This window comes from Cynocephalus volans, chromosome 3, assembly GCF_027409185.1.
Source record: "Cynocephalus volans isolate mCynVol1 chromosome 3, mCynVol1.pri, whole genome shotgun sequence".
NCBI classification, from domain to species: domain Eukaryota; kingdom Metazoa; phylum Chordata; class Mammalia; order Dermoptera; family Cynocephalidae; genus Cynocephalus; species Cynocephalus volans.
In genome coordinates this window covers 38,844,210-38,916,298 of record NC_084462.1, presented here as the reverse complement: position 1 = coordinate 38,916,298, position 72,089 = coordinate 38,844,210, and positions in this window count along the sequence as shown.

Here is a 72,089-nt window from a genome sequence, read left to right as displayed (position 1 = left end):
TATTTCTCTGAGCCATCTCCTGACCAATTTCTCAGCCTCCAGGGAGACATGAAAACTCAAACGACTCGTTACAATGGATCCCAGTGGCCACATGCTGGCACTCAATTTCGACACTCACTGAAATGGCAAAAGCTGTAGAGATTCCTTGTTCAGGCCTTTTCCTCTCTCTGAACACGTTCTTCTCTCTGTAAAAACTATCCTATGTCTCAAATTCTCCTAGCTCATGCTTGACCTCTCCTTCCAGACTTGGATCAATCTTCTGATCCGTCAGCCCTCCACATTTCTCTCTCTTCCCCACACCTGGCCTCCAGACGCTTGTCCTCAGCCAAACTCCTCCCCTTCTCCCCCTTCATCAGGTAACAACCCTGCCTCAGCTCTGGCTTTTTATAGCCCTTCCATGAAGTGGCTGGGACAGAAGGAATTGTCTGAGTCCATGTACAGGGAGCAGGTCTGGATGGCAGCCCAGGTACATGCTCAAAACAATAAGGGGCCTGTGGGAGCCATTGCTGTTCCTTTCACAGACCAAAATTGGAACTACCAGGCTGGCCACGGGGATCGAGATCTCCAGGATAACATGATCACACACCTATTTCACAGCCTCCAAAAGGCCACTCACAAGTCAGTCAATTATGACAAGCTTAGAGAAATCACACAGAGATCCACTGAAAATCCCAATGAGTCCCTAACCCTCCTTAATGAGGCTTTACATGAATACACACGTATAGACCCAAACTCCCCTGCAGGCATGGCCCTCTTACACTCTCATTTCATTACCCAATCAGCCCCTGATATTCGAAAAAAACTATAAAAGAGATCAGGCCAACTACCAGCTCCTGGCTAATGCCATCCGTGGCTCACATACTCCAAAGCCGGCTGCCTCTAGGGGCAAGCCACCTGGGAACTGCTTCAAATGCAGTCACCCGGGCCACTCAGCATGGGCCTGTTGTAACCTGTCCTCATTGCAAATGGCCAGGTCACTGGGGGATTGACTGTGCCACTTGCCAGAGAGGGAGTGGCCCAGTCCCCAACCTACTGCCATTGGCTTCGCAGCCATCTCTACTGGAGCTTCTTGGCTTTGCACAGGAGGAGGACTGACAATGCCCAGGGCCTGAGGCCCACACAGAGATCACAACATGTGAGCCCAGGGTAATGCCTTGTAGCAGGTAAGCCGATCTCTTTTGTCATTGATACAGGGGCCGCTTCCTAAGTATGCAGGACCAACAACCCCATCCTCTACCCCAATAGTAGGGGTCACAGGGCCAGAATACCACCCATGGATCACTCAACACCTTTCTTACACCCTGCAACACACCCAATTCACACACAAATTTTTAATAATGCCTCAATGCCCAACCCCCTCACTGGGATGGGACATTCTTTTCAAATTCAAAGCACTCTTACCCGAAACACTTTAACTCCAGCTACAATACTCCTGTTACAGGCTGCCCCAGACCTAGCGCTTGAGGCTTCCACCTTTCTCTCCCCCTTATACGAGGTTAATCCCCAGTATGGGACGCTTCTTCTCCCTTCATTGCTATGCACCATTCCCCTATTCTTGTTAAATTGCAGAACCCCTCTTTGTTCCCTGATGTCCCACAATACCCCATCGCTAAAAAACACCTAATAGGATAAAAACCCATCATACACAAACTCCTTCTCATCTCTCATGGCCTACCCACTCACCTTTTAATACACCCATCCTTCTGGTTATAAAGTCTAATGGCTCATACCATTTAGTACAGGACTGATCCTGACACCCACTATTCCCAACAACTTACTTGGACAGTACTAACTCAGGTGTCTCAGGACAGCCCCCACTTTCTGGCCAGGCCTTAGCTCAAGACTTATCTGACCTTCCCCCAACCTCTAGCACTTTAATACAATATGTGGATGACCTCCTCCTTTGTAGCCCCTCCTATGAGGATTCACAGGCCCACACTGTTGCTCACCTTAATTTCCTGGCCTCCGGGTAATATACAGTGTCCCAGCAAGACCCAAATTTCTTCTCCTTCAGTTCAAGAGTCTAATTTCTGAACTCTCTACTCCTACCACAAAGGGTGAAATCCTTTCTTTCTTGGGGCTTGCAGGGTATCTTCACCTGTGGATTCCTAACTTTGGCGGCTGGTGAACCCACTTTATGGGGCAGCCAAAGGGGATCCTGCCATTCCCTTGGATCCCACAAAGCCCATTCATTCTCCCGTCCAGCAATTAAAAGCCCCTCTCCTCACAGCCCCAGCTCTATCTCTCTCAAACCTATCTCATCCTTTTATCCTATACGTCACCAAAACCCAAAGATTGGCAGTCGGGGTTTTGGGGCAAAAGGCAGGAGATATTTTCTCCCTGGTTACACACCTCTCTAAACAACTAGACACCACATCTTGAGAATGGATCCCTGTTTATGGGCCTCTGAAGCAGCCATCCTTTTAGCACAAGAAAGCTCTTTTAAACAACAAACAATCAAGACCCTCTCAGCCATACGTCCAAGTCAATTCTCTCCCTTTCCCGCCTACAACTTATTCACCTTACTTTCATTGAAAACTCCCAGTTCTCCTTTAAACCTTGCCCTCCCTTAAAATTCAGCCACTCTCATCCCAAAACATTCATGACACTTAGAACACAATTGCATGGAGGCTTTAGACCTCTTTCTCAATCCCTTTCCACACATCTCTCCACATCCCATTACACGGTTCATAGATGGGAGCACCACCTCCATGCCTGCCCCATGGGCAGTTTGTGCCATAGTAAATCTAATATAAGCTATTGAGTCTGCACAACTCACAAAGGAGGTTGGGGTTATACACTGCAGTGGACACCAAACCTCCAATGACCCCATAGCCCAGGGAAACAAACTGGTGGATCAAACCACAAAACAGGCTGCTCAAATCACCAGCCCCCCACTCTTCCTCTCCTGCTCAGGTCCTTCTCATGGCCCCCATGTTCTTATCCCAATACACACTCCAAGAAATACAACACCTCCAACAGTTGGGGGCACAGAGAAAGGACAACTGGTATACTCTCTCCAGTTGCTATGTACTACCACACAAGCTGAGCAAATCCTATTAGATTTCCATAATTCAGTTCATATAGGCTATGAACCCCTACTACACCTTCTTCAGCCCTCATATTACTCTCGCCACAAAAGGACACGCTATCTTCTAACATTAGCAGATACCTTTTCAGGTTGTATTGAGGCTTATCCCTTCATTTTGGAGGATGCTACAGCCGTCACGCATGCTCTCACCTCAGAAATCATCCCTTGTTTGGCCTCCCCACTAGTCACTCACTCGCCTACGGGCTGCCCCCTGTAAGCACACAGGCCTCAGACCCTTCGAACTTATGTATGGTGGACCCTTCACTCTCACACCTCTCACTTCCAGCTCATCACCTTTAGGCCAGTATCTCCCTACTCTTTCACTCATTAGGGATCTTCTTAGGGAACAGGCCAACCTTCTATTACCTCATCCTTTCCCCACCACCCTCTCAGACTGTAAACTGAGCCCAGGACAGCAAGTGTATATTAAGACCCGTATCCCAAAGCCCCTCTCACCATTCAGGGAAGGGCCTTATACAGTACTTCTCACCACCCCCGTAGCAGTAAAAGCACTAGGAAGGGCCTCCTTTGTACCACTTATCCTTGGTAAAACTACCACCTGAAACTTTACCCAAAAATCTGCTAACAACAAGCCAGAGGAGTCCCTCTACTCAACCCCCAATCCCATATCTCCTCATGCTTCATCTACTTTAGGACCCACAAAACTGACAATCTCCAGGACCTCCGCTTTTCCCCCAAACCCCCAAAAAGGATGATCTTTCCCCCAACCTTTATCCTCTCACTCTTGCAGGCCTGCTTCACGTCCTTCACACCACAGCTACTATTATACTATCTGTTCTAGTATTTGCTACAGGATTGGCACCAGCTGCCCCCAAAGAGTGTAACATTATAGGAAGATTTCTCCTGGCACTCCTTTACCTCCTATCGGTAGGATTCTTAGCAATTTCATTGTGGCAATGTCCCCTATAAATTCTTTTGGCTCCCTAAACCTTTGTATCCTTCCCATATTTTTCCTCATATCTCAGTGCTTGCCCTTATCTGGAACATGGAGTTTCCAGGTCTGCAGGGATGATGCAGTCCTCAATGAATCACACTGGTCCCCAAGCGACTCATCTCCCACTTTACAAGAAACTTTTTGTGGTCACCCTCCCCTCCCTATCGATGCAGTGTATAACATTTCCACAAACGTCTCTTCACTTTCCTCTAATCCCACCTCAGTGGGGACTGTCAGCATTATGCGGGGCCTGCCCACACTCTGCCTCACTAACACCAAACGCTACCACTCACTTACCCACTCCTCATCCATGCCCTAAAACCGGAATATATTTCCTTTATAAAACTATGTTATCCTGTTGCCTGCCCCCCCCCCAACATGATTTCCTGCATATTCTTTTGGCTCGTCCCTGACATCACCCTCCAGACAGCTGTAGGGATGGAGACGGGACTGGGACTAACTTCACCTCCCCCCCCCCAGGAAGAGCCCCTGCTTCCATAGGGCACTAATTGTACCTTCTAATTGGGGCAGGGATGGTACAATTAGTACATCTTTCTGCTACTGGACCTGGCATAGTGAGCCCTGCTACTGCCTCTCAATTCTATCAAAAATTCTCAGGATTAAACATAGATAACATCTTCTCCGTCCAGTGACAGGTCACCTCACTCGTGACAATCGCTTTACAGAACCGTAGGGCCCTTTACTTCCTTTCAGCCGAGGAGGAAGGCACCTGCCTCTTCTTGGGGCAGGAGAGCTGTTATTATGTAAGTGAGTCCAGGGTGACCCAAAACAACTTATACCATTTCACTGAACCCTTGGATACCCTGGCTTATGCCCCTGCTAGGACCCCTAACTATGCCTCATCCTACATTTTGGCCTCTGTCTCTTTTGGTGTTTCTCTAATTTTTTTTGCAGGAACGTGTGCAGTCTTTTGCCAACCAACAGGTCCCTAAATTGTTCCTGTGAGCAGGATATCAGCCCCTCAGAATCAGCGACCCTTCCCCAGAGGAATACAGCCTCCCCACATGAAACCAGTACCCCGCCACGTAATTGTTTTATTTTTTCCATATCTTCACCCATCTCCAGCAGGAAGTAGCTTCAGAAGAATGAGTCCTCTGACCCTTTCCCCTTTTTCCTATACTTGAAAGGCAGGAATAATAGATCTGCAACATAACCGGCCCCACTTCAGACAAGCCCAAGTACAAAATGGCACTGCCCATCTCCTCCCGTCCTCTCCCCTCTTCCCTTTACGAGAAGCCTCCTGACTTAAACAGAAACCCCTTTTGCTTCTGCAAGGATGCAGTTCTCCACCCCATACACATTAGCATAGTGACCCTCCTTGATGGTATCAGCCAGCCCTTAGTGCACTATATAAGCTGCTGTACCCTATTCAGGGCAGCTCTGGGCTGCCTGCTTCTTTGAGCACAGCCCAGCAGATTTCTTTCTTTAATAAAGCTTGAATGGTACGAGGCATCTCAGCTCACTTTCTTTCATGCTCCGTAACCAAGTCACCATTTTGAGTGTGTGTAGCCACTTCTTCAAAGAGAGGTACCTGTGCCTCACATATGCCAGAAAGCACCATTTTCAGGTAATCTCTGGCAGTGTATCTGCAGGACTTGTTGGAAGACATGAATTCAACACAATGAAAATCGAGACTGAGGAATATCAGTGACAGGGATAAAAAAAACCTAAAGACATTTTGGAAAACATTCTGGACTAATCCACATAGTGAAAACAAAGATTGAAGAGTATCAGTGACAGGGATCAAAACCAATATTTCTGCATTCAGGAGAGTGTCTTCCTGGTACAGGATTTCCTTCTTCAAGTGTTTAAAAGACAAATGTACCTTCAAACCTTTGAGATAACCTTGTGATTATTAAGATTTTTTTCATTCTACAGATTCCGTAATGAACTCTTTGGGACCATGAATTGTGTTCACACTCACATGGTGGAATTACGTTATCCCATGTGAAGCCTGAGCGCCATGGGATAGGTGTCATCAAAGCACCAAATGACCAAGGTAAAAAAAACACGTTAATGAATATGGTGATTCAGGCAAGTCCTGACTTAGGCAGACCAGGTAAGGGATCTTTAAAGGCCAGGTATTTGGCAGGTGAAGGCGAATCAGTGATACACAAGTGTTGTACACAGGTGGAGAAAGACGAGTAGAAAAAACAATAGAATAAGCACAATGTAACATATCATCAACCTTCCAGGCAGTGATCTGAGATGGACACAGGCTGAATGATGACTCTGCACATGAGCTGACTAAACAGAGAATCACACAGCAGGGAGGACTGTCCACTCCTCCCACACAGCTCCCTGTGCACAGCCCACAGCACTCTGCTGGGAAGCACCAGGGTTGTGTCCAGGAACCACATCTACAGATCCTACAAAGCCATGGGCTGCAGAGTGCACTCCCATGGACACCCACAAAGTCAAGACTTTCTTTGATGGTCAGTTATCATGGAGAATATTCTCCACACCATATTCATAGCTTCAGTGAGAAATTGAGTTCCTGTGACTAAGAGACCAGAGAGAGAAACAGCAGAAGTGGATTACATTTATCATTTCTGAGATCAGCATAGCAGTTATTTAGGTGATGCTATTTGAGCATTTGTAATTCAAGAATACTTCTCAACTCTCCAAGCTCACACCTCAGTCCTTGAGACATTAAAATTCCACATCTTAATGCATGAAGGGTTATTCCACTCATTTAATTTCAACTGTAGTTACTGTAGTACTTAATTGTGTTGTTAAACTCCTTTTTTTCCTCTTAGTTTCATTGCATACTTTCTAATCTGCCATGACAGGTACTGTGAATATCATCCCTCTCTAAACTATAGGCCAAGAGAAAAAAAAATGAAAACAGGCAGAGCAGCATGCTATAAATGAGCCACAGGAAGATCTGGATGAGGAATGCCCTCTTTCAGTGTGGCAAATTAGGATCAGTGAGCTCTGAGTGCCCAAGTTGAAGAGAGGGCAGGTGGTAGACACAAAACTCCACTAACATGACGTCACAGGCACAGACGACACAGTGCTGAGCACCAAGTCTACAAGCAGTGTCTATAATAGCATAGGCATTATATTTTCCCATAATTTTCTAAACTACCATATTATACAGGCTGGCCTAGCCCCCACAATCTTCAGCAAGATGACACTGCAAACAGATCAAATTCTTGCACCCCATTATGAGTCAAGAACCCAACACCGTATCTCCATTCTCTGCCCTATTAGAAGTTAGAGTTTAATGGGTGTATGTCTCACATATTTGAGATCATGACTTCACGTTAACTTAATTTAGCCTTCCCGGAGCTTAAAATTGTAAGTGAAATTTCACTCCACATCCTAAATCATTAATCATATGAGTTCTTTCTCATTCAATGTATTCATGAGAGAACACCAAAACTCATTCCAATAACCAAGTATGCAAAAGTAGAGTTGGCCGTAGTAGCAAGGGGGCATAACAAAAACTTTTATGTAGACTCTACCTCCATGGTGACTAACCATAAAGGGATTTGTGTGAACACCATCTATGTGATTAAAATGAAGAATGGGAAAGAATAAGAGATACATACAAGTGGTGTAGACTGAGGATTTGAACTTGCAATGATGTGCACAGGGAGCACTTCTCATATTTCTAAAATTAGGGCAGAAATTCTCAAAATCTTGCTTTTTCCAAGTGTTTAGAAAGCTACCAGTTCAGTGCAACTTTCAAGTAACTCTTCACAAGTTCTTTTCCCTCCTCAATGGATTTATTGAACCATAATTTATAAAACACTTCTCCACAAATAAAATAGGAATTCTAGTAGTCCACTAATAACTAATATCTCTAAAACCTAGGTAGAATGAAATTGGACTTGCTTAATTTTATGAAAATATATTTAAGCATGTTACCACAATAATATATCAGAAAACAGCAGATGTGCCACCATGGTTTAACACCTAGAAGTGGCAGCCACAGAGAAAGTCAGTATATTGTGTGCATCCTACAGTGCACGTTTTCACATTTTTCAAATAGAAATGCATCTTAAATTTGATAGTGTCAAGACCCTGTTGTCCAACAGGCATTCGTAATGTGGTTGTGCTTATGTACTCACACATGAACTTGTTCTAAACACGTTCCACAGACATCCTTGGGTAATGTCATCAGCATCAGAACTTGCAGAGGGGGTGTCAGAGGTGGACGAGGTCATCTCACAGGGAGTAGCAGAGGAATCCAAGAAATACAGCATCACTAATGCTTCTGTCAGCACAGATGATGATAATGTAGGGAAAGTCATGGACAAGATAAGTTGAAAGTGATTCAGAAGTGCTTTATCTGAATGAGAGAAATTTTAGGAGTGCCTTTGTTTATAGTTTTTGTTTTTTTTTATTTTCCATCTCATATAATCATAGTAGTGATATAAGGTAAATATCTACATGCATATATGTTGGAAAGAGTTATTTTTAATAATTATGAGATAAAAATTCTAAGTGATAAGAAGTATTTGTGTCATAGTTTGCCAATGATTTTATTCTTCAGTTGTTACATAAAATAATGATGTATTTTACAGTTGATGCAAATGATCCATTTTGCAGTTGCTTAGAAAAAGCTGGCAGTATTAGCAAGTACTGACTTAGTGTTTAATATAGACCTACTATTAGTCTATAGACTTTATGCATTATTAGTTCATTTAATACTCACAACATCTCAAGAGGTGGGCACTATCACCATCCCATGGTCTGGTTCTGAATCTGAGCTATAACCCTGCTAGAAAGGTACAGAAGAACCTTGAGCCTGACTTAGTCTGTCTCCAGAGTCCTTGCTCACATCAACTGAGTTAGAATATCTTTTCTCCTATATGGTAAATACGTTTGATGTTTAGTTTAAGAATTTTTACCCTGCCCCATGATCATAAAATTATGTTCCTAAATTAGGTTATAAATATAAAAAATATACTTCTAGGTATATGATTTGCCTTTTATTGCTTTTGTGTGTAATGTGAGTTTAAAGGTAGATTAATTTCCTGTGATGGCTTTTCAACATCCTGGAATGTTTTTTGAAAATTCACCTTTTCTTCAATAATCTTTCTTGTGAATATTTTCCATATAAATGCATGTGTCAGTTTCTGAGCTCTCTTTTCCTTTTTCTCATTGATTTATTTCTCTGTCTCAGTGCAAATACCGCACATTATAAAGAGTTAGTTTAACATAAGAATTTCCCCTCCAAGCCCGTTCTCTTATCCACTGTGCTGTTCTGTAATGAGGACAGTGGAGAGGACCTGCATGCCAGCTCAGGGACCTTGGATGCTCCTGCTCATCTCCATTTCTCTGTTGCTCAGACCCCACATTCCACCCTGAGAGCAGGTTTCTATCCCCTCAGTCATTGCAGATGTAAGTGGGATCCATGTAACAGAAAATTCAGAGAGGCAGGATGATATCTTCCTGGAGTCCTCACATGGGAGGCTGAGAGCAGCCTGACAGGAAACTTCAGATAAGGGAGTCCACAGCTACTCAGGGAAGGGACCAAAGGCCAGAGGCACAGGTGAGGCAGATGAGGGGCGGAGCCAGGTACTGTTTGGGGTATGAGGTTTTCCTTCCTACTTTTGGATACTCCTGTGTCTGGGGGACTATTAAGCTATCAAAATTCATTAGAAAAATAAACTTCTGTTGCTTTAACTTTTACTTTATTTACTCTCTTTCCAATATCATGTACTTTTTTCTGTTTACATTGGATTTAATTTGCTCGTCATTTTATAAATTCCAAAGGTGGAAATTTAGACTACTGATTTTAGATCTTGTCTTTTCTAAGGTATGCATTTCCCTCTAAGATCTGCTTTCATTGCATCCCACAAAATTTTATGTTATATTTTCATTTTCATTTACTTCAAAACTCTTGTTATTTAGAAGTGTGTTGTTTGTTCCCCATGCATTTTGGGATTTTCGTGTTATCTCACTAGTTATCCTTTGATTTCTAGTTTAACTTCATTGTGGTCTGAGATGAAACACATTATCATTTTCATTATTTAAAATTTGTTAAGGTATGTTTTATGGCCTGGAATGTGGTCTATCATGGTGAATTTTCCATGTGCATTTAGGAAGAATGTGTTATCTGTAGTAATGGGTGAAGTGGTCTGTAGATGTCAATCACATCCAGCTGACTGATGGTGGATTTTAGTTCAGCTGTGTCCTTACTGATTTCCCTTCTGCTATGTTTGTTTCTAACAGAGGGTATTAAAATATCCAGCAATAATAGTGGATTCATCTTTTTTTCCTTTTAGTTCTGTTTCTGTCTTAGTCTGATGTTCTGTTGTTAGGAGCATACACTTTAAGTATTCTTATAACTTGATGGACAATTGATGACTTTATCTTTGTGTAATGTCTGTCTTCATTCCTAATAACTTTCCTTGCTTTAAAGTCCGCTCTGTCTGAATTTAGTATAGCTACTCTTACATGCGTTGATTAGTGTTACCAATATGTATTTTTTTCCATCCATTTATTTTTATTTATATGTGTCTTTATATTTAAAGTAGGATTCTTGTAGACAGTGTATACTTGGGCCTTGTTTTATGATCCATTCTATTTTGATATATTTGGACCGTTGACAATGAAGTGATTACTGATATAGTTGGGTTAATATTGAGCATATTTATTACTTTGTTTGTTGCCCTTGTTCTTTTTTCCTGTTTTTGTCTCATACTCATCTTCACACTATTTTTGGTTTTAATTGAGCATTTTATAAGATTTCATTTTCTTTCCTTTCTTAGCATATCAGTTATATTGTTTTTTTACTTTTTTATGGTTTAAGAATTTTTTATATTCTTAATTTGTTGTAACAAGGTAACATTTTCTTGAAAGTGATAAGAACAACAACTGTTTGATTATGTATGCTTATGTATTGTATTAGTCTGTTTCTGTTGCCTATAAGAAATACATGGAACTGGGTAATTTATAATGAAAATGAAATTTAATGCTTACAGTTTCAGTGGCTGGAAGCCCAAAGTCCAGGAAACACATCTGGTGAAGACCTCAGTGGTGGTGACAGTGACACAGGAGTCTCACATAGCATAGAAGAAAATGGCAGAGCAGAGAGAGACTAACCTCTCATGTGCTCTTCCTTTGAAGCCCTCAGATCCACACTCTAACACCATTATTAATCCATAATGGCATGGATGGTCTATGGCATGGGCCTACAATCTAATCACCTCTTCAATGTCCCACATTTCATTTACCATAGCAGGATTTCCCACCCTCTTAACCTTTACAGTAGGGATTTAAACTTCAGTGAGGTTGGGAGGAGCATCCAGTCTACAGCATGTGTATATGCTGTACCTGGGAAGCAATATGGTGTTATGTGAAAAGAGGCTTGGATTCATTTAAAATGCAATATTACAAACTCCAGGGCAGCTGTTAGACAAAAATCCCTGGATCCTTGCTGGCTATTAACAATAAGCTGAATTAAGCTTCTTGCCAAGTGGGCTTCTTGGACATGACAAAATACTTCATAAAATCCAACAAAGGAGAGAATTTGATAGTAAGAGAGAAATCACAGTCATAATGTAATTTGTTGTGTGTTTTAATCATAAATGTGTTTTGCATTTGTCAAGTGCTTATTCTGCATCTTTTGGGATGATCATGTAGTTTTTCTCCATTTTTCCATTAATATAGTGCATCACACTAATTGTGTTTCTATGCTGAACCAAACTTGTATTCCTTAGAAAACCAAGTTTGGTCATAGTATTTAATATTTTTATATGTTGCTGACTTGTTCTGCTAGTATTTTCTCCAGGATTTGAAGATTTTTCCTCTGTATTTATAAGGCATATACATCTATAATTTTCCTTTTTTGAGAAGTCTTTATCTAGTTTTGGTATCAGAGTAAACTGCCTCATAGAATGCATTGTGACGTGATCTCTTCTCCGCTGTTTTTTGTTTGTTTTTGAGTGACTTATAATGGATCAATATCAATTTTTTTAAAGGTTTGGAATAGTTCATCAGTGAAGTATTCTTGATCTGGACAGGGACTGGAATCCTAATAACAATCATGTGAAGTTGGAAGGAGAGCCTCCACACCTGAGCCTTCACTTGAGACCTCAGCTGTGGCCATCATCTACATGTGGATTTCTGACCCCAAAAAACTGTGAGTAATGTGTGCGTGGACTAGAGCCATTAAGCTATGTGGCAACTTATTATGAAGCAATAAATAGGTAATATACCAGCAAGTAAATGTAAATCTGCTATCCTGGATTAGATCCTGGAACAGAAAAAGACATTATTATAAAACCTAGTAAAATATGCATAAAGGATATAGTTTAGTTAATAGTTTTGTGCCACTATTAATTTCATAGATTTCATAAATATTCTAAGGTTATATGTTAACTTTCCAGGATATGGAAAGATATATGAAACTCTCTGCATTATCTGTGCATCTTCCTGTAAATCTAAAATTATTTCAAAACAAAAATGTTTTTCAAAAAGTATTATATCAGTATTAAAAAAAAAAACCAAAACAAACAAGCCAAGACATAAACAAAACACCTAGGCCTCAGGAGATTAATGAATATGTAGGGAGAGAATAGAAAAGCAGTTTTCTTACTTAACTACCATTCTTAACTTAACAAGACACTGTCAAGTTCCAGAGAGTCTACTCTTTCTTCTTCCCCATCATACTCCCTATTACCCACTGACCAGTTTGAGTGTGAGTAACCGCTGCTTCAAAGAGAGGTCCTCATGTCTCACATATGCCAGAAAACCCCATTTTCAGACACGCTTAGCAGTGTATCTGCAGGATCCCACTAATGACTTTCTGGAAGACTTGACGTCCAGACATTAGAAGCCAACATTGAGAAATGAGTGACAGAGAACATAAATCATATTTCTGCATTCAGGAGAGTGTTTTCTTGGTACAGTGTTTCCTTTTTCAAGTTATTAAAAGACAATTGTACCTTCAAGCCTGTGAGAAAATCCTGTGATAATTAAGAACTTTTCATTCTATAGACTTCATCATGAAATCTTTGGGACCATGTATTCTGTTCACATTCACATTATGGAACAACATTATTCAGATCCAAGTTAAAAAAAACATAGACTAGAGATCATAATGGCCATAGGTGATTAGGGTACAAAAATAATTGTTTACAAACATGGTGGTTTTAGGTCAGTCCCCGCTTACCCCAACCTGGAAGTGAACACACCAGGTTTTTGGCATGTGAAGGCAAGTAAGTGATTCACAACGTGTTGTCTATAGCTGGAGAAAGCACAGTAGAACAAACCAGAATACAACAGAGTACAGGAAAAACAAGCAGGATACAGCATATGCACAGCTTTCTATGCAGTGATCTGAGAGATGGACACAGGCTGAATGATGACTCTGCATATGTGCTGGCTAAACAGAGAATCCCACAACAGGGAGGACTGTCCACTCCTCTCACTCAGCTCCCTGAGCACATCCCACAGCACTCTGCTGGGCAGCACCATGGTTGTGTCCAGGAGCCATGTCTACAAATCTTATAAAGCCATGGGACTATGTACTGCACTCCCATGAACATCCGCAAAATCAAAACTGGCTTATCTGTGTGTAATCCTGGGTATATTCTCCACACCACTTTCATAGCTTCAGTGACAAAATGATCTCCTAAAGCCTGGCAACCTGGAGTGAGAGGTGCAGTTGACCTTCATGCACCGCATTCTCATTTCTGAGATCAGGACAGCAGTTATTGCAGTGCTGTTATTTTTGCATTTTTAATTCAAGAAACCTTGTAACTTCTCCAAGTTCATACTTCAGTCTTTGAGACATAAAACCTTCATTTAAATATGAGATCTTAACACACAGAGGGCTAATCCATTCATTTCTTTTTTTTTTTTTTTTTTTGGTACTATTCTACTTAAATGACTTGTCATATGGTATGTGCTATTCCTCTTAATTTCAGTGCATACTTTCTAATCTGTCATGATGTAACCTGTAAATAAAATTACTCACCAAACTCTGGATAAACCCCCCCCCAAAAAAAGAATGATATGCCTCCTCTTACTGTGGCAAATGAGGTCAATGAGCTCTGAGTTCCCGGACATAAGAGAAGACATGAAATTGAAAAATGACTGTATTAACATTATGTCACAGGTACAGGTGCCACAGTACTGATCACCAACTCTCTAAACTCTCTGACAGCATGGAAGAAATGATTTCTTCCAAGATATTAAAACACCAGACTTCATAAAGGTTGGCCTGACTACTGCAAATCTTAGAAATATGCCACTGCAAACAAGTGAAACTCTTAGACCCCATCATGAGGCAAGCACCCAACAGCATGTCTGTGTACTCTAGCCTGATTATAAGTTAGAGTTCATATATGTATGTGAGATGATGACTTAATTTTCACTTAACTCAGCCTTCCTGGAGCTTAAGACTCTGGGTGAAGATTCAGTCAATACCTTAAATCAAGAATTTTATGAATTTCTTCTTTACTCAATATATTTATGTGGGAAATCCAAAATCCATCTCACTACCCACGTAACCAAAAGTAGTGTTAATCAATGTAGTGAGGGGAAAAATTTATGAATACTGTAATGCATTTACCCTTGTGACTAGTCATAAGATGATTCGTAGGATCACTATTCACATGATTCAAAGAACAAATAGGAAAGAAGAATAAGACAATTATGCAGAAGTTTTAAATTTTAGAATTGAATTTGGAATGCACTGTGCAAGGAACATTGCTCATATTTCTAAGATTAGGGCAGAAATTCTCAAGATGCAGCTTTTTCTAAATCTTTAGAAAGCTACCACTCCAATGAAATTTTCAAGTAACTTTTTGCAATTTCTGTCTTCCTCTTCAATGGATTTCTTGAACCAAAGTTTTAAAAAACTACCTCTACACACATAAAATAAGAATTCCAGTAATCCAGTAATAACTCTGATATGTCTAATAGCTAGGTATAATATAAATGGAGTTGGTCAATTTATGCAAAACTACATTTAGGCATGTTTTACCAATAATAGACTAGAATACAGTAGATGAACACCATGATTTAACACTGAGAAATAGGCAGTCATAGAGAAAAATAGTTTATTACACTTTTTCTATACTGCACATTTTACATTTTGTGAATATTTAAAAAATAGATCCATCTTAAATTTACAGTGTCAAAGCACTGTTGGCCAGAGGCACTTATAATGTGGTTGTCCTCATGTACACACACATGAACATGGTCTAAAAACCTTTCACTTATATCTTCATGTAATATCAGCATCAGAACTTGTAGAGTGGGTACTGGAAAAATAATCTCAAAGAGTAGCATAGGAATCTCACAAGAAATGCAGCATCAACAATGCTTCTGATCAGAACAGATGATGATAACATGGGGGAAATTATTAACAAGAAGAATTAGAAAGTGATACAGAAGAGTTTGGTATGAATAGGATAAATTTTAGGAATACCTTTGTTAATATATTTTGTCTATATGTTGAATTTCATGTAATCACAGGAATTTAATGTATTTAATGATACCTCTTACAATTGATGCTTTTATTAGGAAAAGTTGTCTTAGTGGTTAGTGTAGACTGGGTATTATACTGCACACTATATATTGTTAGTTCATACAATCCACCCAGCATCTTAAAGGTAGGCACTGTTACCACTCCCACATTCCAGTTCTGAATCTGAGCTAAAGCCCTGCAAGAAAGGAACTGTATTACAATATATTTTCACTAATATGGTCAATACTTTCTAGGTCTAGTTTCAGAATTCTTACCCTACTCCATGATCCTGAAGATGGTTTACTAAATTACATCCATATACTATATTAAGTATTTTTATATTTGGCTCTATAATCCACCTGAAGTTGATTTTGTGTAGAAAGTGAGGTCAGTGGTTAGATCTTAATTCCCCCTATGGATATTCAACTTCCTGGAAGATTAATAGAAAAATCTATCTTTTTCCCATGGATTGACTTATTTGTTTATATACGCGTATCTGTTTTTTAGCTTTGTTTTCTTTTGTTGGTGGTGGTGGTGGTGGTTTATTCCTCTGCTCTGTGCAAATAGCACCCTTTCTTAGTTACTAAGCCATTCTTTAACACAAGAACTTTCCCTCCAGTCCCCCAGCATAAATTTTTCTAACAGAGGCTTATAGAAAGAAAATTGTAATATTTTACTTATTTTATTTTCTCATCCACCATATTTTTTTTAATTTTAAACCTTTTTCATTTTCATGTTGTGACATTTTTAGATTTTTATTTTTTGTTGACTTTGCCAATAATTAACCTACCTTCTTATTATTTATTTATGTATTTATTTTTTATTTTTATTTTTATTTACCTTCTTATTATTTAGCTGATCCGTTGATACACATTGTTTTAGCCTGAGCCTTTGACTCTGACGTCGTTTGTGTGTGAATAGATGTCTGAGTGACCTGATAGTGTAGAAAGATTCCTCAACCTGGTTAAACAGGTATTTCTCACCTGAAACCACCAAGAGACAGAAAAGCAAGCAGAGGGTGGAAACGAATAAGGACACAACAATCAGACTAGCATTTATTTAGGTCCTTCAATGCTGAGGGCCATGAGTCTAGCATGACTGTGTTGAGAGGAACACGTTCTCTTGTGCATGAAGCATTCCTGTAGGGTGAGTCTCTGAGACTCAGTAGCATATGTCTGCTATACAAATAAAGAAACACTCAGTCTCACAGTCTAAAAACAATTCCAGATAGAATGGAGGACATTTATTCAAGTATCCCTCATCTTTTGTGTTAGAGCCTGTCACCATTAACCATAATTCACTGCATAAAAAGAGCAACTCTATACTCCATTCAAACTACATAGACTGTGGCATTTCTCTAGTTAAAGAGCAGAAGCAAGGTGATTCCCAAATTTAAAGAAAACTAAAACTTTTCTAGGGAAACAAATGGAGGAAATAAACCTTCCTGGTTTCTCCTTCTTTGGGTGGTAATTGTGTTCTGCTCTTATAACTAGAAAGCTCTGCTTGCATTGTTCCATAATGTACTGAGTTTGTCAGCCACAGGTAACAAGATAACACAGGAAAGGCAGGTTGGTGGTCACATGAGGTGGTTCATCCTACTTATACATATCATTTACTTCATCTCTAAAGGGTATTCCTTTATGTTTGGACTTGTTGCAGATGATTCTGTTGTGTGAAGGACTCTACCTTTTTCCAGTTGGGTATATGGAGAAATGACTGAAGGCCAAGTTCCTTAGAATGGCTTCTCTGCATTTTGATTTTTGCTTCTGTTCTGCTCCTATAGTTCTGTGACCACGTCTTGTTGGAGTAAAGATGGCACATGACAGCCCTGCACATGTGGGAACTAGACATGGGGAATGGCTTAATGGAAGTGGACCACCTAGTTCTCCAGACTCAGTTCCATCTTCTCAACTTAAAGTATCCCAAAACCCATGCCACACCACAACACCATAGCCTGGAAACTCTCTGGAGCACTAATCTGAGGCAGTCATAGGGCAAAGGTCACTGTTGCACATCTCTTAGGTGTCACTATCTGATAGAGTTTGGATGTGTTGTCCCCTCCAAAACTCCTATGGAAATTTGATCTCCAATGTGGCAGTATTGGAAACTGATTGAGTCACGGGGGCAGATCCCTCATGAATGGACTGATGGGGGGAGTACTGAGTGAGTTCTCATTCTATTTGTTCCAACAAGAGCTGGTTGTTTAAAAGATCCTGGCACCACCTCTCTCTCTCTTGCTTCCTCTCACCATGTGATCTGCTTGTACCCCCAGCTGCCTGCCACTCTCCGCCATGAGTAGAAGCAGCCTGAGGTCCGTGCCAGATGCAGCTGTCCCAGAATCGTAAGCTAAATAAACCTCTGTTCTTTATAAATTACCCACTCTCAGGTATTTCTGTTATAGCAACACAAAATGGACTAATACACTGTTCCTCATTGTTTGATGCATAGTGCTTTGCAAACCATTGTGTCATATAATCATTTTATTTCATTTCTTTTACATGTGGTAAGGCTTATCGAGTTACTACTAGTTTTTCCAATTCCTACTAGTTTTTCCAGAACTAGTAGGAATTGGATAAGTAGAATTGATTCATTTGTCCTCCAAATACTCAAACATTACTTATTCCTGACTGTCTGCTTCTAGTTGGCTATATTAAAGGTGAATACAGTACAACGAAGGTGAAACTCACAGAGAAAGACAGACAAGTGAACTGGCATTTGTAACACTAAAGGGAGGGTCAGAATTGGTCTATACACAGTGCCTGTAGGAGTCTTTTTGGGGGCATTTACTGTCTAACAATAAACCAAGGTATAAGAACTACCTAAAAGAAAGGATACATTGTCTGTCAAACTATTATTCATGGAACAGACTTATTTTATACTTATTTTAAAAGATCTTATAGGATTATAAAGGCATGTTTTATTCACATAAAATGAAATCAATATTCAAATTAATTCATAAATGAATTCATATATATCTTGACATTCTAATTCTGATTATTCTGAATTAGATTTTGATCCAGAGTCATGGGTATCTTCACATCACTCTGTGGCATGAAGGGTGATGGCAATGGAACATTTGCTAATAAAACAGGCTGCACCATGGTCTGTGAGATTTCCACCTTCCATGCTGACAGCTATCCTGGAAGTGTTGATGCAGGTGACCTTAACAGAAGGTGACAGCAGAAGATTCCAGGACAAGTTCATCTTTCTGCAGACAATGAAATCCATGTTATGGCTCACACAAAGCTAACAGTGATTTTGATATAAGTCTGAGAAAATACACATAATTAAAAAGGTGAAATAGGGTTACTAACAAGGATTTAGAAATATTTATCAAGAAAGCCATTTTAATAGAGCTGAATATTGGGGAACAAGTAGATTTTACTTGTTCTAAGGAGAGCAAAACTGTCGAGAAGGTAAGAAGAGGTGCAGATGGGGTGAGAAGCAGCAGAGCCCATTAGAGGGTCTGTACAGTGGTTCAAGAATGAGGAGAGGGGAGAAGAGGCTGAGGGGGAGTCAGGGTTCACGTCCTGTCCTGAGAACAGAAGGGAGGAAAAGAGGCAAGTTCATCTCAATTTCAAACTCTCTTCAGTTTGAAAGAGAGCTGGAGGTTATTGTAAAGTAGGCACAGATGTAAGTGAGGACTTTGAGATGTTCATTAGTGAAAATTAACATAGAGTAGAATCTTCTCTGTTTCTGTGTCCACTACACATGTGGGGCTTACAAGGGAACAGCACAGACAATGTTTTCATGTTCTCTGATATTCCATCCAGTGGGGATACAGAAAATGCACCAGACACTGCACTGCAGGTGCAAGAGCTGCACTTGGTACTCAGAGCACAGGCGTGAGACCTGGAATGGGAAGGACAAGGGAGCCTCTTGGAGGAGGAACACGGAGGAGACTCTGCAGGGTGAGGAGCAGCGAGTCAAGCACACAGGGGAGGGAAAGAGGAGAGGAAACGTGTGTCAGTGGCACAGGCCAGGGCATGGGATGAGGCCGTGGATGTGAAGAAGGACACTGGGACAGTGACAGTTGAGGGTGGCAGGAGCAGGAAGGGCAGACTGTGATGGGACTGGGCTTTGCTCCAGTGGAGCTGTTTATCCATGGATGTAACATGTTTACAGTTCTGTGTCTGCATCTCCTCTTACATGTTGTTTGATATTCTCTTACAAACCTTATGGTTTTCTCAGGTGTCTCAAATTATCGACATGAATTTATTATTTTTATCACATCCTCTTTTTAACTATATTGGTAGCAATTGCTCCCTACCTAAATATCTTATTGGTGGATTATTTATACTTAAAGTATTTGCTGTCTTAGTAAATAAACAAAATCATCCCACTTTGCTATAGCTTTGGTTTATAATTTCTGAGGATTAGTAACTCTTCATTTATTTATTTATTTATTTATTTATTTATATATTTATTTTTGACCGGTAAGGGGATCGCAACCCTCGGCACGGCGTGGTCCGTGCTATGTCAGCCAGTGAGTGCACCAGCTATCCCTATATAGGATCCGAACCCATGGCCTCGGCAATACCAGCACTGCACTGTCCCGAGTGAGCCATGGGGCCAGCCCATAACCCTTCATTTAAAGAGGGGAGTCCCCTCTCCATGTTTTTAGGCAAAAGGTTAGGTTTGATGTGTTGTGTTTTTCTGGTAATTTTGAATACTTTTAATTTCTGGGAATTATTAAGCTATGAATATTCATTTGAAAAATCTGGTTGTTTATCTTTCACTTCATTTTTACTGTCTCTACAATAGTATGTATTTTCTTCTGCATACTTTCAATTTAATTTTCTGTTCTACATACCTAAGACCCTGTGGGTTTTGTTTTTTTAGTTTATTAATACAGTGTATTGAACAGATTAGTTTTGTATGTTTAACCAAACTTGAATTCCTGGGCTAAATACCATTGGTGATAGTATATAATCATTTTTCTATAGTACTAATTTGTTTTTATAACATTTCCTTAGGAATTTTTGCCACTGTATTCATGAGACATATTAGTCTGTAGTTTTTATTTCTTGAAATGCCTTGGTCTAGTTATGGTATCACGGTAAAATGGTATCATAAAATACATTTGTAAGTACTCCTTTCTCCTCTGGTCTTTTTTTTTTCATGAAAAATGAGTTTTTAAAGGATTTTTATTAATTTTTAAAGGTTTGGAATAATTCCCCACTGAAGTCATCTCAACCTGAATAGGAACTGAATTTTAGCAACAATCACATGAGCTCGGAAGGAGGTTCTTCCCAGGTGAGCCTTCAGTTGAGACCTCAGCCTGAGTCATCGGATCCAGAGAATCTGTGAGTAATATATGTGTGGCTTTGAGCAAATAAGCTATATGGTAATTTGTTATTCAGCAATAAATAAGAAACACACCTGAGAGTAAATGTAATGTGGTATCCTGTATTAGATCCTGGAATCGAAAAAATGACATTAGTACATATGATGAATGTCTGGAGTTAAGTTAATAATTCTGTACCACTGTCAATTTCTGAGTTAGCATAAATACACTATGGTTATATAAACCATTAACTTTTCAAAAATCTGAGGAATATATGAAACTTTATTATCTTTGCAACTTTCTATAAATCTAAAGTTATTTTTAAAATATATATACTTTTTGAGGACCACTTTTTTTCATTTTTTTAGATTCCTCATATGAGTAATATCATGTGGTATTTGTCTTTCTGTGCCTAACTTATTCCACTTAATGTGATGGTTTCCAGCTCCATTTGTGTTGCTGCAAATGATAGTATATAATTTCTTTTTATAGATGAATAGCATTCCATTGTATATATATACCACAGTTTTTTTTTAATCCATTGATGGGCATTTAGGGATAGAAGTAGAGAGTAGAGGGCCCACCCCGTGGCTCACTCGGGAGAGTGCGGTGCTGGGACCGTCGAGGCCGCAGGTTCGGATCCTATATAGGGATGGCTGGTGCACTCACTGGCTGAGCACGGTGCGGACGACACCAAGCCAAGGGTTACAATTCCCTTACCAGTCACAAAAAAAAAAAAAAAGAAAAAGAAGTAGAGAGTAGAATAATGGTTACCAGAGGCTGGGATGGGGAGAGATGTGGGGGAAGGGGAAGAGGTAGACTAATGGGTAAAAACTATGCTGTCTACCCTAAGCGAATCATTGTACACATACACATATATCGAAACAACACACTGTACCCCACAAAAATATATGTGAATAAAATTGAAAAAAATGAAGATATATATATTTTTAAGTATTATTTTGGTACCAAAAACAACAGACATAAATGAAAAACTTTAGCTCAGAGAATGAATGCATATATAAGGAGAAAACAGCAAAGCAGCTTCCCTTAATATCCAGCATGCCAAACCCAGGTGCACCTGCTTCAAAAAGACATCCATGATCATAAGAGGCTCTCCTACTCTTTTTTCTTCCCAATCACACTCCCCATCACTCTGTCACCACCTTGAGTGCCTGTGCCTCAATTCTTTGGAAAACCCCATTATTAGACATTCTCTGGCAATGTGTTTGTAAGATCTCAGTAAAGATTTTTTGGAAGGCATGACTTCCAGACATTAGAAGATAAGATTTAGAAATGTCAGTGACAGGAAACATAAATCATAGTTTTGCATTCAGGAGGGTTTTCTTGGTACAAAGTTTCATTTTTCATATATCAAAAGATAACTATGCTTTCAAGTCTTTGAGAAAACCCTATGATGATTTCTTTTTAATTCTCCATACTCTATTATGAATTCTTTAGGATCAAGTATTCTATTGATATTCACATTGTGGGATTATATTACCCATTGTCAAGTCCAAAGGACATAGATTAGGTATCATCATGGTACCAGATGAGTTGGGCAAAAAAAAAAAAAAAAAGAAAATGCTTTATAAAATGGGGGGTTAGCCTAGTCCCTGCTTACACAAAGAAAGGAACCTTTACACACCAGATGTCTGAAGGTAAAAGCAAGTGGGTGATTCAGAATGTGTTGTGCACAGGTGGAGAAAGCTTCGTAGAAAAAAAAAGGAAAAGAAAAATGAAAAAGACCAAGCACAATACAACATATCCCCAACCCTCCATGCAGTGATCTAAGAGGTGGACCCAGGCTGAGTGATGACTCTGCACATGTGCTGGCTAAACAGAGAATCCCACAGCAGGGGAGATTGTCCACTCCTCACACACAGCTGCCTGTTCACAGCCCACAGCACACTGCTGGGCAGCACCGGGGTGTGTCCTGGAAATCTACAAAGCCTAAAAAGGCATGGACTGCACACTGCATTTCCATGGACAACACACACTCAAGACTCTTGCTTTTACATGCACAATCACGGGGTGTATTCTCCATTCCATGTTCACAGTGAGAAATTTAGCTCCTTTAGACTGGGGCCTGGAGGGATATATACAGCTGACCTGAACCATATTTCTCATTCCTAAGTCAATATGGAATTTATGTGCTCTTACTTTGGGCATTTGTATTTCAAGAAACCTTATCACCCTTCCAACCTTACACTTCACTCCATGAGAAAAGAGCCTCATTTAAATTCATCGTTTTAAAACATGGAGGGTTATTCTGCTTATTTCATTATAACAGGAGTTCCTATAACCTAAGTGACTTGTAATATACCATTTTCCTCTTCATTTCAACTTATACATTATAGTCTGTTATGATGTATACTCTGAATATCATTGTTCACCAAATTCTTCAGAAAAAGAAAAAAAAACATCAGAGTAGCAGGCCATGAAGGAGACACATCTCAAAATGGTAAGATGATCAATGAGCTCTAGAATGCTCAGTTGTTTTGAGTCATACTCTATCAACTTAGCTAGCAACCATTGTCCTCAGCAGCTGAGAGGGCTGGACAGGGGAGTGCCAGCAGGGTATCTCCCTGCCTGGGTCCCTTCCATTTCCCTGTTGTCGGTGGTCAGACTGCAGTCATAGCTTCAATGACACAACCCCAGTGTAAGTTGAAGAGTTTCAGAACTTTCAGAGCATGTGGGGTACACAGCATGCCCACAAGGGACCACATACACACCGAGGCCAGGGAGCACAGGCAGAGAGAGAGGGGGACCCGTGGGCCAATGCCTTTACTGGGCCCATGGTGTTATCTGAGCAGTTTTCCCCCAGGAGATTTAATTGGTGGGTTTGAAGCAAGCAGACACTATGTTCAAGAGGTCACATTGTGACTAAGAGGTGGTCACTTTAAGTTCCAGGTAAAATGTCTGCATGGTCCATTTAAAGGAAGCAGCAGAAATGCAGGCAGCCCAGCAAGTGAGATGCTGCTAAGTCTTTGTCTCTGGCCACCAGCTGGGGCCATCCTACAGGGCATAGCACTGGTAATTATCAAGGGTTACTGAATTCTGCTTCTAGTATGAAAAATCAAACTTACATTTTTAAATGAATTGTGAGGCAACATAAAACAATAAGCAACTCACTATATCAGGGGTGAGGGAGGGAAGGTGATAGATGTAAAACTGTACTAACATGATGTCATGGGGATAGAGGACACAGTGCGAGTACAGGGTCCCCAAATGTTCCTCTCTGATAGCATGGAGGATATGATTTCCCACAACCTGCTAAACCACCTGTGACAGGATTTCACTGAGGCTGGCCTGACCACCAGAATTATCATAAAGATGTCATTGTAAAACATCCCAAAGACAGACATATCATGAGACAAGAACACATCACCGTGTCACCACATTCTAGCCTGAATAGAGAATAGAGTTCAATAGATCTGTTTCTCGTATATTTGAGGTTAGTACTGTAAGATCCATGCACCATGCACAAATCCTACAGACTGGGACGGCTCACTTCACAAAGACCATGAGACTGAGACCGATGCAATCAAGCAAGAGGGACTTTATTCCAGCATGCTGGGGTCACCTTGTCTCCTGGACAGAAGCGACCCCCAGTTTACAGCACAGGCACTTTTTATAGTTTTTCTGACCATCTTTGTGACAGAATGAGTTGTTGGTTATCTGTGGCGCCTTTAGATTTATGGGTAGGCTTTAGCAGGCTGGTACCCTGATAGATTTGTGGCACCTATAGAATTACAGGTGGGCTTTAGCAGGCTGGTACCCTGATAAGGAACAGCACATTTCTCAATCGTTTATCTTCCCTGGGGTCTGGCCAGGTGGCCTTTTGATAAGGAACTAGTCAGTTCCTGGAACCAGGTGGGGGACATTCCCTCCCTTGGAATGTTTAGTATGCTCGGGCCTGACCTTTGTATGGCCTTTTAGAAGCTGCTTTACTTAGGCATTTGTTACAAAACTGAGTACATTAAAGTTATATTTTTCTACTATTTCACTACAATTTTTCTACGTCCCCTACAGTACTTGCTGTTAATGGCCTTCCCAGAACCTGAAACTCTGGATGCCAATATACTCAACATCCTAAATTAAAAATCATATGAGTTTTTCTTCATTTGATATATTCTTCAGTGAACATCAAATCCCATTCCATTTTCCAAGTACCAATAGCAGAGCTAACTAGAGTAAGAAGTGGTTAGAGCACAAAGCTTTATGAACACTATAATGCATCTACACCCGGAGTGACTATTCACAAAGTGATTTGGATGATCATCATCCATGTGATTACAGAGACAAAGGTAAAGAAGAAAAGTTAAATATGTAATTGTTCTGGATTGGAGAATTGGATTTGTAATGCAGCTTACAGGGAGAATTCTTCATATTATAAAATTAGTGCCATGATTCTCAAGATACAGCTTTGTCTAAGTCTTTAGAGAGCTAGAATTCCAATGCAAACTTTCAAGTAACTCTTTGCTATTTCTGTCTTTCTTCTTGGTGGATATTTTTAGCCATACTTTATAAAATCACCTTTTCACATATTTCACATATTTGACATTTTTAGTTTGTTCTTGAGGTCTCTCTCTGGACAGTGACTATAAAGTCACTACCCAAAGGCACTCCAAAGAATTGGGTCTTGGATGTTTACAACATGCCTTTTCATGGGATACTTCTTTATTATGGTGGATGCCCTGATGACTAAGCGTCTGACCTGTGGCCAGGTGTCCCTCTCAATGCAAACCTGTTTGTACTTGCAGACACTCCTGTGACTTTTGTCTGACCTGTGTTCAGTTTCTTCCTCCCAAGAATGCCACTCTTTACGAGAGCCTTGAGTGAGAAAGAATTTAGGATCCGGTGTGTTGGTCAAGTGAGACACAGAGAAGGCAACTCAGCAAACACAAGATATAATGGTAACAGTGTATTACAGATCCCAGAGTGAAGGAACCAGCATGCCATGCCACGGAGGGCCAAGGGAAATGCAGGAGCCATCCAGGGCACACACCCACATCCAGAGAAGCAGGGAAGTAAAGAGGAAGAGAGAGACAGAGATGAGGGACCAGTGGGCTGCAGCCTTTACTGAGTCTCTGGGCTTTACTCAATCAGGTTTCTTTTGAGTGTTCTAATAGGTGGGTTTAGAGCTAGTAAGCATGAGTCCATGGAGTTACAGTGAGACTGAGAGGTGGTCACTGCAAGACAATGAATAGTCCACATGACGTGTGGGGTCAGTGGGTGAGTCAAGCATGTATCCAGCTGTCCCATAGGCAGTGGTCAGTAGGAGGGGTTGTGTGAGGAGATACCTGGATCCACCACATTGAGGAACTGGGAGAAGGCAGAGAACTGGAAACCGTTTTATGGATGACTAAGCCCTGCTTCTGGTATGAGCAACTTAAATCCATATTGAAATTGTATGTCAAGGTAATTTAAAATGATGAGAATTCACTGCAACATTTAAAATAGAAAGTCCAGTAATTCACTAATACCTCTAATATCACTAGTCCTTAGGTAGAAGGTAAATGGAGTTAGTCAACTTAAAGAAAATTTAAATCCTCAGTGACAGACCAGAGTACAATAGATAAATTGCCAAGATTTTACACTGAAAAATTGGAAGCCACAGAGGAAAAAAATAGTATATTTTATTGATCCTATATGGCACATTTTCAAATTGATACACATCTTAAAATTGATATTGTAAAAACACTCTTTGTGAGAAGGCAGGTATAATGTGATTGCCCCCTTGTGCACTTTGAGTAAAAGCGTTCCTTTGTTGTCATCTGGTGATACTGTCAACATCAGAACACGCAGAGGAAGTGTAATAGGTTGGAAAGATCATCACACAGAGAGTAGGACAGGACTCTCACAATACATGGGCAACAGCAAAGATTATGATTAGGAGAGGTGATGATAATGTGGGGAAAATCATCAAGATATGTCGAAAAGTGTATCAGAAGAGTTCGATCTGAATGAGAGAAAATTTAGAATACCTTTGTTAATATATTTTACTTTTATTTTCTATCTCATGTAATCATAGGAGTGATGTAATACAAATATCCATATTTATGTAAGTTGAAAAGAGCTATTTTCAATAATTCTGATAGTTATATTATTAGAAATATTTGTGTTATGGCTTGTCAGTGATGTTGTTCTTCCATTGCAATGTGAAATAATCATGCATTTTATACTGATGTGAATGTACATCTTGCAATTATTTGGAAAAAGGTGTCAGTATTAGCAAATATTGACTTAGTGTTTAGTAGAGACCTACTATTAGCCTACACATTTTGTGTATTATTGGTTCATTCACACCTCACAAGATCTTAGGATGCAGGCACTGTTATCTCTGCCATGGTCCAGTTCTGAATCCAAGCTAAAGCCCTGCTAGAAAGGAATAGAAGAACCTTGACATTGACTCAGTCTACCTCCCCAGTCTTTACTCACATCAGCCATGTGAGAATATCTTTTATGTCATAGGATAAATATCTTAGAGGTTTAGTTGTAAAAGTTTTTCCCTACTTAATCTTCCTGAAATTTTTTTTCCTAAAATAGGATCTAAACACTTATTAATTCTTATATATGCATACATTTAGGCTATGATCCACCTGAAATTGATTTTGCATGTAATGTGAGTTTATTTATTTATTTTTTCCTGTAGGTTTCCATTTTTATTTCACTCTTATGTCACAGACATATTCTTTTTTATTTATTCTTTTTGTTTTACTTTTTGTTTATCTTTTTTACTTTTTAAAAATTTTATCATTACATAATGTAAACATTTTTTGTGGCCCTTTACAAATTTCTCCCTAACCCCACCACATCCCCTTTCCCACCTCTGGTGGCCTCAGTTTTGTTCTCTCCTTCTGAGAGTTCAAGGAACTATTGTGAGTGTTGTGTCTTTCCTTCCTTCCTTCCTTCTGTTTATTAGCTCCCACTTATAAGTGAGTATGTGGTATTTCTCTTTCTGTGCCTGGGTTATTTCATTTAACATAATTTTCTCTAAATTCATGCAAGTTGCTGCTAATGGCAGGATTTTATTCTTTTTTTATGACAAAGTAGTATTCCATGGTGTATATATACCACATTTTCATTATCCAGTCATCCGTTGATGGACAATTAGGTTGGTTCCAACTCTTGGCTATTGTAAATAAAGCTGAGATAAACAAGGGAGTGCTGGTATCCCTTCAAAATGATTATTTCCATTCCTCTGGGTATACACACAGAAGTGGGATTGCTGGATCATATGGTAGTTCTGTCTATAGTCGTTTAAGGAACCTCCATACTGTTCTTCATAATGGCTACACTAATATACAGTCCCACCAACAGTGCAGGAGGGTTTCCCTTTCTCCACATCCACGCCAGCATTTGTTATTCTCTATCGTTTTGATGCTGGCCAGTCTCACTGGCATGAGAAAATATCTCAGTGTGGTTTTGATTTGCATTTCTCTGATGTTTAATAATGTTGAGCATTTTTTCATATGTCTGTTGGCCATGTAATGTGTTTAAAGATTGTTTTTATTTCCTTTGGATATTCAGTATTCTGGCATATTAATTAAAAATTCATCTTTTCTCCATTAATCTTTCATAGGAATTATTCACTTATACGTACATATATCAGTTTGTGAAGTCCCTTTTCTTTTTTCACTTGTTTATTTCTCTATTTCTGTGCAAATGCCACACCTTCTTTTTATTAAGAGTTCATTTAACACACGAATTTTACCTCCAGAACCTATTCTCTTACTTACTGTGTTATTCTGTAATAAAGACAGAGAAAAATGAAAACCTATGTGCCTTGCACCTATGCCAATATATCCAGATGTACCTTGAGTAAAGAGAGCAATTTAGAACTTTAAAATGTGGCTGTTGGTGCTTATGTCTCTAATGTCCTTGTGAATCTCAGGCAACCCCCCAAAAGCACTCCCACACTCCCAGTGAATTTCATTCAATCTAATTCCCCTTATTTTCTTTCCCTGCTTTCTGGATCCTGGGGAATTTTCTACTGCAGCAGCAATAGCAAGTAGAGCATGAGCCCATACAGACATCCCTGGATTCCTCCTGTGCAAGCTAAGATAACCCAGTGGAAGTGTTCTTCCTGCTCTGGATCATGCCTGCCAAGGGTGGGGCCACAGAGGACACAGCTGAGCACAGAGTTTCTCCATGGGGGTCTGCATGGATATTTTGAAATACTGTCATAATTACTATTTGATAGTCTTGTGTGGTGAAAGGAATAAAATTCAGCACCAGTTAAAGGATGAGACACAAACGCAAGGCAGCTCACCAAGAGAAAGTTTTTTATTCAGCAGGCACATCTGCTTTTATAGGGTTAGAAGGGAGCTGATACGTTCGCTGAGGACACAGGATGTTCAGGGATTGGATGGATTGCTTTGCTAAGGGGCCAGGAGCAGGGAGCCGGTGCTGATTGATGTGTGATTTGCGCCGGCGGGAAGGTATTGTGGCACCGGCGGGAAGGAGAAGGTGGAAGAGAAGGGTAGCCAGTGCCATGATGGGGCACGGCCGAAAGAGTTCTCATACGACCTAATATTCCTCCCTTTTTGTTTTGTTAGGAAAAGGGTGATGTTTCTCTTTCTGGCTACTTCCTGATGGTAGGGGGCATCATTTGGGAAGGGGTTGGAGTGTCAGGGAGGAATATGGTTAGGAGACCCCACAATATGGTGGAATATAAAAGAACCTCCTGGGGGGTGAAATGGATGAAAGTTCCCTGCAGCCATAAGTCGATAATCTGTTGAGTCCATTCCTGGTGTGTAAAAACCAGGTGTAGTAGCCAGGCATCAGAGGAAAGGTCATCTAGGAAGGCAATTTGTCGCATCCTGTATGTTTCAGCAGCATGTGGTGAGGAGTTTCTGAGAAGAGGCGGAGGGTTCATCAGTAGCTAGGAGTTGGTAGTTTCTAAGTAAAAGCTGGTTAAAAGTCTGGTTAGAAATTTTGTCCACTTGGGTTTGTAAAAACTTGAGTACACAAAGTATAAAAAAGGCATACCAGAAGGATTACAGAGAGGGGGCTGAGGATGGGCCAAACCCAGGTTAGGAGAGGGTTGGACATTAGAGAGGAGAATGGGCTGGAGTCGGGTGGGGCACGCAGGCTGGTAGCTAATTCAGTGGGTTTAATGATGTTATTTTCTACCACACCCGATTCGTTAATATAATAGCAACATTCTTCTCTTAGGAATAGGCAGGTGCCACCTTTTTCCGCTGTGAGCAGATCAAGGGCTCTCCTCTTCTGGAGGGTCACTTGGGCCAAAGCAGTTATTTGTTTTTGTAGGGAGGTTAGAGATTCTGCCGTGGATGTGAGGGCCCTTTCTAACCTGGATTTAATATCTTCGACAGCCCACAGAGAGTGGCCCAGGGCTCCTCCCGAGAGGCCGGCACTGGCGATGGAAATGGTTAAAGACATACCAACCAAGATAGGGAGGAAAGCCACTCTTTTCTGTTGGCCTGTGGGATTAAGAAGGTGAAATATTTTTGAGCTGGTGTATAGGGTGAGCTGGGGAACAACAGTTACGAGAAGGCAAGGAGAAGTTATGTTGGGGAGGAAAGTGGTGATGAGAGTTCCATTGCACCAAAAAAAAGGTTCCAAGCGATGCACGAATGGTATTTGTGAGGTACATTGAAAGATTTGGAAATAGTGGGGCCACAAAGGCATGTTCTAGGGATGAGGGTGTGGTTGCCATCCTCAGGCTCCCACAAAGGAACATTGGGTAGGGGTGAAGAGGGCAGTGGGGCCTGGGAAGGGTTTGGACGAAGGAGTGAGTCGATGTTGTTGACTGGGACAGCGGCAAGCAGGGGGCGAGCCAAGGAGGCACATAAAAAGCAATTTCCGGGGGAAATGGATGGAACAGTCTGTTTAAAAAGGACAGGGTATTGGAGATGATCTGTAACCCAGTATATATAGGGGAGCCCAGGGCATGAAGGGAAGGGGCATTTTCTAAAAAGGATATGATGTTCTGTTCATGATGTTTTATGTCTGTAGAGACAAGAGATATAGGGTCGTGAAGAGGAACATACTCACGGGATATTGCAAAAGTTCCACAGGGGTGTGAAGCATAGCCATTACAGTAAACAGAAGCAAGGACCCTGGTAGCCCATCAGCTCTCCCATGGGTCCTGGATGGTTAAAGAACACTGTCATTTGCCTTCACACTGAAAAAGTCTCCTACCAGTAGGCTGTCCCATATACCCTAACCCCCAGTGGATCTTACATGACCAATACGGACAGCTGCCATAGGTGTCAGGCCACGAGCGGCAGTAATCGTGGGTCTGATCAAAGAGGAAGCAAAGGTAAGTTTAACTAACTTAGAATTGCAAAGAGTGATAGTGACAGCCTCAGAGCAAACTTTGATGGAGCAGTACGCAGTAGCGGCCAAATGGGTGACTTTGGTGTTTGTTGTGTGTGTGTATGACTCTCTCACCTTAAATCTCCATACGTTAGACAGAGAAGAAGAGGAACTTTGAGGAAGTATAAAGAGAAAGACGAGGAGGATGTTAAAAGTGTTTAAGAATACTAAGAGGGAGCATCCTTGTGATCGAGGGGAGGAAGAGCAGGAATGTGGGAAAATCACAATTTCAGGGGATTAGATGTGTCTGGAGTACAAGAATAAGAGGGAGAAGGAGTAGATGGAGGGGAGCCTCGGGACTCTTCTGAGATATCCTGGACGCCGGTGAGGACGAGGTTCTGGGTTTCTGGATTTAATCTAGAAATGTGAATCCAGGAAGTAAAACAGTTACCAGGTAAAGGGAGTTTGGCAGCTGTAGGGGTGCAAAGAATAACTGGGTAGGGGCCCTCCCACTTGGGCATGACAGGTCCTTTTCCTTCCGGGGAGTTGTAATATACTAGTTGTCCAGGGTGGAGAGGCAAGAAGTTTTGAGAGGAAGCAGGGTCAGGAAGAAGCCAATCTTGAAATTTCCAAACTTCAGAGCGGAGATGGAAAAGGAGAGGTAAATTGAGGTCTGGCGGTATTGGACCCTGTGAGGGAGTGAGCCCTGGTGGTAAGAGGGGATGCCCGTACATTATCTCGAAAGGAGACAACAGAGAGGGTTTTTTTGGAAGAGCCCTTATCCTGAGTAAGGCCAACAGGAGTAGCTGAACCCAGTCCAGGTGTAGTTCTAAGGATAATTTTGTTAAAATATTTTTAAGAGTTCTGTTGGATCTCTCTCCCTTGCCGGAAGCCTGGGGATGATAGGGACAGTGTAAGTGCCACTGAAAAGAGAGAACTTGGGAAACTTTCTGGGTAATATGAGAGATAAACTCAGGACCGTTGTCTGACTGTAATGAAGTGGGCATTCCAAATCTAGGGGTAATCTGAGAGAGAAGGATGGACGCCACTGTAATAGCCCTTTTATTAGATGTGGGGAAGGCCTCTACCCATCCAGAGAGGGTATCTACAAACACTAGGAGATATCTGGTCCGTCGTACAGGCGGCATGTTAGTGACACCCACCTGCCAATCAGCTGCAGGTGTGTGACCTCTGGCCTGGTGGGAGGGGAAAGGTTTAGGTTTTAAAGGAGTGCTGGGGTTAGTGCGCTGGCAGACTTTACAAGTAAGGGAAATTTCCTATAGGAGGGCTTTATCTAAAGGGGTGAGCATAAAGAAAGTTTGTAAAAAGATTGTTAAAGTTTGGGGGCTAGTGTGGAAGAGAGCATGGAGAAGCTGGAACAGGGCCGTATTGTCCATGGGGGGTATGTCAGTGAGGGCGGCTAAAAGGTGAGCAGGTTTATGTTCGGGATTCGTGGCCGCTGATTGTGCAGCCACGTTGGCCCTGGAATTGCCCTGTGTGATAGGGGAGTTGTCTTTCTGATGAGGCTTGCAGTGAACTACCCCTAGCCGGACGGGCAGACAAGAGGCCTCTATAAGTTTGGTGATAAGGGATGAATTAGTGATTGAGTTTCCTTTTGTGGTGAGTAGGCCCCGTTCCCTCCACACAGCAGCATGGGACAACAGGATGTGGAAAACATATTTTCAGTCAGTGTAAAGCATGAGGGATTTACCTTGGGCTAAAATACAGGCTCTTGTAACTGCTATAAGCTCAGCCTGTTGGTTGGTAGTGCCTAGGGGTAGGGGTTTGGCTTCTATGATTTTGGTGAGAGAGGTTATGGCATATCCTGCATAATGGGCAGATTCCTGTCTGAAAGAACTACCATCCATAAACCAAATGTAATTGGGATGAGATAGAAGTCCTTCTGAAAAGAGGAGTGACAGGGCAGGAAGTTTTCTAGGGCCTCCAGGCAATCCTGTACCTGAAGGACAAGGTGTGGGAAGTAAAGTGGCAGATTTAAGGGGGGGCACGGAAGAAAGGTGTTGTCAGGATTTTTGAGGAAGGAGGTGAGAAGGGACAAAACCGTGGATGGAGGGAGGGATTGAAGTCCCTTGTATGTCAGGAGATCCTTTAAGTGGTGGGGGGAAAGGATAGTTAATGGTGCCCCGAAAGTTAATTTGTATGCCTCCTTTTGTAAGAGCTGTCCGGCGGCTAGGGCCTGTAGGGTGCCCATCTATGGACGGTGGGGTCTAACTGCTTAGAAAGGTATGCTGTGGGAGCAAAGGTGGGTCCATAATTTTGTCCCAACACCCTGAGTGCCTGTCCACCCTTCTCATGGACGTACAAGAAGAAAGGTTTAGAGAGATCAGGGAGATGAAGTGCCGGCGCCTGTACAAGGGTCTGTCGCAATTTTAAAAAGGGATGGCAGGGGGAGTAGAGTAGGGGTTCATCAGGGGAACCCTTAGTTAGGTTATACAGAGGTCTGGCCAGGAGGGAATAATTTGGGACCCAAGCTCTGAAGTATCCAGCTAATCCCAAAAATGACAATATTTCAGCCTTTGTTTGGGGAATGGGAAGGTCCGTGAGAAGTTGTTTTCTGTTAAGCGTAATTGACTTTTTCCCTGGGGAAAGGAGAAAGCTGAGGTAGGTTACAGTTGACTGGGAAATTTTGGCTTTATGTGGGGAGACCCGATATCCTTTATTAGCTAAGTGATTTAATAGGTGAGCAGTATCTGTTTGGGACTGCTCCCACGAGGGGCTGCACAAGAGAAAGTCATCTACATGCTGAAGAAGCATGGAATCGGGGTGGTTGGCATAAAAATCAGTGAGATCCTGGCCTAAAACCTGGCCAAAAATGTGAGGACTGTCCCAAAATCCCTGTGGGAGAACAGTCCAGGTAAATTGTCGGGAGTGTTGGGTGTGAGGATCAGTCCAAGTGAAAGCAAAAAATATCTTGAGAGCTTGGCGCTAGAGGTATAGAGAAGAAAGCATAAAAATGGGTTGTGGTGGCTGGGATGTTAGAAAGGAGGGTATAGACATTGGGCACTAAGAAATGGATAGGGATGACGGAGGAGTTAATGAGGCACAAATCCTGCACCAAGCGATAGGTCCCGTTAGGTTTTTTTACAGCTAGTATAGGGGTGTTGAAAGGTGAGTGAGTGAGCCAGAGATGGCCCTTTTTTTGTAAATCCTCAATGATGGGGCAAAGGCCAAGAAGGGCTGTGGTGGTCAGGGGATACTGGGCCTGGCATATAAACTTAGTGGGGTCCTTAAGCCTAATGTTTATTGGAGAACACTTTGCAGTGGAGGGGCTTGACGTGTCCCAGACAACCGTGTCGACAGGCTCAGTTAATGTTGGAAAAGGAGACCGTGAGTCCGAGTCGTCGGCCAGGAGTGCTATAAAACACTGTGTGGTAGGTGAGGCATGGGTGGTGATGCTGATCGTAACCCTGAGAAGGGAGAGAATATCTTCCAATCCCTCTATGGGACATTGGGGCATGACAAGAAAGGAGTGTGAGAAGGGTGTGGAAACATCTTGCATGGTGCATGGTAATAGGGGGGATTTACGAGGGAAAATCTGTTTACCTCCTACCCCAAAAATAGGAGATGTGGAAGGTGTAGTTGGGCCCCAGAACTCCCTCAGGACCGAAAAAGTGACTCCGGTGTCTAAGAGGAAGGAAATGGGGCGCCCATCCACCACAAGCCGCACCCTGGGTTCCTATGTCGTGATGGTCATGGTCGGGAACAGAGACCCAGGGCCCCATCAGTCTTCTCCTGCTAGCCCCAACAGGTTGGGCTTAGATTGTGGGGTGATTGGCCCCTCTCCCCTTCGGGTGGCAGGGCAATCAGATCCCCAGTGGCCCTTTTTGTGGCATTTGGGACAGGGAGTGGTTGGAGGCCGAGGAGAGGGGCAGGCTTTTGCCCAATGTCCCTCTTTTCCACATTTAAAGCAGGTTCCAGGGGGCGGTTTATGGGTTTGTGGGCGCCTGGGTTGCAGCTGTCCTTGGATTATTTGTGCAAGCATCTGAAAATTTGCCTGATCAGCTCTCTGCTTGCAGCGTTCCTTTTCCTTCTCTCTATTATGAAAAATCTTAAAACCTACCATAAGAATTTCAGTCTGAGGAGTAGCAGGCCCCTGCTCTAGCTTTTTTTTTTTTTTTGTCTTTTTCCATGACCAGCACTCAGCCAGGTAGTGCACCAGCCATTCCTATATAGGATCCGAACCCGCGGCGGGAGCGTCGCCATGCTCCCAGTGCCGCACTCTCACGAGTGCGCCACAGGCTCAGCCCTAGCTTTTTAAATTTAGCCCTAATGTCGGGGTAGCTCTGGGCTAGGAAATAGGTCATTAAAACATGACACCTTCTAGGGTTTCTGGGTCTAGTTTGGTATATTGTTGAAGGGCCTTGGTTAACCTGTCTAAAAATTCGGAAGGGGTTTCTTCCTTTTTCTGTATTACTTCCTGCACCTTTTGGAAATTTACAACTTTTTGAGCAGCCCATTTGAGGCTGGCTACAAGGCAGGAAGCAAAAACATCACGGGAATTTATGCCAATAGGGGTGTTATAATTCCACTGGGGATCCTGTTCTGGAAGTGCATTGGGACCTGTAGGGTTGTTAGGATTAGTCCTGTGTGTTTTGTCTGCATGGGCTTGGGCCAATTCCCATACATGCCTTCGCTCCTCAGGAAGGAGAGTGTTAACTATCAACATGTATATGTCATGGTGTGTGAGACTGTAAGCCTGCAGGATCCACTGAAACTCCCTAACGTAGGTGGTGGGGTCAGTAGTAAAGGAGCCCCGTTTCTTCTCTAATTGTGTGAGATCAGAGATGGAAAAAGGTACATGAACTCTGATTACCCCTTCTGGGCCAGCCACCTCTCGAAGCAGTGCAATAGTGGGAGGGACCGGAGGGAGCCCCTGTGATCTAGTCTGTGGAGGACTAAAAGGTTTTGTGGGAGGAGGAGAAATGGGGGACAGCTGTGGAATTGGAGTGGAAGGGGAAGCTGAAATGGAAGATGGCAGAGAGTGGAGGGGGAAGTGGGAGCGGAGGGAGGCGGGCGGTCAAGAAGGGGTGGAGACTTACAGGCCAGGAGGACTTCGGAGGGAGAGCATGAAGAACAAAGATGGGGATTTTGTCTGAGGAGGTGAACGGCCTCCACATAGGAGACCTCCTTCCACTTTTTGAGGCACTGGCAGTAGTTAAAAAGGTCACGAAGGAGGTCTGAGTCTAGGGATCCCTCAAAAGGCCAATGGTTTTGGTTGTCCACGGCATACTGGGGCCAATCTTGAGTGCAAAATCTGATCAAGAGCTTTGGCTTAATATCTGATGTAAGGGAGAGTACAGTAAGGTTTCTGAGTAAGCATTTGAGTGGCAAGATTTCCGGAAGGGATGAGGAGGCTCCCATTGTGAAGTGGACAGAGATAAGGAAATCCAGAGGAAGAGAAAAAGAGAAAATGAGGAAATGAATCTCCGGGCCGGAAGTGGGTCAGCAAAATCCAGGAGGCGTCCCCCAAGGAGTTTGTGAGCCACAGAGATTCTATAGGAACTGGATTAGGAGGAGAGTGAGGGTCGTCACCCCCACTTCAAGCTCCCAGGAGGCACAGTGCCGGAGGCCACGAGGAACCTAGTACTAGGATTTTTGGAACCTGTTTTAGCGTCCAGAGAGAGAGAGAGAGAGAGAAGCAGAAAGGAGCCTCCACCCTGAACCCTCACGCTCAAAGGCTCCTGGAGAGAAGGGAATGGATAGCCAGAGGGTCCATCACGATTGTAAAGGTCTTAATGGGGTGTAACTTTACACCTCTTAAGGGTGTCGGAGTCTAGTTGGTTGATAACTGCTCTGCTTTAGCCCAGAGGAGGATGGCAGCCTTATAAGGGAGACTTACCTAAGGGTGGAAGCAGTGGTGAGTGCGAAGAGCCAGCGCCCAAAAAGGTGGATGAGTGCGAGCCACCTTGGTTGAGACAGAGACAGGGCCCACAGTGGACAATCCCGCCTCCCGGGTTTCGGCACCAATGAAAGGAATAAAATTTAGTACCAGTTAAAGGATGAGACACAAACGCAAGGCAGCTCGCCAGAGAAGGTTTTTTATTCAGCGGGCACATCTGCTTTTATAGGGTTAGAAGAGAGCTGGTAGGTTTGCTGAGGACATGGGGCATTCGGGGATTGGATGGATTGCTTTGCTAAGGGGCCAGGAGCAGGGAGCCTGTGCTGATTGGCATGCAATTCGCGCCGGTGGGAAGGTATTGTGGCACTGGCAGGAAGGAGAAGGTGGAAGAGAAGGGTAGCCAGTGCCATGATGGGGTGTGGCCAAAAGGGTTCTCATATGACCTAATATGTGGTTGGCTAGTTGTGCTGTTATTCAGTATTTTTTTCCATTCTGGCACCTCAGGGTGCTCTAGCTGTATTGTGTTTATTCCCTGACCAAATCTAATATTCACCATTTCTTCATGAAGTGCTAGTACCTTTTATTGGACAGTAGAATCAGAAAGGAAGATCTAGGCAATGGGTGTACTCATTGCTACAGGGTTGTCTGATATGAGGCCTAGTAAGCTGACAGTGCTAAATACACATACCTACACATATACACATATACACTGCTTCAACACTGCTATATACTCATATACACCGATTCAACACGCATCCATTTATGTCTATATTAAAACAAACATGAATTCCTACTAATGTCTCCAGCAGCACATGATCTAATTCAGTACCACATGAATCAATATACCTGTTTCCACCTATTTGTAAGTAGCCTGCTAATCAGTGAGAACGTTATCTCTGCTAACTTAATCATACCATCTGAATATACATACATAATGGATTTGGAAGTGGCGATCTATGCTCTCGTGGGAAACAAGTTTACCAGCTAAAGTGCAGTGGTAACGTGCAAGTGTTTAGCCTTTAGACTTAGAGTCTCCACTTATTTCCTAAGCCAGCCCCAATTTCACCACTCCCTTCAGTGACTTATTTCACACATTTGTAATGCAGTTATTTTATCTAAAAATCATGTCTTTAATTTGCATGCTTTTAGATTCACTCTTTGTGTTAGAATTTGAAAACAATATCGTGTACCCACCATTACATTATCATAACAAGTAGCTTCACTGCCCTAAAGGAATCCCATGCACTACACTTGTTTAACCTTCCTCTCTTCCAAGCTTCTAGTAACCATCAATCCTTACCACCTCTATACTTTTGCCTTTCAGAGTGGATCGTATAAAGAAAGCTCTGCAGCCTTTTGCCTTATATTTTCCCCCCATTTTTTTCCTTTGAAATATGACTTTAAGCTTTGTGAAGTGAATCTCATGGTTGTATAGATTTGCATTTCCCTAATGACAAAAGGCATTGAGCATTTTTGCATGTGCTTACTGGACATGGCTATAGCTTTTTTTATTTTTATTTTTATTTGATGGGAGAGGTGTTTTTTGTTTTTTTGTTAACAATTGTACATATCTGTGGGATACAGCATTTAAGATCAATAACTGTGTGCAATATGTGATGCTCAAATCAGGATAATTAGTATATTCAGCATTATATAATGTTATCATTTCTTGTGTCCCTTTACCAATTTCTCCCTAACTCCTGTAGTAACATGAATTCTGTTCTCTCCTTTTGAAAGTTCAACATATTATAGTGATTTTTGTATCTTTCTCTTTTTTTAACTCCCATTTATGAGGGAGGACATGTGGTATTTCTCTTTCTGTGCCTGGCTCATTTCACTTAACATAATCTTCTCTCAGTTACACCAGCAAACAAAAAACTAAACAGCTCTCTTTTTTGCTTGCCACTTGCTTCACTTTGTATGTCTCAAGGTCCTCTCAGGATTTAATGTCCAAGCCCAGAGGTGATCAGGCCCACTGTAGAAGCTCTGCATATGCCTTCATGTACAGGAAGGGCACCAGGGGTTGTGTCTCCACAGTGCAGCTGGTTGAGGTGAGGACTGGAGCCCTGTCAGTGTTTCTCTATGGAACCTACAGTGAGAACAGTTGTCTAAGCAAGTCTCAAAGATACTGAACAGATCAGGTTGAAAGGCATACATTATGTCAGGATTGCTTAAAGCTAGTTTCTCCCTGTACCAGTGGTTGACCCAGAGGCAAGGTCTTATAGGACCTTTTATTTTTAGAAGCCATCTCCCTTTTCAATCTAGCCTAATGCCATGTGACAGCTTTCTACTTTTCAATTAAAAAAGAAAAGTGATGGTTATCTGCATCTCTTCTTTGTTGCTGCATAATACAATTTATTTTATTATTGTTTTCAATTATTACTTAACCTGATGATATACTTTAAATTTTTCACCTTTTTATGAATTTTCTTATCTAGACTGTGAGCAACTTGAGTCCTTAATTTGTTCCATTCCTCCATGGAACTTTCTCAAATGCCCCAATTCCAAGTAACTTTTGTCTTTTGCTGTATGCAGTATAAACTTGACACCAACTTAACACTGCCTGCCTATGTGGCTGATTCCATTTGTAGTGCTCTCTTCTCAACTGGAACCCAAAAGCCCTTTAAAATGGAGGCTATGATTCCTGTAAGGTCACTGGGGAAGGAGATGCTAGCGAGGCAAAGGATGGAAAAAGATTTTTTAGCAAACAGCAAGCAGACCTGCTGGGCTGAGCCAAAAAATGGCATCAGTGCCAAGAGGCAGTTGGGTGTCTTCTTTTACAGGATTAAGATCAGCATGTGGCCTAACTGTGGAAATGGTTAGGGTTGCCCTCTGGTTACAGCCTGTTCATGTGGAACAGAAACTTAGGGAAACAGAAACTTGTAAAACAGAAACTTAGAGACATGAAACTGAAGGGTGGGGACTTTCTAAAAGTTAGGCTCTCAGTTCCAGGAACCCAACATTCCTCCCTTTTTGTTTTTGTTTGGAAGGGAGCGATGATTCTCCTCTCTTCTTGTAACTACTTCCTGCTGTAGAGGGGCATCATAATTATAGGGTGGGGGGTAGGAGGAAGTGTATAGAGTTCCGGTAGGTTTTTGAGGTACTGATAGTCCCACTGAAGAAGAAGCTTCTCATGTACCATGTGGTTGGTGAATGCCTGTAGCCAATCGTGGGCAAAGTTTGAAAGAAACTTAAGTAAACATGGGCCAAAGCTAAAATAACAAAAAGGGCAAGTAGAGGGATAAGAAATGGAAGAATCCATTGGGTGAACAAGGAAGCAGAGAGAGCTGTACTTATTTTGTTTGGGAGGCTTGAGGCCATTTCAAGAATATTTTGGATATATTCTTGGGCTGTGCTAGACTGGTTAATGTAAAAACAACAGCTTTCTTTAAGGTATAAACATGTACTGCCCTCTGCAGCAGTAAGTAGGTGTACAGACCTCCTATTCTGTAGAACCACTTCTGTTAAATTTAGTGCCTAGGATTTGAAAACCTTGGGCTGCAAAGGAAGCCACCAGAAGAGGTTCAATAGCAGGCTGAAGAGTAAAAGAGGGGTCTTTTAAGTCATGGTATCTAAGGATGATTAATCTTCCACTTCCAGCTATTGTGTTATTTGAGTGGGCAAGAAGTCCCTGAGTACCAAAGAAAAGATAGAAGTGTGTCCTGAGAGGCTGGGACTTTGGTGTATTTGTAAGGAGAGAGAATTAGATCATAGAAATCCTCTGTGGCTGACATAGACATCAGCGAGGGGCAGCTCGCTGCCAGGCATATGTTGGGTGTAGTAGTTAGGCTTCTGTGGTCCTGGATTCTGACTCCTCTGTGGGTATCCTCTATGGGATAGCTGAAAGGTATCCTTGTCAGCCTTATTTAACCCTGAGTTGAATCTTGTTGATGGTCATGGTGGGGGGCCTCTGAGCCTAGACAGTGGTGGTAAGGGCCATTGGTGGCTCCAAGGGGTTGATATCCTTGTGCCATCACCATCTTTACGTGGAACTGTTGTAGCCTGGAAGATACAAGCTTTACTAACAAATTAAAAGACAGGGCTAGAATCTAATAACAGCTGTACTGTTTCCTTCTGAAACATAATTTTCTCTCTCCAAGTTTTCCAGTTTTACCAGAGATATTTATGACAAGACTAATTTATTTGCAAAATAAGTTTAGTTTTTGGCCAGATTATTTGTATAAAGTGCAGCAAGATTAAGCTCTTTCTGAGTTGACTTTGCTGGGACTTTTGTAAGAAATCTCAGGTTAGACCTTTAAAGACCTTCCTATGATGGATTATACTTACTCTCTGATTACTGTACAAGTTGGGTGAATTCCTCTCTTCTGGAGGTCCCCAAAATATCAAGGTTCTGGCCTATCAGGAAGTTACATTCTTTACTTACTGCTAGGACAGGAACCTTGTAATCATGTAGACAAGGTATCAGGCCAGTCTTTCCAATGTGCTTTTTATTCGCTCCATAAGAATGTAAATCTCAGTTCCTTAAGTCAGTTTGGTCATATCTGACAACATGACATTCCAATCAAAGCCTTGGTAAAATAACCAGTGTCTCCAATTGTATCCTGTTAAAAAAGAACAGATTCTTATTGAACTTATGCAAATAACTATTTTGCCATAAAATAACAATACTCATGAATAGTTTTAAAATCCTGGAGGGATAAAGTAGAGAGAAAAGTAAATGTTTTAATTGTTGCTCATAAACATATACTTTTAGAAAGCTGTTATACCTTAAAAGATTTTCTTAAATCTGGAAAACAAAATATTAAAAGAACCAGCAGTGTTTCAAAATAAATTGTAAAAAGCCCATAATTTTTTATTAATTAATTCAGTTTTATGTAATTAACTTTTGCTCTTTTGACCTTGGTTAGCAATTTCATAAATCCATCAGTTTCTTCATTAGAATTTTGGAAATTTAGTCCAATGATATGAATTCAAAGTGGTCAGGAACCTGTAACTGTCAGTTTTTTTGAAGACATAACACTTTAAAATTATAATTGTACCAAGATTACGACTGATAGCATTTATATCAAGATAGAGATTTCTAAGAACCTTACACAATTTTGAAACACATATTGATAACATCTCAGTATAACACAAAGAAGGTCAAACATTATTTCTTGTTTTGGCAATGCTTCCCATATAGTCTAATTTATCAAATAAGCCAATTGGTTTTGATACATTTGTTTTATATATATATATCCTTTGAGAAGCTCCAGGAACCTTGGAACCTTTCAAAGTTAGTTCAAGTCAAAAGTCTGAGTTTTCAGAATTCGGTTTTGGAAAGTTTTTCAAATAACAAAGGCTTAAAACAGTTAAATAAGATCACAAATCACTATAAAATAAAACAAAAGTGACAAAGGATTTCAAATGCAGAGAGCACAAGAAATTGTCTTGATAAAACATGGAATATGTTTCCTAGGTCAGTTACCTAAAAGATAAAAAAACTTCTTACAATTTTCTATCAAGAACAGTTCAATGCTTTCTGGAAATGTGGTGTTCCAATGTAGGAGAGTGAACTCTAACCTTGTATAAGAGTACTTTCTAACCACAACTATATCTTCATATCCATAGCTTTTTTCATATCTCCTCTTCTCCTACATACTTGTTTTCTTATCAAAGTTAAATGGGCCTCATTTGCCTAAGAATTGTATACAAATGGGGCCAACCCTGTGGCTCACTTGGGGCAGCGCTGGGAGCGCTGAGGCCAAGGGTTCGGATCCTATATAGGGATGGCCGGTGCGCTCACTGGCTGAGTGCAGTGCGGGCAACACCAAGCCAAGGGTTATGATTCACTTACCGGTCACAAAAAAAAAAAAAAAAAAAAAGAATTGTATACAAATGATCTTTCCATTTCTGGTGAGGTTCACAACTTTAACCATAAAGCCTCTAGCAAAGACAAATGTAATCCTGCCCAGATTAGTAAACCTGGGCAAAGATGTAAGCTGGGAATGCTGAAAACGTCTTTCATAGTGATATGATTTTAAACACTCCCTTCCCTCTTTTTTTTCGGTCACCAAATTTTAAATGACCAAAACTTAGTTGCTCAAATCCAAGCATAGACCTTTCCAAAACATACAAAATGTTGGCTTTTTCATCCTTGAGTCATTTCTCACGCCCAAATGGCACTTTTAAAACAAACAGTGCAAAAAGAGTGTTACAGAGAGAGAAGATGCTCTAAAAGGGATACAACAGAAAAGCTAAGAAGAATGCAAAGCACACGATGTTCAGCATAACTAGGGAATGAAGCATGCAGCAAAGGAACACAGAAAGGAGAGAGTTGCCTATTAGTGGTTACCCCAGATGGGGAGTTGGGTTCAGTTTGAAAAATAAAATAAAAAATACAAAAGAGGGGTCTGGAAAGTAGTGCAGGAGAAACAGTGAGAGGGTTTGTTGTGTAAATAAAACAAAACTTGAACATAGGAATTTCAGACCATTTTCCATTTCGGTGAGAAAAATTGTCAAGATCCCAGAGAGTATTAAAATCAAAAGTGCCATTTTCAGGACACTGAGAGCCATTGTCTAATTTGCTGTGGCCAATTGCTGATAAAATTTGGGGGCCATATGTCCACCCTGAGACCCAAGGGGTCAAGGCTTTTAAGTAGGCATCCCAAAGGGGTGGTCTTTGTCGGGGGTTGACTGATTATTCCCCATTAAATGAGCTTTGAAAGGGTGAGGGTGAGAAAACTCAGGAGAAGGGCAAGGGGAGAGAGCATCCTCCATCTCACTGTCAGTCTCCAGATAGAAATATAAGATGCTGTCCTGAGAGGGCGTCCCAAGTTGAGGAAGGACTGGGCTGCAGCTGAGGGGATCTCTGACCTAGCACTAGGATTTCAAGGCCAAGGGGTGTAGAGAGCCCTGAAAACATGGGAAGCTCTTCATTTACTCACCCTTGTCATGGCTCCTACAAAAAATTTGTGGGATCAATGGAAAAATAGTGGAGAACGTCCCTGGGAGCCCCCTTCTTGGCAAGTTCAAGAGGAGGAGACAGAGGGTAGATCACAGCCCCAAGAAGGAATTGGCAAGGGAGTCCTCCCTGAGAGTTCCCACTGAAATACTGTTGTCTGTAGTCTCCTGAAGGGGACCAGGGGTGGTGCTGGAGGATCATGCTCACTTCTCCCCAGGGCCCACCTCGGTTAGGCTTAGAAAGGGAAGAAAGGGGTTAAAGGGGGGGGGGTAGTTTGGGAAGGATGATCCAGCCACCTCCAAGAGCCTCCTCCTGGGTTTCAGCATCAAAATATAAGGACACCAAGGAAGGAGACATTAGCCAGGCAAAGGATGGAAAAAGATTTCATTAGCAAGCAGCAAGCAGACCTGCCAGGCTGAGCCAAAAAATGGCCTCAATGCCGAGAGGCAGTTGGGTGTCTTCTCTTGTAGGGTTAAGATTAGCACGTGGCCTAACCATGGAAATGGTTAAAATGTTTCATTCCAGGTACAGCCTGCTCATGCAGAACAGAAACTTGGAGAAACAGAAACTTAGGGACATGAAACTGAAGGACAGGGACTTTCTCAAAGTCAGGCTCTCAGTTCCAGGAACCCAACAGTTCCCACCTTACCAATATCCCTGCTGTTCCTTAGCACACACATTCATCCATGGACATGACTGTAGCTTCTTTGGAGAAATGTTCCAGTTCTTGCTGGCTATTGACCATAAGCTTAGTTAGAAGTTCCTTGCCAAGTGGGCTTCTCTGACATGGCAAAATGCCTCATAAAATCCATCAAGGAAGAGGGTTTGCTAGTAAAACAGAAATCACAACCGTAACATAATCACACAAGTGACATCCCATTATGTTGCAATACTATATTGTATCAGAGCAAATCACTGTTTCTGCTCACTTTCACAGGAACATGATTAGAATACAAGGTTTTGTATACCAAGAGGTGAGGGTCATTAGGCATTGTCTTAGGGTCTACCTACCACATCATGTCCTGTCCAATCTGCAACAGTTTTTCAGTCATCACTTATTTTTCTTGACCTTGACCATTATGAAAACAAAAACAAACAAACAAAAAAACAGTCAGGTACTTTTTAGGAATACCCCAATATTGATTTGATTTGCCTGATGCTTTCTCATAATTTGACTAGGATTATAGATTGTTACACTTATATTTTTCTAAATTTGAAGATGAGAAACTAAACAATGTATTAGTTAGAAATACAAACTTAGAAAAATAATAGATAAAATTTAGAGAATGGCAAGTAGGGACTTTAAAATAATATTAACCTTCACCAAGGTAAGAAAGAGGATGGAATTGAGAAGATGGACATATGGAACATGAAAGGTATTTACAATGTTCTCTTTATTAAGCTCAGCAGAGAATTGAATAAAGGAGAAACTTTTCTATTTTAGAATGCTTTTGAATTTACAGAACAGATGTTAATTCAGTACAAAGACTTTATATATAACCAACACACAGTTTCCCTCATTAATTTCTTATGTTACTGTAGGACATTTGTCACAATTGATGAACTGATAGTGTACATCATCATTCATTAACATCCACACATTAATCAGATTTCATTCATTTTCACTAATTTCCTTTCTCTTTTCCAGGATACCACATTCCATTTTAGATATCACATATCCTTAAGCTCTTTTGGTTCTGACAGTTTCTCAGACTTTCCTTGTTTTTGATGATATTGACATTCCTTATTTGGAACTTTACTGATGTATTTCTCATTATTAGACTGGAGTTGTGGGTTGTGGGGAGGAAGACCAAAGAGGAAAAGTGCTGTTCTCATCATATCATACAGAGGGTGCATGCGATAACGTGCTTTGTCGCTGTTGATGTTAATTAGATCACATGGATGAGGTCGTTTTTATCAGATTTCTCCACCATAAAATTACTTTCTTTGTCCCCTTTCCATATTTTAGTTTTTGAAAAGAAGTCACTAGGTATAGCACATATTTAAAAACTGAGGAGTCATGCTCTCCCTAGTTAAGGGCAGAGAATCTACAAAAATAATTTTTGTATAATTATTTTGAAGTCCTTCAGCATAAGAAATTTGACCATTTTCCTCCATTTATTATATAATCTATTCAATCATTTATTCATATAGTATGCAAACATTGATATTTATTTTACACATTAATTATACTTGTTTACTTATTTTGTTGCTCAGACTGTTCCAGTGTTGGCCATTGTAAGGTCTTTTAGTTGGCTCATGTATCATTTTGATATACTTACTTCATTGTGGTTTGGTATTGTTTTGTGCTGGGTTGGTTGATTGTGTTCTTGGTTAGTATTTTTTTATTTTCTGCTACAAGAAGGTGCTCCCAACTAATTTTATGCCCAAGCCTAGTATACGGCATTTCTTCATGGAGCTCTAATTTCTTTTATTGGAAAGTAGATTTAGAAACAAAGATTGGGGCACCCGGTACACCCATTGATACTGGGGTATCTTTTGATTTGCAGCCTTGACATCTGACAGAGGAAATAAATATATCTGTGTGCACTAACACACTCATATACACAAATATATAAATACTTCATGTGTCCATATATATCTGTATTAGCCTGTTTCTGTGGCTTATAACAAAATACTTGGAACAGGGTGATTTATAAGCAAACAAAATTTATTGCTTACATTTTTGGAGGCTCAGAAGTCCAACGTCCCAGGAACACATCTGGTGGTGACAATCGTGACTCAGGTTCTCAGATGGCAGAAAATGGCACAGCAGAAAGAGAGAGACTCTCACATGCTTCCACCATTATTAATCCATTCACTATGGCATAGTCTTATGACCTAGTCACCTCTTCAAGGCCCCCACCTTTCAATTATCATAATAGAATTTCCCACCCTTATAACACTGTCAAAGTGGGAATCAAGTTTTTTTTTTTTTTTTTGTCTTTTTCCTGACCAGCACTCAGCCAGTGAGCACACTGGCCATTCCTATATAGGATCCGAACCCGCAGCGGTAGCATCGCCGCGCTCCCAGTGCCAGTGCCACACTCTCCCAAGTGTGCCACGGGGCTGGCCCTGGGGTTCAAGTTTTGAGGGGACACTCAATCCAAGGCCTCTGCCCTTGGCCCCCGAAAACTCATGTTCTTTTCACATAAAAATACATTCTTTCCATCCCCAAAGTCTTAACTTATTACAACTCAAAAGTCCAAAGTTCAAAGTCCTATCTGTGAAATCAATACGAGTTATGTTCTGCCAAGATACAATGGTGGGACAAGCATATGGTACATATTCCCTTTCAGAAAGGGAGAAATAGGCCAAAAGAAAGGTCTAACAGGTCCTAAGCAAATCTGAAACCCAGCAAGGCAGGCATTAAATCTCAAAGCTGGCGAATAATGTACCTTCACGCCATGTTTGATGTCCTCTGCATGTTTGTGTGGGTGTTGGATCCCCAAGTCCTCGGGCGGCTCCACTCCTATGGCTTTCCTGGTATCGGGCCACACTTCAGCTCTCCCAGGCTGGCATTCCACTCTGGTAGCTCCCCAGGTCTGGGATCTCCATGGCAGTCCCACTCTCATGGCTCCACTAGGCATGGCGCTGTTGGGGTTTTTCAGCTGCCACTCCAACTCCACATTTCTGCTCGGCATTGCTCTAGTGAAGGCTCTATGTGGTGACTCTACCCCTGTGACACATCTCTTCCAGGGCCCCTCGGCTTTTCCATACATCTTTTGAAATCAGGGTGAAGGCTCCCAAGCCTTCAAGCTCTGGCATTCTGCAAGCCTGCAGACCTAAAACTGCATGGATTTCACCAAGGCTGTGGCTTGTAGCTTCCAAAGCTGCGAGTCCAGACACATCTGGAGTGAGTTTAGCCACAGCTGGAGTAGCCAAAGCAGCTGGGGTGCTGGTGTGGAGAGCAGCATTCTGAGATGGCCCTGGGCAGCAAGCCCATGGAGGGTACCCCAGGCCTGTTCCTTAAAACCATTCTGTCTCCCTAGGCCTCTGGACCTGTGATGGAAGAAGCAGCTTCCACGATCTCTGAAATGCCTTAACATCTTTTTTCCCTTCTCTTGATAATCTATATCTTCCCAGCTAAACTGCTTAGCAGTTGTTCGGCTATATCCTTTCTTTCATGGCCAGGCTGAAAGTTTTCCAACTCTTTGTCTTCTGCTTTCTTTTGAATTATAAATTCTGGCTTCACATCATACCTTTCCTGCCATAACTCAGCATAGGCTCTAGCAACTGGACATGCAGCTTCCTTAATGCTTTGCTGCTTATAAATTTCTTCCACCAAATACTCTGTTTCACAACTCTTAAGATCCAACTTCTACAAAGACCTGGGGTATGGACACAACGCAGCCAAGTTCCTTGCCAGTTCATAGCAAGGATGATCTTTGCCCCAGTTTCCAGTAAGCTCTTTCTCCTTTGTATCTGAGACCTTCTCAGAACGGCCTTCACTGTCCATATTTCAATCAGCGTTCTGCTCACCACCACTTAACCAGTCTCTAAAACATTCCAAACTTTCTCTGGTTTTCTTGTCTTCTAAACTTTCACCAACATCTATGCTTTTTCTAGCCTCTTCCTCCAAATTCCTCGAGCCTCTCCTCAACACCCAGTTCCAAAGCTGTTTCCATATTTTCAAGTATTTGTTATAAGCAGCACCCTACTTCTCTGGAACCACTTTTCTGTATTAGTCTGTTTCTGTTCCTTATGACAAAATACTTGGAACTGGGTAATTTGTAAGAAAACAAAATTCATTGCTTACAGTTTCTGAGACTGGGAATTCCAAAGTCCAGGGAACTCATCTGAGAATGGCAATGATGACCTGGGGCTTCACATGGCAGGAAATGGCAGAGCAGAGGGAGAGAGACTCTTTGTGCTTCCCTTTTAAAATCCTCAGAACCATGCCCCTGACCACCATTTTTAATCCATTCACTGCCCTGCCTTTCAATTACCATAATAGGATTTCCCACCCTCTTAACACTGTCACAGTGGAGGTCAAATTTTGTGGGAACACTCAATCCACAGCAGTATGTATATTAAGTTAAACATCAACTCTTTCTAATGTCTCCAGCACCACATGATCTAGTCCTATATAGCACATGAATCTATCTACACATTCCCACTTATTTGTATGTAACCTCCCACTCAAACAGTGAGAAAGTTGGCTCTGTTAACTTAATCATTCAGTCTCAAAATATGTGTTTATTGGTTTCAGAATTTTGAATTCGTACCCCTATGGAATAGGGATAATTTTGTTTTACCAACTAAAGTGCTGTGCTTATGTACAAATCCTTTGCCTTTAGACTTAGAGTCTTCACTTGTTTTCTAAATGATGTAGGTCATTCCATTTTTCCTCCACTTACTTCAGAGGAGTTATTTCATATATTTGTAATACAGTTGTGTTATTTTGTCTGAATTCCTCCCTGGGATCCCAGAACCTACTAAAACATGTTTTTAAGTTACATACATTTGAGTTTACTCTTAGTGTTGCAAAGTCCTGTAGGATTTGAAAAACAGTATCTTGTATCCATTATTACAGTATCAGAGTGAATTATTTCACTGCCCAAAAGAAATCCCTTATACTCACCTTCCTCTGCCAAGACCCTAATACCCACTATCTATTTATTCTATACTTGTCTACAGTGTCATATAAATGAAATTACACAGTATTATACATTTTCTAACTGTCTTTTCTTTTGTGGTTGTTTAGAACTGCATTTCTCTAATGATAAAAAACATTGATCACTTTTTTATGTGCATATAAACCTGACTACAGTATAGGAGGTTTCCAGTTTCTCCACATCCTGGCCAGCATTTGTTATTCTCTCTCTGATAAAAGCCAGTATAACTGGGATGAGGTGATAATACATTGTGGTTTTGATTTGCATTTCCCTGATGATTAGTGATACTCAGCATTTTTTCATGTACCTGTTGGCCATTTGTATGTCTTCCTTTTTTTTTTTTTTTTTTTTTTTTAAATTTCTGCAGCTTCTGGTAGGGCTCTGAGCCCTCAGTAGACACTGACCTGCCTGCCATGCTGGCCAGCCCATATAGATCCAAAACTGAAACACTGTGATAAGCAGCTCAGCCCATTTGCTGTTCCCCTTGTGAACTTCTGCTTTGTAAAGTAAAAATTAATGTCCTTGTAGCATATGTTCCTTTTCCTCACAGTCTACTACTGACTGATTTGCACAAATAAAAAAAAAAGTTCCCTCTTAATAGTGCAAGGCTGTATATTCTAAATATCTGATTAGCTGTACCTTTTGCATCTTGTCATTAGCTTTAGAAAAGGCACTTTCTAATCTTTCTCTGAAATGAAATTTCTCCTTTCAGGCCAGCCTAACATGGGATCTATGTAAAAAAAAATGGTGATGAAGTTGCTTTCTTTCAAAATATATTAATGCCTTCTAATCACTTTCAAAGTTAAGTGAGGGCAGGAACTCAAATTACATGAGAGCATTTGTCACAAGATAAGGAGAATTCATGGTCTGTGATTGAACTTATTACTATTACTGTTCACTTTGACTTTTTCCATTCAACTTGTCTTGAGGCATCTCTCTCTCTCTCTCTTTTTTGTTAAGCTTTGTGGAATTAGAAATTTATTTATTTATTTATTTATTTATTTGTCCATTTATTTATCTATTTATTTATTCTTTTCTTTATTTTTTTAAGGTAATTTATTATTCATACATGTGGGGTACAGTGTTGACTTCCAATAATTGTGTACAATGTGTGATGGTTAGATCAGGATAGTTAACTCATTCATCATTACAAACAGTATACAATCATTCTTTGAGTCCATTAACCAATTCCTGGTTAATGTCCCTCCTTTTCCCCTTCCCCTCTCTTTTTCCACCTCTAGTAACCATGGTTCTATTCTCTCTCTCTACAAGTTTGATGTATTACTGTGATTGTTGTTTCTTTCTTTCGCTCTGTCTCTCTTTATTGTTTGTTTATTTATTTATGGATTCAGCTCCCAGCTATGAGTGAGAATATGTAGTATTTCTCTTTCTGTACCTGCATTGTTCACTCAGGAAATTTCCTCCAGACTCATCCATTTTGCTGCAAATGGTAGAATTTAGCTCTTTTTTATGGCGCAGTTGTATTCCATTGTGTATATCTCAATTTCCTTATCCAGTCCTCCATTGATGGACATTTAGATTGGTTCCATTGCCTGGCAATTGTAAATAGAGCTGCAATAAACATGGGAGTGTAGGTGTCCCTTCAACCTTATGATTTCCAGTCCTCTGGATATATCCTTAATAGTGGGATTGCTGGATCATATGGAAGTTCCATCTACAGTTGTTTGAGAAACCTTCATGCCATTCTCCATAATAGCTGCACTAATTTACTGTCCCACCAACAGTACAGGAGGGTTCCTCTTTCTCCACACCCTCACCAGCATTTGTTATTCTCATTCTTTTTGATAATGGCCAGTCTGACTGGGTTGAGATGATATCTCAAAGTGGTTTTGATTTGTATTTCCCTTATGATTAGTGATGTTGAGCATTTTTTCATATCCCTTTGGCCATTTGTATGTCTTCCTTTGAGAAATGTCTATTCAGCTTCTTTGCCCATTTTTTAATTGGCTTATTTTATTTACTTATTTATTTTTACTGCACAGTTATTTGAGTTCCTTATGTGTTCTAGATATTAATCCCTTGTCATATGTAGAGTTTACAAATATTTCCTCCCATTTTTTAGGTTGTCTTTCTGCTCTGTTGATTGTTTCCTGTGCTGTGCAGAAGCTTTTTAGTTTGATATAATCCTATTTGTCTATTTTTTTCTTTTGTTGATTGTGCTTTTGAGGTCTTATTCATAAAGTCTCTGCCAAGTCCTACATCCTAGAGTGCTTCCCTTATGTTTTCTTTTAGTGATTTTATGGTTTCAGATCTTATATTTAAATCTTTAATCCATTTTGACTTGATTTTGGTATATGGTTGGAGGTACAGGTACAGTTTCTTTCTTCTGCACACGGATGTCCAGGGCTCCCATCACCATTTATTGAAGAGGCTATCTTTTCTCCAGTGTATGTTCTTGTTGCCTTTATCAAAAACCAGTTAGGTGTAAGTATGTGGGTTGATTCCTGGGTTTTCTATTCCATTCCATTGATCCGAGTGTCTGTTTTTATGCCAGTATCATGCTGTTTTGCAAAAGCAGTACTAAGAGGGAAGTTTATTACAACAGACACTTATGTCAGAAGAACAGAAAAGCTTCAAATAAATGACCTAATGCTACACCTCAAAAAACCAGAAAAACAACCATCCAATCCTAAAATTAGTGGATGGAAATAATTAAGATCAGAGCAGAACTAAATGAAATAGAGGCCCACAAAAAGATAGAAAAGATCAATGAAACAAAAAGTTTGTTTTTTAAGATAAATAAAATAAACCATTAGCTCAGTTAACAGATAAAGGAAGATAGAAGACCCCAGTAACAAAAATCGGAAATGAAATGTGAGACATTACCACCAATACCACAGAAATATGAAGAATCATTAGAGATTATTATAAACAACTGTACAGCAACAAATAAGAAAACTTGGAGGAGACATATACATTGCTGGACACATACAAACTAACAAGACTGAACCAAGATATAGAAAACCAGAACAGAACAATAACAAGCAATGAGATCAAAGCAATAATCAACAGTATTCCAATAAAGACAAGCCCAGGACCAGATGGCTTTACAGCTGAATTTTATCAAACTTTTAAAGAGGAATTAATACCAATTCTCTTCAAACTATTCCAAAAAATTTAAACAGAAGCCATTCTCCCAAACTCATTCTTTGAAGCCAGCATCACCCTGATACCAAAACCAAAGACACAACAACAACAACAACAACAAGAACAAAATTACAGGGTAATATCCTTGATGAACATAGATGCAAAAATCCTCAACAAAATATTAGCAACTGGAATACAGCAACACATCAAAAGAATTATACAGCATCATCAAGCGGGATTTATCCCAGGGATGCAGAGATGGTTAAACGTATGCAAGTCAATAAATGTGATACGCCACATCAACAAAATCAAGGACAAAAACCATATGATTATCTCAACAGATGCAGATAAAGCACTTCACAAAATTCAACATCCCTTCATGGTAAAGACTCTGGGCATGAAATCATAAAGTGTAGGTGGGTAGGTCTAGTGCTTCAAGTTTATTCTTCCTTTTCAAGATCATTTTGGCTTCCCTGGATCTCTTGCATTTCTATATAAATTAGCATCAGTTTGCCAATAACTACAAAACAGAAGTTACCTGAGCTTTTCATAAAGATTGCATTGAATCTGTAGCTTCTGTTGCAAAGTATTGCCATTTACCAATATTAATTCTTCTGATCGATAAACATTAGATATTTTTGTCCAATGACTTAGAACTTTTAAAACTTCTTTCAATATATTTTATTGTTTTCAGTGTACATATCTTATGCTTATTTTGTTAAATTTATTACTGTTTGATGCTGTTTTAAGTGGAATTCATTTCTGAGTTTCATTTTATATTGCTAATTGCTAGCATATAGAAATATAATTGATTTTTTGAATACTATAATGTTACTAAACTCAGTTTTAGTTCTAATAGCATTTCAGTGGATTCCTTGGAATTTTCTATACATAGAATCATTTGCAAAAAGAAATAGTCTTAGTTTATTCTTTCCAATCTGGATGCCTTATATTTATTTTTATGGCGTAATTTCTCTGACTACAAACTCCAGTATAATGTTGAACAGAAGTGGCAAGATTAGACAAACTTGTCCTGTTTCTAATCCTGGGAAAATTACTGAGCCTTTCAGGACAACTTATAACATTATGTGAGATTTCTGTGGATGACATCTTTAGGTAGAAAAGTTTCTTTCTATGTTTAATTATTGAGCTTTTTTATCATGATTGAATTTTGGCTTTGAGAAATGCTTATTCTGCATCTTTTGAAATGGTCACATTTTATTTTTTCTTTATTATATTAATGTAGTACTTAAGATTAATTGTTTTGTGCGTTTAACAAACTTGCATTCCTGGGACAAAACTCTTCCTCATAGTGTGTAATCCTTGTTATACAAGGGTACTTCAATAAGTTCATGGAAAAATATCATTGAAAGATAATACAACTCTTTCCATGAACTTTCTGAAGTACTCTGTATGTTACTGACTCATTTTGCTAGTACTTCCTTGAGGATATTTGCCTTTATATTCCTAAAGCATATTGGTCTGTAATTATGTGCTCTTATAATGCTTTTGTCTACTTGTGATATCATGGTAAACTGGCATCATAGAATGCATTGGGAAGTGTTCTCTTGTCTGCTGTTGTTTTCATTTATATATTTATTTATTATTTGACAAATAATTTTGTATATTTATGGGGTACAATATGAACTTTTGATTTACATATACATTGTAGAAAGCTAATTAACATATCTATCCCCTTTACATCATTTTTTTATAGTGAGAACATTAAAAACCTATTCTTTAGCAACTTAGTAATATGCAATATATTATTATTCACAATTATTATTAGTCAACATGTAGTGCAATAGATCCCTAAAAATTATTCATCAAGAAGCCCTGAATCTGTTGTTTTTGTTTTTGTTTTAAGAAGAGTTTGGTATGACTAACTTTTTAAAGCTTTGGAATAATTCGCCAGTTAAGTCATCTCAACCTGGGCAGAGAATTGACTCCTAACGACAATAATGAGAGCTTGGAAAGGAATTATTCTCGAGCTGAGCTTTCAGTTGAGACCTCAGCCTTAGCCAACATCTACATCTGCATTCCTGACCCAGGGAAACCATGAGTAACATATGTGGTCTCTAGCCATTTAGCTATGTGGTAATTTGATATGCAGCAATCCATACACCTGATAGTAAATTTAATGTGGTTTCCAGGATTAGATCCTGAAACAGAAAAATTATATTATTGTAAAAACCCAGTAAAGAATGAGGAAAGTCTGTAGTTCGGTTAATAGTCCTTTTCTCCCCAACAGTCAATTTCAGTTTTCTTAAATATACTATGGTTATATAAGATGTTAACATAATAAGAAGCTGAAGGGCACATGGAACTCTCTTTACTATCTATGTGTAAATCTACAGTTATTTAAAAATGAAAAATTAACAAAAATTATTTTGATACCAAAAAAAAAATCCGAAAACAAAAACCTTGGGCTTTGGGTGAAAAGTGGACATGTAGAGAGAGAACAGCAATGCACCTCCACTTATCCGTCCACCATCCCAAACCCAGGTGCACCTGCTTCAGGAAGACACCATCAAGATCCAGGGACTCTCCTCCTCTCTCTCCCTCCCTATCATACTTCCGATTACCTAGGCACCAGTCTGAGTGTCATTTATTCAAAGAGAAGTGCCTGTGCTTCACGTACTCTGGAAAGCCCCATTTTCAGTCATCTCTGGCAGTGTATGTGCAATATCTGGCAAAAGCCTTTTGGCAGACAAGACTTCTGGATATTTGAATCCCAGATTGGGAAATATCAGTGACAGGGAATATATATATCATATTTCTGCATTTAGTAGAGTGTTTTCTTGGTACATACAGTGTGTGTTATCCGTTTGTGTTGCTATAACAGAACACCTGAGACTGAGTAATTTATATTTTTTAAAAAGAGGTTTATTTGGCTCATTATTCTGGAGCAGCTGCACCTGGTGAGGGCTTCAGGCTGTTGTCACTCATGGCAGAACATCGGAGGGGACAAGCATGTGCAACGAAATCACACGGTGAGAGAGGAAGTCAGAGCTTGGTGGGAGATGCCAGGCTCTTTTAACAACCAGCTCTCTTGGAAACTAACAGAGGGAGAACATTAATCTATTCAGGAGGGATTCACCCTCATGACCCAAACACTTCCCACTGGGCCCACCTCCCAACACTGTCACACTGGGGGTCAAATTTCAACATGTGTTTAAGTGGGAACAAATCATATCTGGACTATAGTATTCTGCTTGTGGCCACCCAACACTCATGCCAGTCTCACGTACAAATACATTAATTCCATGTCCACAGTCCCAAAAGTCTTAGCTTATTCTACCACCAAATTAAAACTCCAAAGTCCAGCTATGAGCCTGTAAAAGAAAATCGTTTACTTCCAAAACACATTGGAGATGCTGGCATTGGGTGAATAATCCCATTTCAAAAGGGAGAAATTGGCCAAAAGAAAGGGGTAAGGTACCACACAAGTTCAAAACCCAGCTAGGCAAACATTAAATCTTAAAGCTGGAGAATAATCTTTTTTGACTCTATGTGCTTCCTCCTGGGCACATTGGTGTGAGGAGTGGGCTCTCAATGTTTCTGGCAGTCCCACTCCCATCGCTGCACTAGTGGGGCTCCCTGTGGCAGTTTTGACCCCATATTTTCACTGGGCATTGCTCTAGTGTAGGCTGTTTGTGGTCCTTGAGATGAGTGTCTGCCTGGACCCCCAGGCTTTTCCATACACCAATTGAAATCTGGGTGGAAGACGCCGAATGTCCACCACTCTTGCATTCTGCACACCTGCAAAATTAGCACCACATGAATGTGGACCCCACAAAGGCTTACTGTTTGCATGCTTTGAAGATGCAGCATGAATTGCACCTAGGATCACTCGAACCACCACTGCTGCAGCCAGAGCTCCAGGAGTGGCAGTGCTCCAGGAATGCTCTGTCAGCCCCCAGGACTGTGATGGCAGAGGTGGCCTCACTAAGTTTTGAATGCCTACAGAGTCTTTCCCCCCAATTGTTTTGATACACAGCACCTGGCTCTCTTCTATCCATGCTGATCTCTTTAGCGACCTGTCTCTTGGATAAGAGAGAGATGGAATTTATTGAAAAGTAGGTAAGAATGTAGATAAGAAGTTTGAGATATTCATTGATTTATTAGAGAAATTCCATATAAAGTAGAATCTTCTGTGATGCTTTTTATCCACGATGTGTGTGGGAATCACAGGGGAACAGCATAGAAAAGTTTTCATACTCTCTGGTATTTCAGACTAATGGGCAAGGAGAAAACTTAACAGAAACCTAACTGTAAAAGAGCTGCAAATAAGAAACATTTGGAAACACAAAGGAAGGAATCATACCTGGAATGGGAAGGACAAGGAAGCCTCTTGGAGGAGGAACATAGAGGAGCCTCTGCAGGGTGAGGAGCAGTGAGTCCAGCAAATGGGAAGGAAAGAGAAGAGGAAATGTGTGTCTGTGGCACAAGGCCAGTGTGTGGGAAGAGGCAGTGGATTTGAAGGACACTGGAACAGTGACAGGCGAGGGTGGCAGGAGCAGGAAGGGCAGACCTTGGTGGTACTGAGCAGTGATCCAGTGAATACATTTTTCCATGGGTAGACATGTCTGGGTCTGCATGTTCTCTTACATGTTTTTTGATATTGTGTAGAGCAAGACCAACTTAGCATAAGTAACTCCATTTTGTTGTTTACAAGTTTGCAACACTATCTTGATGTTTTTATGTTTACAAGTATTTACTTGAAACTGCAAGTGGGGAGTGTCTGAACATGCCCACCTGCCTATGTAAATCCATGAAACAAACAACTTCTGGCAAGAAAGATAAACTGCAAACTTGATGTATGCAGAGGAACAGCTCATCCACAGAACATGGCCAGCTCTTGCTTCACTCACAGACCTTCACTCTGCTACAAAACACTGGAAGACAGTTCAACTACCCACTGTCACTGTTGCTTAGTGTCCTTCATCAAAGGAAGTACTTCTCTGCAGACCTGACTAGCACCTCCAACTGAGCAGCACCAAGGACTGGAACTGGTTTTTAACCCCTTACCAATGGCTGCTGCCTAGCCTGGATTTGACTGAGTTTGCTCCTTCTTGTTTCCTTTTTTATTTGATTTTTCTTCATTTGAAGTGTTAATTAGGTGGATTCCTGTGTCTCGAGATCTCTGTGTGCATGCCAAGCTGCTAATTGAAAATGATAGTACTCTGGAAATAGCTCCCAGTGAAGTCCTAGTGGCTTATAGTTGAATTGAGTTGATGGGATTAAATAAGGCTTGATGTTGTTGAAAGACACAATTGTGGTCAAGTCTAGTTAGTCATGACCTTGATTCCTTGCTCACAACAATTGGCACAGTTGGCAGCCCTAAGATTATTTTTTTTAAATTGAAATATAATTGATTTTACATAGCTGTGGGGTAAAGCATTGAATGATACTCGAATAGGATAATTAGTATATTCAGCATTGCACAATGTAATCACTTTTCTGTGGCCCTTTATCAATTTCTCACTAACCCCTGATCCACCTCCTCCTTCCCAGCTCTGATGGCCTCAGTTCTTTTATCTCCTTTTGAAAGTTCAACAATTATTGTAATTGTATCTTTCTTCCTATTTTATTTATTTGGGGTTTTTCTTAGCTCCCACTTATAAGTGAGGACATGTGGTATTTCTCTTTCTGTGCCTGGCTTATTTCACTTAAAATAATTTTCTCTAAGTTCATCCATGATGCTGTAAATGGCAGAATTTTATTATTTTTTTATGGATAAGTAGTATTCCATTGTGTAAATATACCACATTTCTTTATTCAGTCATCTGTCAATGGACATTTAGGTTGGTTCCATATCTTGTCTATTGTAAGTAGAGCTGCAATGAACATGGGAGTGCAGGTATTCCTTCAACATGATGATTTGCATTCCTTTGGGCATATGCGCAACAGCAGGATTGCTGGATTATATGGTAGTTCTACATGAAGTTGTTTGAGGACTCTCCATACTGTTTTCCATAATGGCTGCACCAATTTATAGTTCCACCAACAATGTAGGAAGGATCCCCTTTCTCCTAATCCTCAGCAGCAATTGTTATTCTCTGTCTTTCTGATAAAAGGCAATCTAACTGGAGTGAGATGTTATTTCAATTGGCTTTGATTTGCATTAACCTGATGCTTAGTGACACTGAGCATTTTTTCATTTGTCTGTTGGCCATTTGTATATCTTCCTTTGAGAAATGTCTATTCAGCTCCTTTGCCCATTTTTTAATCAGGTTACTTGCTTTTTTCCTGTTAAGTTGTTTGAGTTCCTTATATATTCTGGATATTAATCCCTTGTCAGATGCATTGTTTGCAAATATTTTCTGCCATTCTGTAGCTTGTCTTTTCATTCTGTTGTTTCTTTTGCTGTGTGGAAGCTCTTTAGTTTGATATAATCCCATTTGTTTATTTTTTCCTTTGTCATCTGTGATTTTGGGGTCTAAGTCACAAAGTCTTTCCCAAGTCCTACTTCCTGAAGTGTTTTCCCTATGTTTTCTTTTAGGAGTTTTATAGCTTCAGGTCTTATATTTAAGTCTTTAATCCATTTTGATTGATTTTAGTACATGGCAAGGTTTATGGGTTTAGTTTGATTCTTCTACCTGGGGCTGTCCATTTTTTCTCAATACCATTTATTTAAGAGGCAGTCTTTTCCTCAATGTTAAGTTCTTGTTGCCTTTGTCAAAGATCAATTGGCTGTAAGTATATGAGTTGATTTATGGGTTCTATATTCTATTCCATTGGACTTAGTTTCTGTTTTTATGCCAGTACCATAATATTTTGGTTACAATAACTTTGTAGTATAATTTGAAGTCAGTCAGTGTTATGCCTGTGGCTTTATTTATTTATTTTGCTCAAGATTACTTTGGTTCTTCGGGGTCATTTGTTACTCCCTGTGAATGTTAGGATTGTTTTTTCTATATCTGTGAAGAATATCATTGGTATTTTGATGGGGATTGCATGAAATCTGTAGATCACTTTGGGTAGTATGAACATTGTCATAATGTTAATTCTTCCAATCCAAGAGCAAGGAATGTCTTTCCTTATTTTTGTGTTCTCCTTAATTTCTGTCAGCAGTGATTTTGGAGTTCTCATTGTAGATATCTTTTATCTACTAACTTAAATTTATCCCTATGTATTTTATTTTTTTAAGACTATTGTAAATTGGCTAGCTTTCTTGATATCTTTTTCTGCTAGTGCATTATTGGAATATAAAAATGCTACTGGTTTTTGCGTGTTGATTTTGTATCCTGGAATAGTTTGAAGATAATTGGTATAATTCCTCTTTAAAGGTTCTGTAGAATTCAGTGGTAAATCCATCTGGCCCTTGGCTTTTCTTCATTGGGAGATTGCTGATTACTGCTTCAATCTCATTGCTTGTTATTGATCTGTTCAGGTTTTCTGTTTCTTCTTGGTTCCGTGTTGATAGCTTGTATGTATCTAGAAATTTAACTGTTTCCTCCAAGTTTTCAAATTTGTTGACATATAGTTGTTTATAGTAGTCTCTAATGATTCTTCTTATTTCTGTGGTATCAGTTGACAGATATCTACAGAACATTTCATCCAACAACCACAGAATATACATTCTTCTCTTCAGCACATGGAACATTCTCCAGGATAGACCACATGTTAAGTCACATATTCAGTCTCAACAAATTTTAAAAAAATCATTTCAAGTATCTTTTCAGACCTAAATGAATTAAAACTAGAAATTAATAACAAGGAAAACTCTGGAAACTATACAAATACATGGAAACTAAACAACAGGCTCCTGAACAACCTATGAATCCTAGAAGAAATTAAACAGGAAGTCAAAAAATTCCTTGAAACTAATGGAAATAAAGACACATCATCCCCAAACCTGTCAGATACTGCAAAAGCAGTACTAAGAGGGAAGTTTATTGTGATAAACACTTACATCTAAAGAACAGAAAGATTTCAAATAAACAACTTAATCCTACACCTCAGAGAACTAGAAAAACAAGAACAATACAATCCCCAAATTAGTAGATGGAAAGAAATCATTAAGATCAGAGCAGAACTAAATGAAATAGAGACCCATAAAATGATAAAAAAGATCAATGAAACAAAAAGTTGTTTTTTGAGAACATAAATAAAATAGACACACCATTAGCTAGACTAACTAAAAAGAGAAGAGAGAAGACCCAAATTACAAAAATCAGAATACAAACATTAAATGTTCTTTTAGTATGTTATTCTTATAGTATGTTTGGGTGAATTCTAAATTTTATAAAACTAATTAGACCATTCAGATCATTACAAGTAATTCTATACCAGACTGGGATCTGAAAGAATCCTACACCCAAAATTCTAAAATATCTCAAAATTTAAAAAAAAATAATAATAATGAGAAAGTGCCTGGTAAAACCAATATTTTAATATACAGGAAGACAGGAAGAAAAATTTATTAGTAACTGAATGGTATATTGTGGGCAAAGTGGCAAAGGGAACTCTATATAATTAAGAGGTTATATAGTGTGGCATCTTTTCTAGATTAATGAGGACTCTAGGAAGAAAAACAAAGCAGTCGTGCCCTGCCTGATAGTTAACACTATTGACTGGAGAAGGCCCCTGGTATCCCACAGAATCAGAAGTAAGGAAAATAATTCTTACTAAAACTCTGGAGGATATTAGGGCTGATTTAAAGGATCCTAGGAACTTAAAAACCTGTAATAAAAAGAGCTCCTAAAGAAATTGTCCCAGCATTATTAGTGCAATCTCTCTTGCAGAAAGGTATAGAAACAGGAGTAAACAGCTAGCATTCAAACTCTTGAATGAGATATCTGATGACTCTTTGGAACCTAGGGACCTACAACCTGAGGATCCAGGCAACTATGACAATCCTTGGGGGAGGATTTATAGTGCCAGACCTAAATAACTAGGAAAAGGGTCATCGACTATAACCAAGGTAAAGGACAATCTCAAGAAATAAATGAGGATAGAGAATACAGTAGAGCAGAGCTACAAAAATTTAGAACACATCTTTATCAAAAACAAACAACAGATATGGAATGGCTCCTATCCATATGGGACCAAGGAGCTAACACTATAACTCTATGAGGCAGTGAAATAGCACAGACCAGTACTCTTGCAGAAAACCCTGCCCTTGACCACAAAATCACCAAAGTAACCACATTAGCTCCCAGAGCAATCCTATCCCTGTGGAACTAAATAGTGCGAGCCTGGAGAGAAGTCCACCCACATCTGAACCCAACAAAATTTGATGAATGATTTTAATCGAGCACTAAAAATGTTAAAAAATAGCAATATCAGCAATGCTATATGACAGAGAAGGTAAATTTGCAACTCTTTTCACAGCACCAACAAGCAATGCAATTAAAAGAGCCATACAAATGGGGACACAACCTAATCTAAAAGTAGTGTATATGAATGTATTTGCAGCATGCAGAAGCATGCATGAAATATTGGAAAATCTAAAATTACCAGCAGAACTATCAGGCCATTGCAAGGTAATATTTATGGCCAAGCTCCTAAACAAACAAATGGGATGGCCTAAAAGGAACAAACCGAATATATACAACCCAAATACATACAAACCACCTGCATGCACATTTAACATACATGTACCACAACAACAAAATATATATAAATATATATATATATACACACACACACACACACACACACACAAAATCCAACAACACCTTTCACATGCAGACAAAAAATGGACCTACTTACCTCAATAACACCAAAAACTATAGACAGAGCATAACTAGAAACTTCTGTTTTAATAAAAACAAACAACAGAAACAATCACAAAGGTTTTTCCCCAAAAATGGGAGAATCCTCAGGAACAGAAAATAACTACCTTTCACAAACCCAGAGATAAAAGACCATTCATAAAGTTAGTACTTCAATACAACAATCCTACACATATACATACCCTCTCACCGGATCACAAGTAAACCTACTCAAAACTTCAGCACCTTGTAACACAAAAACAGCATACAAATTAAAGGCCTTGGCAGGACTATTACTTTTGCTTCTCCCCTAATGGCTAAAATTTTGTGTAAAATTTGGAACCCACAGCATGCAATTTTTTTATGCCTCTTAGCAAGTAGAAAACATCTTTGGCTTGGATATTATCCCAAATTTAATGCAAAACTGGCTTCCATTTAAACTACTAAAAAATAAAACCAATCTTAAGGTACAACTAGCACATGTTAAAATTATCCCAATTAACCTACCCAAACCCTCAACTTCATGTACTAAACAGTACCCACTAAAGGGAGGTCACAAGGAAATTCCTAGCAAAATATTGGGACTCCTCAAATAGGACATAATTACTCCTGGGTCTTCCTACATTTTAATAGTCCAGTTTGGCCATTCCTTAAATCTAATGGATTCTATAGATTAGCCATAGACTATAAGAACCTAAACAAAGTCTCTTCCAAATTACAAGGAATATTGCCAGATGTAATTAATAAAATTACAAATTACAATGGAAAATATTTTGTAACTATTGATATGTCAGATATGTTTTTTGCTATTCCCATTACTAAGGAGAGCTGGAAATACACTATGTTCTCTTTGGCAGGAAAACAATAGCAATTTAAAAGACTCTCCCAAGGGTACTTAATTGGCCCTGTTATAACACACACCCTTCTGTCTTTTCAAATTAATCCCTCTTTATACACCACCATGGTAATTTCATATATAGATTAGATAATGATTGTACACAATGACAAGCCTTAAATAAGGAGAAAAATGCTCTCATTACACACTTAAGAAAACTAGGTTGGTGTATTAGTGAGGACAAAACCACGGGACCAGATACCCATTGCAGATTTTGGGGAATCCAATGGTCCTCTGAGGCAAGACAGGTTCCCAACACAGTCATCAACAAAATCAGGGCTCGAGATACACCAAAGAATGAAGAACAAGCACAACAATTAATTGGATTATTCAGATACTGGAGACAGCACATACCATATTTAAACACTATACTGAAACCAATATATAAAGTCACCCGGTAATCTCAGGATTTCCTCTGGGGGCCTAAACAAGAGCAAGCATTTAACACACTAAAAGACTAAATCAGTACATTTCAAACCTTACATTATCTAACCAAAAATTCTTAACTTCAACTGGAAATGTTAATGAAGGAGGATTATGGAACCTGGTCTCTATGAACCAAATCTAACAAATCCAATTTCCTGCCTGTGGGTTTCTGGACTACTAAATTTCCAAATTCTAACAACAAATATTCTCCCTTTGAAAACTATACATGGCTTGCTTGCGAAGCCCTTAAAAATACGGAATCTCTGACTGTCAACACCAGTATTACTAACCGATGCCACGTGCCACTACTTCACTGTATAGACTTGAGTCCTGAAGAATTGACAGGTATCCAAATTGATCCTAAACTTTTCACATGGAAGTGGGACATTCAGGGCAGAAATGCAAACTTCCAGGGACAACCAGGGCTCCTCACAGAGGAGATATATGGAAGAGACCTGCCGGTATTAACACCGAGGGATGGGCAAATCCATGCCTATAACATGAGGAAATGGGGCCCCTCCTGGTCTGAAACCCTCACCAATACCTGGTTTACAGACGGATCAGCCTCCGTGTCCTCTGGCACCACAGCATGGACAGGCACAGCCCTAAGACTCCAGGACCAAAGTATCCTGAAGGAAATGGTAAGAGCTTCTCTGCTCAACCTGCAGAGCTCCCTGCTGTGGTGTTGGCAGTCAGATACTCCTTGCAAGAAAATCAAAATAAGACATACATCTTTACTATATTCCTGGGAAGTTGCAAAAGGAATTGCCTTATGGTCACACAAATGGAAGACTGCAAACTTTAATATGGATGGCGAGGATATCTGGTCCAGAGAACACTGGCAGGAATTATATTTTGCTTCAGATACACTTCAAATTTATGTAACACATGGCTCTGCACACCAAAAGGATAGCTTCCCATTGACCAAATACAATAATCAGGTTGATGCACTAACCAGAAACATAAAATTCCAAGTATCACATATTAAACTACTGAGGGATAAACATGGTAATTGGAAACATACTTTACAGCCTATCAAATTACAAAAAACAGGACATAATACTTGGGAAATCCCACAAGTACCTCCACTAAGTATACTAAGGCAGGGAGATACATATAAAATTTAAAAGGAACCAGTGACACAACTTACGCCACACACCATCTTAGAAAACCATAAACAAAAGGGCCACATCTGAACACACGTATACACAGTTTAGGCAAAGCAGCCAGGTCATAACCTGGGAAGCAATGAAAAGAGCTACACAACATGTGAATCTTGTAAATCTAACCTAGATAAATATAGATTTGCAAAACTTCCCAGCTCTTTTAAACCATCTACATGCAATTTCTTATGTCAAACTGATTTCATAGGACCCTTTAACCACCCTTATAGTTAAAAGTATACAATTACCGTGGTGGATACTTATATAGGACTTGGAATCACAGAAGCAACCCCATAACCCCTCAGTAAGGTACACACAGGAGATCCTGTTAAATTGGGCAACCCACTATGGTACCCCTAAAATCATCAAAAGTGACCAAGGGACACACTTTTCTTCTAAAAGCACACAAAAATTGTCTATCTGGGATATCCAATGGAATTTTCACCTAGCAGATAACCCAACAGCTGCTGAGTATATAGAAAGATTTAATGGATTGCTAAAAGGGAAACTTAATTTTATAAACAAGCGACCTTCCTAAATCTGGCATGTTTTAATTTAAGTCAAGGACAGAGATGACAGAAAGAGAGTCCTCATTCCTTTTTAAATCTCCTAACTGTAGGCATTAATAAATCTCTAGAATCATCAGATAAAAATATCAAACCCCACTGGGTAATGATTAAAACTAAAGATGACGCCCTTTCCCCACAGGACATTGTGGCCAACCGAGACGGCAATACCTATTGGTCCTCAGGAGGAAAAGAACAACTTCAATTACACAAAATTAACAAAATCTCCCTTATATCATAGATTACTCACCTCAGTGACTAATACAGCTTATTCCATTAACAGGACCCTACCTTACCTCTGCATTATATATGTACTACACATGCAGTTTTACCCAGCTCACACATACAGAAATAAATATGTTCCCCACTTTGTAAGATACTCACTCTCTTCATATATCTAATAATCATCCTCTTGTTAGTAGGACTTAACTGTTATTGTTTCTACTGCCGCAAATGCACCTGCCCTGTGCCTAACAATACTAGCACCATCAACTCAGACTGCAGGCTTATAACTAATTACACTATTTGCCTTTTCCAAACTTTCATTGATAAGCCCCACTAGGATCCCTGCTTCACCAGACAATGGCCTTGGACTTCTCTACTATTCCTTGGGATGAAATATTGCCTTGTCCCCCACATACTTTCAGATCAGTAGCAATAGTAGAACCTTACAATCCAGAAGAAAACACTGCAAGCGTATCTTAGCTATGGGACTTGGAAGGGACCCCCCCCCCCCCGATGACTTGGAGGAATAATACTGGCCTCACAGGTGGGACTTGACTGGTGCTGTTGCCCAGAATTGGTACACCGAGGCTGTACCAGCGACATCCAGAGAGTTTCTTATGTGAGCTTTTGGCTGCACTGGGTACCCTCCAAGGATTGGTAGAAGATTCTTATCCTAGAAATACTAAAGAAATTGCTGCATTACTTTTGTTCTAGGTAGCTTGTATGTGTAGATGTACAAAGCAAGAACTTATAATGCCACATGCAACCATAGTGAAGCTCCTACCCCACCAAGGGACTGTTTCTCACTTTGTGCACCCAACCTTTGCAAATAATCAAACCTCTATTAGAGATTACTCTGATTTACTTTGTAACAAATATAAGTGCACCTGTTTCTCAGGTTTTCAGGGAAATTTTTCGGTATCCCATATGACTGGAATATTTGATAATTTTGTTTGTAATGAAGGAAAGGTAACTTTCTTCCTCAAATTGGAGACTGTACTCACTTGTTTTCAACTTGACCTACCTAATTCCTCCAATAGTATACCAACCATCTCAGGAGAAAAACCCCAGCCATTTATTATCACTTATTCAACAATGGTGACACTTAAATGGCTACAGTTACCCAAACACTTACCTAACTTCTACAATTCTCCTAACACTGCTATTGGCAGGGCAGGGCTTTTCCTTAACTGTAACCCAACACGTGCCAGAATTTCCACCATTTACAATAAATCTTATGGATTTACTATACTGTACTTCTAACATTAGTAATCCTGCTTTTAAAAAAGCACACTGGATACAGCAATTTAATAAATAAATCATTATCAGACATTCTACAACATTATGGTGGAACATTTCAATATCTCACCAAATGGCCTATCGTTCCAGAAAGCCACACAGGACACCTCTATTACCTTACAATGCTCAGACATATACACTAAAAGTAAATCCTGCAAAATGCTGGAGCACTAACATGAACCCCATTATAACCCCATAGTGGACATGGATACCATTATCAGTATCCTACCTAGACAAAATGCAGCAGGAACATTGGGGACAATATTTACATGTGATTTTTCATATAAACACTTCACTAAGTTTTTTGGCAACTCCCCCGCTGTATTGGGAGCACTCACACCCACCTATATCAAAATGTTCTACAGCAATATCCACCTTAACAGGCACAGGAACATATCAGTACTTAAAGCTTTTAAAAGATCTGTTAAAAATATAACTAGTCCAATCTCCTTACCAATTTGCCCAGAAGAACCTCAGGATTCTATACAATTCTATTATCCTGATGTCCATCATGAAAATATTATGCAATTTAAAGACAGTAACTGTGGGACACACGAGGCACTTCCTTTGACGTGGATAAATTTAAACCCATTGGTCCAGGTATGAATAATTACTTCCCCCCCACCTCCCCAATTCAACCTGTGGTCTTACACAACATGGTCAGTCCAACATCTAGACTTCCAAAATATTACCAGAGTGGACTCTCACCTCCCTATGTTTCTAGCAAAAGGTGTCTCCTTGAGAGGTTGCTACACCAAGTCCGATAACCCAGGACCCTGCACAATTGATAGAGGTTGCTGGAATGCTACACACTGCCTACGCACATTCTGCTGTAAATCCCAGTGAACACATGGCATTTCCAGACCACCACCTTAGTTACTTACTACAAACCTTTCTGAACCTATCCTTACTAACCCAGTGAGAATAGTTTACAAACCTACCAGATGAATAAAAATTAAATTCTCCCAAGAGCAATCTCAAGTTGCTTATGTCCAACCTCAATGTGCTCAATTACAGGAATCTTTTTATAACTTTCCATTAACTCTACCATCTTTGCCTCCATTATCTAGACACCCTCTAAGAAAACCTTTGTAACTGTTTGAAGCCTTAGATATTGCTGCAAACCTCTTAATCTCAGGTGTTCAGGAAGCAGAAAACCAAGAAATTAAAGCAGACCTTTTACATTTCAAATCAAATGTCAATTCTTCCATGAGTACAACTAATCACATCACAGTACCAATCTCCTCAGCCCGTGCACGGATCCAATAATCTTACCAAAAGTAAGTTTATTGCAACATTAACTATAAGGTCAATGACCAAAAAACCAACATCTATAATATAAAAAATTTTGTCATACAAAATTCCCTGGTTAACTAATGCCAACAGGTATATCTCCTTTTACAAGATGCTGGGGATGCCATTAGAAACACAATTACACAAGGAAAGCTTTATTCAAACTCATCTCACTTACTCAAGTAGATACCACCAGGCAATCTAGTTGTTCTGAAAACGGCACATGTGAACTTAACATTTTTGAACTTCAGGGAGGTTAGTCTTTCCTTGCATATAAGACCTACACAATTCCACAATCTAACAAAAAACAATCCTCCGCCTTTACTGCCTTAGAAAGTCCTTTCTATATAGACAGGTATTATTTACCTAAAGACTTAGTCTTCCCATGTTCTAACACCCTATATTATACTCTTTCAGCTATTTTATTGCATAGCTCTTATTCACCTGTCACCATAACTTGCATTCACGTTTTACTCGATATTGGATTTTTTAACTGGATGTATGGTATGTACGTATATATGTATAGATGCTCACCCTCTGATAATACCATAACCTTCTTTAACCATACATCTATGACTAATGTCAACATTTCTATTAATTCTGAATGTATTAAATTGCTAATTGTAATCCACATAACATTTACTAATATGTCAAAGCTTAGCATCTTTATTGGTGAATCTGCATATAGTGATCTCCTTAGCTAACAGCACACCTCAATCACTAAGGGACTCTGGATAGACAGCTTTACCATAGACAGTCACCTTCAAAAAACCTGCAGGATCTCTCTCTCTCATAAGCTCACAAAAACCTCCATACCGTACTCTCTCTGTACAACTACACATCAGAAGTTATTCACAACGTCACCACAGTCCTCAATACAAACTTTATGCCTTCTGTAAAGGACATCCAGAATTTACACACAGGATACTCATTTTGGCAACTACTCCTCAAAACGTTTAAACATAACATTATGTGAAGGTTTCTGGTCAACCTGGAACCCAATTAATTGGCTCAAATCTGATTAGAACCTAGTAATTTCCCATATTTGGGATTCTCTTGAAAACAGTCATCTTGTTTGTAACTGTCTTCTTTGGATGGTCCCTGCTAAAATCATGCATCATCAGCCTCTGTGAAGCAAAATTTGTGAACAAGTTACTCCATTAGAGGACCTTGTTACTTTTATTTTTAACTTTGTTTTGGCTAAGAGATAAGTTTTTCCATTATTACACTAATTTCCACAGGTTTTATTTTGTTTCTTTTTATTTAGTTTATTTTAAATTGAAACCTAATTGATTATACATATATATGGGGTACAGACTATCAGTATTTCCATACAATATGTGATGATCAAATAAATATTATTAGCAGTTTTATCATTACAAATTGTAATTATTCTTTATGTCACTTACACAATTTCTAAGCCCCCCTCCGCTCCCCTTTTCCCACCTCTAGTAATCATAATGTTCAATGTATTATTGTGGTCTTTCTTTCTTTCTTCTTTTTTTGAAACATAGCTGTTTATATATATTTGTAGGATACTGATTTGAATATTTCTTAGCTCCCACTTAAAAGTGAGAACATGCAGTATTTTTCTTTCTGGGCCTGCCTTATTTCACTTAACATAATGTTCTCCAAGCTCATCAATGTTGTTGTAAATCTCAGATTTTCATTCTTTTTTATGGCTGAATAGTATTCCATCGTGTATATATACCACATTTTTCCTTATCCAGTCATCCATCGATGGACATTTAGGTTCATTCCAACTCTTGGCTGTTGTAAACAGAGCTGTGAAATAAACATGATAGTGCAGGTTTCCCTTTGACATGATGATTTCCATTCCTCTGGGTATATACCCAGCAGTGGGATTGCTGGGTAGAATGGTAGATCTATTTGTAGTTGTTCGAGAAACCTCCATACTGTTCTCCATAATGGCTGTACTAATTTACAGTACTCCTGACAGTGTAGAGGAGTTCTCCTTTCTCCACATCATTGCCATCATATGTTATTCTCAGTCTTTTTGATAATAGAAAGTCTAAATGGGGTGAATATAAACCATATCACAATGTGGTTTAGATTTGTATTTCCCTGATGTTTAAGTTATGTTGAGCATTTTTTTCATGTGTCTGCTGGCCATTTGTTATGTCTTCCTTTGAGAAATGTTTATTCAGCTCCTTTGCCCATTTTTTAATTAGATCATTTGATGCTTTACAGTAAAGTTGAATTCCTCATATATTCTGGATATTGATCCCTTGCCAGATGTATAATTTGCAAATATTTTCTCCCACTCTGTAGGTTGTCTTTCACACTATTGATTGTTTCCTTTGCTGTGCAGACATTTTTTAGTTTGATATAATCCCATTTGTTTATTTTTCCTTTTGTTACCTGTGCTTTTGGGGTCTTATTCTTAAAGTCGTTTTGCAGTCCTACTTCCTGAAGTGTTTCCCCTATGTTATCTGTTAGTAGTTTTCTATAGTTTTAGGTCTTGTACTTAAGTCCTTAATCCATTTTGAGTTGATTTTGGTATATGGTGAGATATGGGTCATTTCATTCTTCTGCATGTGGACGTCCAATTTTCCCCACATTATTTATTTGAAAAGGCAGTCTTTTCTGCAAGATTTGTGCTTGTTGCTTGTCAAAGATCAGTGGCTGTACTTATGTGGGTTTGCTATTCTGTATCATTGATCCAAGTGTTTGTTTTTATGCCAGTACCACCCTGTTTGGGTTGCAATAGCTTTGTAATATAATTTGAAGTTGGGTGGTGTTATGCCTCCTGCTTTATTTATTTATCTATTTTTTGCTTAGGATTGCTTTGGCTATTTGGGGTCTTTTGTTGTTCCATATGAATGTTTGGATTGCTCTTTCTATTTCTGTGAAGAATGTCTTTGGTATTTTGATGAGGATTGCATTGAATCTGTTTTGGAGAGATTGCTTTGGGGAGAATGGACTTTTATATGATGTTAATTCTTCCCCTCCAAGGGTGTGGTATGTCTTTCCAACTATGTGTGTACTCTTTAATTTCTTTTGGTAGTGTTTTGTAGTTCTCCTTATAGAGATCTTTCACCTACTTGGTTAAACTGATACCTAGGTACTTTATATTTTTGGCATCTATTGTAAATTGGCTTGCTTTCTTGATTTCATTTTCTGCTAGTTTGTTATTGGAGTATAAAAATGCTATTGATTTTGGGGTGTTGATTTTGTATCCTGTAGCATTACTGAAATTGTTAGTCAGCTGTAAGAGTTTTTTGGTAGAGTCTATAGGTTTTTCTATATATAAGATCATGTCATCAGCAAACAAGGACAGTTTGACTTCATCTTCTCCAATCAGGATGCTATTTATTTCTTTCTTTTGCCTGATTGCTCTGGCTAGTACTTCCAATACTATGTTAAATAGGAGTGGTGAGAGTGGGTATTCTTGTCTTGTTCCTGTTCAGGATGATATTGGCAATTGGTTTGTCATACATGGCATTTATTGTATTGAGATAATTTCCTTCTATACCTAATTTGCTAAGAGTCATTCATGAAGTGATGTTGACATTTGTCAAATGCCTTTTCTGCATCAATTGAGATAATCATATGGTTTTTGTCTTTGGTTTTGTTTATGTTTGTATCACATATATTGACTTGTGTACGTTGAACCAACCTTGCATCCCTGGGATGAATCCCACACATGGTGTATAGTTTTTTTGATGTGTTGCTGTAATTGTTAGTATTTTGTTGAGGATTTTTGCATCTATGTTCAAGAAGGGTATTGGCCTGTAGTTTTCATTTTTTATTGTGTCTTTATCTGGTTTTGGTATCAGGGTGATGCCTGTCTCATAAAATGAGTTTGGGAGAATGGCTTCTGTCTCATTTTTTTTTTTTTTTTTTTTTTTTTTTTTGGCAAAGTTGAAGGAAGGAAAGTGGTATTAATTCTTCTTTAAAGGTTTGAT